A 72089-nucleotide genomic window follows, 5' to 3' on the forward strand; every position below is an offset into this window, starting at 1 on the left:
TACATGATTAATGCATGACTTGTTGAACTTATGCTTGATGTTAGCAGGTTTAGAAATTGTATGAATGAATTTCAGGTTGATATTTCAATAATTTAAAGTAAACTAACCAGCCTCAGTAGGTCTGTCAAAACCTTTTAATTTTCAGTATTTGAAACTGAATATGTTCTTTTATTCCAAAAGACATGTAGTTCATTTTCACTGCTCCAGTGTGTGTCTTAGTGTGTAGATAAGTGGACCTTGGGATGAGCTGATGACCTGTCCAGGACTGAGACCTGCACTGTGCCTGTTAGGGCTCGGGATAGGCTGGGGCGCGACAGAACAGGAGAATGGATTAAACTAGTTTAAGAGTGTTTAGATATATGTGAAGTATATTTTTAAATACACCCCAATAATTGGCTCCTCAAATGTCTCCATACTTAGACGTTCATCCTGTTTGTTCAGAGCATATAGAGGACATGAAACATCAACGTAGAATGAGTCTGGTCAGGTAACTGAAGTCAAGCCTCTGGAGCTTGTGATACAGTAATGTTGACCATTGTACCATATACTGTATATATAAATATTTGATACATATTTTGTTGTATTATGTTGCACATTGTATTGTACTTAATGCAGACGTGTTAGCTTTGATAGTGCAGTGATAGTGCAGCCAGCATCATTGTTTTATTACTGCTGTATCAAAATATTGGAATGGTGTCAGTAGTGTATATCAACGTCCATGGCTATGGTATAATACTATGTTCAAGTTTTAGGATTCAGTGCCCACTGTTCAGCCCTTACCTAGTTGTTGTCTAAATGGATTTTGCTTTTCCCCCCTTTCTTTTCTGCATGTCATTTTTTCACATATCCTCAAAAGATGCAGTTAAAGTTGTTGGAATTTCTTGAGTGTAAATGGTACTGCGATGGGCTGGCGTACCGTCCAGAGCTGGTTCTTTTCTTGCTGCAGTAATTGATACTGAGCTCCCGTGATCCTGAAATTGGATCAATAATCTTTATGCTTTGTTAATATAAATGTGATAATTTATCATAATAAAGCATCTGCAGTGTAGTTATTTATTTTGTACCCGATAGTAATATTTTTCGGGGCATTTCTATAGTAGCTATAGAAAACTGAGCGCCTGAACGCATTAGCTGGGTTAAGATTTGTTTCACGATCTTCGGATGGCATACAAATCGTTATATACGTTTGCTGTAGAGAAATAAGGTTGAATCGGCAGTTCTTTCCTGGTATACGATTTTTTTTGTATTATTCCGTCTAGTTTTATTATCAAGATTTGACTGAATTGGTTGTTCTCAGTTGGAGCAACACAAATGAACGAATGTGCTCCGCAGTATATTGCCGCCCCATGGTAGGAAGCTCCTGTTTAAACGGGTATTAAAACGGCTTCCGCGGAACTAAGGGATTGTGCTTATCTTTGTTCTACACGGACACCATAGTGCGGCGCTCATGGGAGAAACAGTTTTTTTTTTTTTTTTTAATGATTACTGTTTTTGCCTTTATGTTTGCTAACAATTTTGAAAGAAATTCCATTATTTTGTACGGCTGATCGGAGACAGGGCAGATCGGGATGATGTCGGACCATTTGGAAATGACGGACTTGTACGATCAAGCATTGCTCGGAATTCTACAGCACGTCGGCGACATTCAGAGCTTTCTGCATGTTTACTTCGGGTTTCTCTACAGAAAAACAGACTTTTTCAGACTGTTAGTCGGCCCCCAGGACAAGATGGGCTTCCCACCGGGGGTCGCCGAGAAAATGATCCTGAAGGTATGTGTGGGAAATACCGTGACGGTTGAACTCTGGGGTGGATGGTGTCAAGAGGTTTTCTAGTCTTAACGGTTCCGACATTAAAAGTCTGACTTTTAAGTATCAGAAACTTGATGGAAGTACTTGTGCGTCAAACGATTGCTCGTTTTTTTGGGTTGAGGGGGGCAGTGACAAAGCAGTTGGAAATAAGGTTAGGTGTATTGTCACCGAGACCCAGGCCACAGGTCACCCACCATCGATCAACAAGGGAGTGTAACCCCTGCCGTTTGAGAACTTTAACATGTCATTTTGCCTGCACATTCTATTACACAGTTACTATTTATTTGATGAGTTAACAGTCTGAATGATGTATGTGTAAACGTTTGGGCCCCCTGTCAGTCAGTGCATCTAGTAAGATACGTCCTTATTCCCACTGGCAGAAATTAAAGCTTCCAAAACTTACCTGGGTCCAGCCTACAGATTTCTATTCTTGATTTACTATTTTCTCCTCTTTTAATTTCCAGAGTTTTCAAGCACAAAGTTATTCTTTAGTCTTCTTGCATGTCACACATTTTTGAGGTTTTTCCTCTGATTTTCCTTGATATGCAAGCCTACGGACAATGACTAAACGAGTAACTATGAATAACTGTGATTTTGGCACTTTTAGTTATACACACTGTACAAAATGTACTGAAATGCTTGGTTGCTAAAGTTCAAGATTGTTCATTATGTAGATGGTAAAGTACAAATAATAAAACACGACTTTATGAATATCAAAGTCATTATTTTAAAATGAAAACAATAGTAAGCATTATATTAAAATTAGGAATAACATAAGAAAATTAACAACATGTATCTCTGGGTACTTATTTAGGATGCAGATGGACAGAATGGAAGTGCCTCTCTGAACTGGTTATCAGGTATCGGTAATGTTTCTCAAATTGCAACACAGACAAGAAGCCAATGTTGTAGGGCTGGTATCGCTAATAATTTTCTCTTTCTTGGTTCGATGTGGGTTGGTATAGTTGTACTCAAAGTTGAGGAGTGCACACTGAGTGAAGTATGCAGCTGACCCCACCACACTCTGCAGGGCCTTGAGGTCCTCTCACGTGATGTTTACAAACCAGGCAGTAGCATTTCCTGTCCAGATCCTTTCAGTAGTGGTTTTATGGAATTTCTTTAGATTCTAGGGGGCTGCCTGAAATTCATAGGGCATCTGAGGTGGGGTAAACAACAACAACTTCTTCCTCTTCATTGTTACCCACTTCTATGTGGGGGCTGTTGTGCTTGATTAACCATTTCCATACAGCTCAGTCCTACACCACCTCCTCAGTCAAGCCTTTTCCTTCAAATCTTCTTTTACTTTAGCCATCTACCTTCACTTTCGCCCCCCCCTTGCTTTCTATTAGCCTGTTCTTCCATTCCCATCACTCATATTCCCACTCATCTCTGCATATCACATATCCATACCACTTCAACTTACTTTCCAGTACTTTTTTTTTTAAATGTCTGTCATACTTTTGTTGTACCTCTGTTTCATTTCCTCTGCTGCCTTTTTTGTGTAACTTCACAGTCAGTCATTTTCCAACCCACGATATCCTAACACAGGGTTACGGGGGTCTGCTGGAGCCAATCCCAGCCAACACAGGGCGCAAGGTAGGAACAAACCCCGGGCAGGGCGCCATCCCACCGCTGATAACTTCACACATTTTTGTCAAAATTCTCATTTCTGGCACGCATAACTACTTCTGTGCTGTTTTTACTGCCCACGTCTTAGCCCCATACATTATTACAGGTCTTAAAAACTTTGGAATGTAGGGTGACAGTTTCTCCAAAATATCCATTCTAAAGGACACAGATAACCAATGTATTGATGCTAAGACTGGTTAGATGTTGTGAAATTTTCCCTTTTGGTTAAGATTCTTGGTTCTGTGTTCTGCCCTAAGTACGAATGATTTCATGTCTTTCTTAGGTAGTCTTATTAGAAATGCATTACAGTAAATTAGCCAACTAACAACAAAAGTGTAAATTAAATTTCTTGGAAGCATGCAATGTTAAAATTTTTACAGGGCTGTGGAGTCGGAGTCGAGGAGTCGGAGTCGGAGACAATTTTGGGTACCTGGAGTCGGAGTCGGTAAAAAGTTAACCGACTCCGACTCCTACTAAATTTAAATGGGAATTAAAAAAGTAAGTTGAAATGTCCCAATTCACAAACAGTCATAATGAACTACTTTTCTGCTGTAAGAATAAAGCCCAATGCATGCAGTGCATAATGTTACCACAAAACGAACATGTCAAGTAACCATGAAGCATGCTTTTCATTGACTGTATGCGTCACTATATGGGATGTAATGCACAGGTAAGGTGCGGCACCGCTTTCCATTGTGTCGTGTTCCACTGTTACAGGGAACTGTGAACCTAGCCTAAAGCCCCCCGTACATTTACAGATGCACTGCCGATTTTTTGGCCGTTCAACGAGTCATCACGCGTCAAACGCCTGAATAATCATCTGGTGTGTTCTCAGCTCCGTTGGCTCCCCTTCGCTATGCACTAGTGAAGGAGCCAAGAACACAGATCTCCCTACCTGTCTCCAGCAGAGGCTCGTTCTGCTGATCAGCTGGCCGGTGAGTGACACAATACACTAAACTTCCGGCTGGCTGACAGAGGAGACAGCCACTGCAGCAGATGGAGGCATCACATTACTTTGGATGGGGGCGGTGGTCGAGATTTTCGGCAAGCTGGATCTGCCCGTCCATGTGGACACCCGCAATCTGCGGCCGCCAATCAATTCTGTTTGTCTTTAATCTGGCATTATAGTAGAGTGTTGGCTTCCTAGCCAGTAGTTCTGTGGTGAAATGACATGTATGTTGCCTTCCTTTCCTTCAATGGATGTAGAAAATACATTAGCATAATATATACATACAGAGGAGTCGGGGAGTTGGAGTCGGAAGATTTAGAAACTTCGGAGTCGGAGCATTTATCTACCGACTCCACAGCCCTGGAAAATGTCTTGACATTTTCAATGTTCCTGGTGGTAAATGGTAAATTGCAGTTGTAGTAATGTGGATAATGTGCACTGTAGAGTTTAGGTCAGAGGCACTGATTACACTTAAATTCCTTGACTTTTAATGCAAAGGATAAAGTTTATTTGTAAAGCTTTCACTATTTCCATTTTTGCCAACGGCTAAGATTTTTGTTTTTTCCTTGTTTAGGTTGAGGAAATGCTACTCAGGCATTCAGAAATACAATTAAGCCATTGTTTCAGAGGGCACAGAGCGTCAGGGTCATCGGGTGCCTTAGATAAGTAAAGCATGATTCTTGAAGCTGGTGATCCCCACACCCAAACCTTCATGACTTTTATAAGGGTTGTGATGTCTGACTTCAGGATGTCCCACTTTCAATATTGACAGTTGTTGACACAGCAATGTAATACAGTTGTCCCAATAGTCCAGCTCTTGTGCTTCTCAAGGACTGTCAGACTGTTCTTTGTACTTCTTTAACTCATGAACCAGGTATACAAGACACAGTAGTAGCTGTTGTGAAGCTGACTCTGCCTCTGGGGTATGAGCAGCACTCTGTGGAGTAGAAATAATCCGTTTGATTCCAGGCCCATGATGTCTCTAAAAGGCAAGCGTTCTTTTCACTGAGATACTTCCATCTCCCAACATGCTGTAGCTCATGGTTGGCTGTCTTGAAACCTCAACAGTAAAGATGTTAATGTTCTTGGAGTAGTTTAGTTCCTTTGTGATGTGGACACTGAGGTATCTGAAACTGCCCATCTTTGTCACTTGTGTGGTGTTAATTCTGAGGGGGCTGGTAGTACCCCTATTTTTTCCCCCCAAAGTATACAATCAACCCCTTTTTCTTGCTGACGTTCATGGGAAGATTGTTTTCCTGACAGCAGTGTGACAGACCGATTGTTACCTACCATCACCACCTTAGCTTTGTCCAGGTTTGTTTTAATCCCCAACTTTCTTTGTCTGATTTTTCATTCAGGAAATTTTTGATTAATTTGCCCTTACTATAGGCAATTAAAACTGAATTCTATGTATATACCCGTAAGAGTTTGCATTGGTAGTTCTCATCCTATTTCTCCAGTTACTGCTCCCATTACCATGGCACTATTGTACTCCCATATACCACATTGCCCTTCTCATCAAGTCAGAGCTTCTATTAACTGTACTTTATTAGCCACTTATACCACCAGCATTCCATGATGCATACCATATCTTCTGATGAGTTTTAATCTGGATTCTTTTGTTTATTGTTTCAGTGGATTTATTTTTCAAAGCAAAAAAATTCCAGAGGCTGCAATAAACTGTGTTGTTGAGGAGTAATTCTCTTTATGATTTTGCAGGACCTCCTGATTAAATTACTTTTCATATATATTATCTGGAGATGGTAGAGTTCTTCCAAGGATAGTTTGGCCAGTTCTCACCACCTGCTGTAAAGCTTTGCGATCATGCACCAAGCAATTCCTAAACCAGACTATAATAGCACTGGTGAGGATGGTCTTGACACCTGTAAAAATTGCTAAGGAAACTTGCTACAGGGGTGCCCAACTCCAGTCCTGAAGGGCTGCAGTGGCTGCAGGTTTTCATTCTAACCCTTTTCTTAATTAGTGATCTTTTTTGCTGCTAATTAACTTCTTTTGAATTAATTTTAATTGACTTAGTTTTTAAGAAATGTTTCCCTGAATTTCTTCACCATTCCTCTGAATTGCTTCATGTCTTTCCTTAAATGGCAACCAAACAGAAATGAAATGTGGAGTGAGCCAACTGAAGACCAACTAATTCACTCCAACCCGTTGCTTAATGCAGCACGGAGTCTTGTCATTAATTAAACCCATTCTTTAATTCCATGACTTGTTGCTGCTCTCATTGTGCAATAGCAGACATTTCCGAAATTGTGGATTTTCTCTTTTCTAAGAGCAGATCAGCATTCCCGAGACCTTCACCTTTCTTTATTTTTAAATATTGTATGATGGTCACAGTTTGCTGGTCCTGTTTTTGCTCATTTTGTATCTCATTATTGTTTGGCTGCTAATTAAGGAAAAAGAAACAATTGAGGGATCTGAGTCTTCAAGAGCAAATCAAATAAAATGAATTCAAAAGAAGTTAATTAGCAGCAAAAACTGGTCAGTAATTAAGAAAAGGGTCAGAATAAAAATCTGCAGCCACTGCAGCCCTCCAGGACTGGAGTTGGGCACCCCTGTGCTAAAATACTGTACCACATTTCCTTAACCTTCTCAAGAAGTATGGATGCTGTTGGTATTTCTTAACCAGCTGGATGGTGGTGTGATACTATGTAAAGTCCTCACTGAAGCAAATGCCACATAAATTAAATACGTTAACCCACTCTCCTTCTACCTCTGTCTCGCCAGTATGCAATGTTTTATGTTTCTCCATCCTCTTCTGTAGGCCTACAGTTATCTCCTTTGTCTTATTGACATTTAGTGAGAGACTGTTGACTTGGCACTATACCGCCAGATCCTCCCTCCTGTAGGTAGTCTCAGCCTTCCCAGTAATTAGACCAATGACTGTGGTATGTTCAACAGATTTAATGATACTGGTGTTTTCCTGGTTTGCAACACAGCTGCAAGTAATAAAAAATAAAAAGTACAGAGGATAAGATTTGCTACACAGCCCAGCAGAAATGACTTTTCATTCACATGGTAGAGTTGTGAATTCCTGTTCAAAAAGACTGAGTTTGTTAGAAAATCCAGTATCCATTTGCAAAGTATGTGAGGCGCACAAAGGAAAAGGAGCTTGTCACCCAGTGTACTGTATGCATGGTCATACTAACAGCATTCTCCATAGACCTGTTACGTCGATAAGCATTGTGATGGAAACTAGAGTGTCGGCGAGCCCAAAACATGAACACACAGCGAGTCCTGGGTTCAAATAAAGGTTGATTTATTCACCTTAACTCTTCCAACCAGTAACAAAAGCAGAAAAACAGGTTTTCTTTCTCCACAATTCACACCACTACAATTTCTCTCACCACTGCACTGCCCTCCTCCAGTCAAGTGTTTCCTCTCTACCTCCCAGCTCGCCTGGATAAGGGAGTGCGGCCCCTTTTATTAGATACCCAGAAATACTTCCAGGTCTCATGAAAGTTCCTTATAACAGGGAGCTTGTCTCCCTACAGCACCCTCTTGCGGCACCCAGTGACCCTGGGAAATGTCTTTCCACTGGGTATGGATATCCAGGTCTGCTGCCATCTAGTGTGCTGGGGGAGAAAAAAAGCCCCCAGCGGCATCTCTCCTTTTCAGTGGGCTGTCTCTCCATCTCTTTGGGTCCTTCCTTCTGGGTGTGATCCCTTTCGCCTCCCCGACTGGGATTCCCATGTTCCTGTTAGGAGCCTCCGGTCCTGGTCAGGAACCATCCCCTCTTCTAGCCGGGATGCCCATCCAGCCCCTGTGGCATCTACAGCATATTGGAAGTAAACCAACATATCTGGATGTGCATCCTGATGATTATTTCAAAGCACTTCATCACAATAAGAGTCAGTGCAACAGGCTGATAGCTGAATCTCCTAAGCATAAGTAATTTTTTTTCTTTAAAATTGGTTCTCTTGCTGTTTTCCAAATGTGTCTCTTGAGGCTGTTCTTTGAAAATTCAGTTTCTTTTTCATCAGTGCACAACAAATTTGATATAGCAAAGCTACTAGTTTATATAAATACTGTTTTGATAATGCTTTTGTCCAAAACTGACTTTATTGATGAGTTTGTAGCAAAGGTTTCCTCATTAGAATTCTTCCATACAAATCATTTATGTATTGAGCACTGCTCTGGTGACCATGAAACCTTTCTGCGGGTTTTTTATTATGATATGCAGGTTTTGCATTTGCATGTTTAACCAGACTACAAGTAGTTCTGCCAGAAACATTCATAGGTTCTACAAATTTTGTCTTGCATTTCATGATTTTCCTTAACTTCCATTTTTGATGCTTCTGACAGTGGAACTTTCATGTTGGATGTCCCTTTCTAGTCTTCTTCTGCCTTATATTGTTTTCCTAGTCCTCACTCGGCTGTTTACAGGACATTATAATTACTCGGAGAAGACAACTCGTATTAAGAAATTTGAATATTTAGATTCAACTCCGGATTGACCTTCACTTGACTTTATTTAAGGCCTATTAAATCAAATCAGAAAAGTGTTTAAGTAAAAAGAAGCCTAATTTTTGCACATTACAATAGCAGTATTATTTTTTTAGTTTGTTAGAGTGAGTAAATAGTAATTATGTGCTAAAATGTGCAGAGATATTTTTTTTATTTTAAGTTTACATCCAGAAGAAGAGTTTGAAAAGTATTTTAACGCAAGCTTTAGTGAAATGTACTGTAAATAGGGCTTCACATAAGATTGTAATCTTGCAACAATGATGTCAGTGCTAATGCTTTTAGCCAAGATAATACATTGAACGCTGACATTGCTGGTGTTAAGTCTTTATTATGCTAATTTTACCACAAAGTAGTTTATTTTGTGAGATTTGTATAAAAATAAGATGCACTGCTTGTTTCTTTAGACATCTTGTCCTTCTTTCTCAAAACTAGACATTTAAGACCTTTGAGCGAATTGGCCTGCAGGATCATGAAAGGAGGATGAAGGAAGTGGAGGAGAAGTTGAAAAAGGCAGCACAGGAGGAAGAGGCCAGAAGGGCATTACCACCAGCTACCCAGGAAGTTGTGGTTGAATCAATGTCAGAAGAAGTGCCTACAGTGCAGTCAGAGGAAGAATGCTCAGCACAGTCAGAATCTCAAGAACAGCCCAGTCCTGCAGACGTGTCTACAGGTGACAAGGAAAGTGTCAGCGAGGAGTCACCTAAGGTTCCGGTTAATGCTGCAGCTGGAAATGACAACTTGGAGGGGGTTGATTTGGAGAAGTAAGTACATGTCCTTATTAAAATGACAAATAAAGCCAGAGCTGAGAATTTGATAGGAGTCCCTTGTTTTTAAATTGCTTCTTTTACAATGGAAACCATGTCCAAGTTGGACATGTGTCTGGTTTTCAAACTTTCTGATCCAAAATAATAGTCCATACATCCGTTGTTTCCCTATTTGCTCCAGTTCAAAGTTGAAGGGAGCTAAATTCTATCTCATTAGTGCTGGCTGCAGTGATGAACATGACACCTGTTGGGCCAACAATTCATTGCAGGGCACAGTCATGTGTTACAATTTACAATGACCAGTCGGGTTAACACGCATACCTTTGGAGTGTAGGTGGAAATCAAGATACTTGGAGTAAAACCTGTTACATATTTAGTGACAATATATAAACTTGATTTCAAAAATGTTAATGCTGAGATGTGTTGTTAATATTAATGTACTAGGGGGCTCCGCCCCCTGCTCGCTTCACTCAGCCACCCCCGGGTTTTGTTAACTGGATATACAATTTAAAGAGATTATTTTCATAGGAATTGTTACATACTCATTTGATTCTATGTTTCATCGCTTCTCCGTGATCATAAATATACACGTGACAGAATTGTGGTTTCTTCAAAACTAAACTTGTCGTAGCCTTAATTGTTGCGGGACCACAGATTCACATAGCGTATGGTCCATTACTGTGAAAATCTACATTTTGAGCTTTGAATGATGCAAAGGTGAAAAGATTATTGTAGATTCGGATATCTTGCCTGTAGTGTTTGTGGATTTCACTTTCACCAAACAAATCTTTTAATTCTCGCAGATACGCCTCTTCATTGGGAGGCAACACTACTTTTCCCTGATGGCAACATGAATTAGACGATCTACAAGTCTCTGACTTAAACTTTAAAGCTGAGCAATATCTAAATTCTTCTGACACATCACCTATGTCCACATATTCAGTCTCTTTTTGCTGTTCCGTTATTTCACAGAGTAGTAATTTCCATTTGTTTGTACTAATGCAATCTTTACGTTCTTTTTTTTGATACTTTCAAACTTTACTACTTTCATATTCTGTAACCTGCTTGGCCCGTGTATCGTGGCAAGGTTTTTGAATGTCTTTATGAAGTCTTTTATTTCTGACCCCGATTGGACCAACGAGGTTTTCAATTCCACTTGGTCCAGGCTGATTATTACTTTCCTTATTTTCAGAATTTGCACTTACATTATTATTGTTCTTTTTTTGCATTCTTTTTTGCCTTATTTTCTCTCCAACACTTTCATGTCTCTTTTCAAAGCACTGCTCTTCTTTGCTTAGTTATTGACGTGCCATCTAGAAAGTATAACATTTTTAAGAGCTGAGAGCATTTGAAGTGTCTGCCAAAAGCATTCCAACAACTGAGAGGTTAGATGTCCATGATCTTATTTTAAATTGGTTGTTCTCGCGGGACGTCAAAGTATCTTTCCGAGAAGGTCACATCTCGACCCAAGATTTTTTTTATATAATAGAGAGATACATTTGTGAATGCATTTTTCACGTGCTACAGATCTCACGAAAAAAGAACGAAAGACCAATAACTTACATTACAAAGCTCTAACTACTTCTGAAAGACAATACAGTATGTGCTGCATGTTCCTTGGACATGCAAGAAAGCGCTCTTTTGAGCTGGTTCTTATGTATACATTCACAAACATGCATTCTGTATATACACACACATATATATATATATATATATATATACACACACATGCACACAGAGTGTTTGGTCCATAGGCATTTGGACATTGATAAAATAACAATAAGTTTAACTTGTTACCAAAAAAATATTGGCGTTGAAGCTATACACTCACCTAAAGGATTATTAGGAACACCATACTAATACGGTGTTTGACCCCCTTTCACCTTCAGAACTGCCTTAATTCTACGTGGCATTGATTCAACAAGGTGCTGAAAGCATTCTCTAGAAATTTTGACCCATATTGATAGGATAGCATCTTGCAGTTGATGGAGATTTGTGGGATGCACATCCAGGGCACGAAGCTCCCATTCCACCTCATCCCAAAGATGCTCTATTGGGTTGAGATCTGGTGACTGTGGGGATTTTTTAGTACAGTGAACTCATTGTCATGTTCAAGAAACCAATTTGAAATGATTCAAGCTTTGTGACATGGTGCATTATCCTGCTGGAAGTAGCCATCAGAGGATAGGTACATGGTGGTCATGAAGGGATGGACATGGTCCAAAACAATGCTCAGGTAGCCCGTGGCATTTAAACGATGCCCAATTGGCACTAAGGGGCCTAAAGTGTGCCAAGAAAAAATCCCCCACACCATTACACCACCACCACCAGCCTGCACAGTGGTAACAAGGCATGATGGATCCATGTTCTCATTCTATTTACGTCAAATTCTGACTCTACCATTTGAATGTCTCAACAGAAATTGAGACTCATCAGACCAGGCAACATTTTTCCAGTCATCAACTGTCCAATTTTGGTGAGCTCGTGCAAATTGTAGCCTCTTTTTACTATTTGTAGTGGAGATGAGTGGTGCCCGGTGGGGTCTTCTGCTGTTGTAGCCCATCCGCCTCAATGTTGTGCGTGTTGTGGCTTCACAAATGCTTTGCTGCATACCTCGGTTGTAACGAGTGGTTCTTTCAGTCAAGAGTTGCTCTTCTATCAGCTTGAATCAGTCAGCCCATTCTCCTCTGACCTCTAGCATCAACAAGGCATTTTTGCCCACAGGACTGCCACATACTGGATGTTTTTCCCTTTTCACATCATTCTTTGTAAACCCTAGAAATGGTTGTGCGTGAAAATCCCAGTAACTGAGCAGATTGTGAAATACTCAGACCGGCCCGTCTGGCACCAACAACCATGCCACGCTCAAAATTGCTTAAATCACCTTTCTTTCCCATTCTGATATTCAGTTTGGAGTACAGGAGATTGTCTTGACCAGGACCACACCCCTAAATGCATTGAAGCAACTGCCAAGTAATTGGTTCATTAGATAATTGCATTAATGAGAAATTGAACAGGTGTTCCTAATAATCTTTTAGGTGAGCGTATGATGAATGTGTACTGAAAGTGCAGACTGACCACATTAATGTCGGGGTATTTGCATCCAAATCGGGTGAATGCTTTAGAAATGACAGTACTTTTATATGTTGTTACGTCCTTAACAAGTGACCAGAACTAATTGGACAATTGACAGGCAAGCAGTTCCATGGCCAGATGTGGGCAGTTCCTTCATTATTTCATTTAGAATTAAGTAGGTAAAATGTATGGAATTTACATTTGGAAGCTGTTGCTGTAAACTCTCAATATGAGGTCTAAAGAGCTCTCCGTGTAAGAAAAGCAGACCATCATTAGGCTGAGAAAACAAAACAAAGCCATCAGAGAGATGGCAGAAACATTAGGAGTGACTAGATTGATAATTTCGTTCATTTGGCTCATATGATATTTTTGTTAAACCCCTTAAATTAAAGCTGACAGTCTACACTCCAATCACATCTTAATTGCTTCATGTCAAATCCATTATGGTGACATGCAGAGACAAAATTATGAAAATGATGTCATTGTTCAGATACTTATGGACCAAACAAAATACACACCCAAATACAGTAGACCCCCGCGAAGTCCTGGTTCAGAGTTCGCAGCCTCAGTCATTTGCGGATTTTTCTTTGGACCTAACTAATAATTGTTAGCAGAAACCGCAAATATCCTCCACAATTTTTATGGCTTTTTTCGTGGTAATACTGTACTGTAGAGAAAACCGTGACTTGGGATGGTGAAAGTAGCCAATAGAATTTTAATCTGCAACTCCCAGCAGTCCCTGCAGTGGCTCTGATTGGTCTTCTGCTGAGGGTGCTGGGGCTGTTGAGGTCAAAGGACATCAGCGTGGCTTTTAAAAACGGGGCCGGTGACCAAAAGCAAAATAAAAGTTTTTGTAATTTGTGTTTCAAGTTCCGGTCTGTCTGCCTGCCTTCTATTGGGTTACCTGTACTTATTCATTTTGTCCTGGATCGTTTCGTGGTAGGGGTATGAATTGTCTGCCGTCTGCCTGTGTACATGAGGACTGTAAGTGGATTCATGGCCATCCTGCAAAGAAAGGGAGCACTCCTGAACCCATCCACCCATCTTCACCATTTCAGGAACTACCGTTAGGACTATCTGTACATTCCCATTAAACGTGCGGATCTCTGGACTATCAATTTTCATCATTACATTTCATCTATTGCCATTTTTCATGAACGTTTTCATGATTTACTGTGTGTGTGTTTTGTTTGTGCTTTGTTGTATTTAATATTTAATCGCTGTAAGGGGAACAGGGGTGCTATCGTTGTTTTCTTATTTCATTTGTTTTCATTCTTTATTTGCTGTTTGATTACCGGTTTGCTTTGTTTTTGTCTCTGTGAGTGTGCTTATATCGGGTGCATCCCTGGAATCTCCACCATAAAAATAAATAAATCACCGTCTTCTCGATTGCGGCTTCTCGCGGACGCTACGCTTACTTAAAAGCCTGAACAGTACCTGACCTTTTTGGCTGATTGCTTTGTTTCTCTCTCCTCCCCCAGATCTGCTCCTGCTGGGGGATGTGCTCCCTTGTGATGTTTGTCTATTCTTTAATATATAACTGCATACTGAGCTCATTTTACTTCTAAAATTCAAATGTTTGAATAAAGTTCCTGTCGCTACAATCTCCTTTGTTTCTGTGCAATTCTGTGACCCAAGCGTGACACCCTGCAGCACTGCCCCTGGGATTAAGCTGCTCAACTAGACTAGCCTGGTAAGTGTCAGCGTTAGCCTCTGTGTGCTTGAATGCCGCCAGTTCAAGCGCAGTGGGCTGAGTGATTTACATCCATGATGTCAGTTGCACTTTATACATATTGTTCCAGTAGTTTTTACAGTTCATTAGCAGTGTGTATAATGATTAGTGTTGCAGTAATTGTGATGCTCTTTGCATGAAAAAATGTGTTCCATTAAAATTTCACTTTTTCTTTGTGAATTGTGACGTTTACTTAAAGTGCAGCAAAAAAGTATTTGGCACCCAGGGATGCATTAACCCCCGAGTATGTGGCAGTTTAAGGATTAAAGCCCGCTGAAACACCCTGCACCTTTTAAGGCTTCTGGCAATGAAAATGTGCTTGCATAAATTACAGTACATATAGTGGTAACATCGGTATTTTACATTCTAGCACTGCAGGAGACATAGCAGTACAGTATACAGGTTTACCTTTATGTTCTTTATTTTTAACTAATGTATTAAGCTGAGTTTGAAATTAAAGTGTTTTGGGGGCATATTTAGGGTTTAAATTATGAAAATATGCTTTTTTTTTTTTTTTAACCACATCCAAAATTTGCGGTTTTTCACAATCCGCGGGTGCTCTAGGAACGTAACCGCCACGAATTTTGGGGGTATACTCTATATTTTTTCTGTATCAGTAAGGCACTGTGCAAAAAAAAAAAAACATTTTTGAAGGTGTTTTATAAAATATACTAGACATTAAGCCCATTACAATAACGGGCGCTAGAACAGTATTGCATAAACATTAGTAGGAACAGTCTATATTAAATGGCAAGGGACCTTGACCTCATTCTGTTTGTTGTTTTTTTTGTTAAAAATATTTTTGCAAGAAGCCTAAAGTAAAATATTAAAAATAAAATTAAAAACATATATGACAATACAGTAAGTATAATTAATATTGCCTTTAGTGTAAAACTTTGTAGCAATCTGTAATACACAATATCTGAAGAAGAAATTTAGGAAAAAGTTTTTATTTTTTTACCTCATGAAATTTTTCAATAAAATTTCATTATAGACAACATTCTTTGTAAATACTCTGCCTGATTTTGGCAACAGTTTGCCTTGTTCAGGACCATCTACAACGTTGACAACAACATCTGTAAAACTTCTAACTCTTGATAATGCCACATATAACTGACTGTGGCTGAATACTGGTTCTGGCAAGTAAATGCCAACTTTTTCTAAGGTTTGCCCTTCAGCTTTATTAATTGTTATGGCAAAGGCTAATGTAACTGGAAATTGTCACCTTCTTAAGGTAAAGGGTAAATTAGTAGAGGATGGAGCCAAATCAATATGGGGAATATTCTGACGCTCATTTTCTTTTTCTTCAATCGATCTATTTGCTTGTATTTTTCTTTGTCTTTCAGCCTTTCTTTTGTTAATGTTTACTTGCTGAGCTGACCGTTCTTCCAGGAGATGTTGCTTATATACGATTTGAGTGTCTGTGTCTCTTGTCCTACTTGACGTGTCCTTTTTTTTTGGGTGGCATGTTGTTAGTAGATCGTTAGTTAGTAAACATACGCGGGGCAGTACGTGTGGAGTCTCCCTAGCAACGGATTTTATGTGCGCAGCTGCGACTGCCCAGTCAGCACTTTCCCCAGCAATGCTGTCCTTTATTTGCTTATCATGCACGGCCGCGGCTACGCTATTCACTGTGTGCCTAACTTCCAGTGTGTGTGCATCCACGGTCTCCCCAGCAATGATATCCTTTATTTGTTAATCATGTGAGGCCGCGACTACGCGATTCACTGTGTGCCGAGCTTCCAGTGTGTGCGTCCAGGGTGCCGTGCAGATCTTACCGAGCCCCGCACATGCGCTCTTCACCAGAAGACACACACACACGGACACCTGGACGAATACAGGGGTTTTATTAAAGAGGATGAGTGTGTGTAAACTGGTAATTTTTAACATTGTGTTATCTGTTCTTTTTTTTGTGATAGAGTGCAGGCGATGTTCCAGGCAAACCCTGACAGTTACAATGGTGCTGTTAGAGAGAACTACGTCTGGTCTCAAGACTACACAGATCTGGAGATTAAGGTGCCCGTGCCAGTTACCATTACTAAGGGTCGACAGGTAAATCAAAATTATCCTAACTGGAAGCACTTACTGTTTTTTTTTTTTTTTAATATTGCCAAATTGTGCATATTTCAGTGAATCTTGCTTTAAATGTGATTCCCTCTTAAAGCAGAAACAATCTTTAAATTCAGTGGTTGTATTTAATTTTTATATGGTGGCACAATTCATTTACAACATGGAATCCCAAATTAGTTTTTGACTGCCTCCATGGTTACGTTTTGTGTTAATTTTGTTTGCCTCTTATAGTGACTTTGTTGAAGATCAGATCACATTTTTTGAGTAATATAATGGAGAAATACAGATAATTTAAAGGGATTCACAAACATTTTCTAGCAACTGTGTATATGTGAAAAATAACATGTTTAAATAGTCAAAGGCTCAAATGTAAACCAGAGCTAATTTGAGTAAGTTATTACAGTGTTTGATGATAGTTGTGGGAGTGACAGAGTCTTAATAGACACAAATTCAGTTCTACAAACTTGAGAGACAGTATTACCCTTAGAACTGAATCAAGGAATGCCATGAGATTGTTGTACAATGTCAGTAATCAGTGGCTTGATGAGGAGATCCCTGGAAACTGGGTGTCAAAAGAATCCATTCTTTCTGAACAATATTTGGAAACTGCTTTAAATACTGTAATAATATAAGCCAGGTGTTGATTTGTTCAATGAAGTCATTGTAAGGTGATAAGCAAAACTGTATCAAACATTAGTTAACAATACTGCGACCTAGAACCTCTAATTTCAGAGATTTACATTTTGTCACTTATCAGCTGCTTTTATCCAAAGCATCTTACAAAACAGTTTTTAGTAGATGTCAGTCTGGGGGTTGTTCTGGAACAAGTGTTACAATAGAAGATTAGAACATTGACCATCACAAGTGAGGAACTTTAAACTAAAGTGAACAATACAAGTGATGTGGGGTGTTGAATGTTTCCAAGAAACCTAGTGCTATGTAGCGCATTATGATATGAATAGTACTTTATATTATCATCCATCCATCCATTATCCAACCCGCTGAATCCCAGCCAACACAGGGCACAAGGCAGGGACCAATCCTGGGCAGGGTGCCAACCCACCGCAGGACACACACCCACACTAGGGCCAATTTAGAATTGCCAATCCACCTAACCTGCATGTCTTTGGATTGTGGGAGGAAACCGGAGTGCCCGGAGGAAACCCACGCAGACACGGGGAGAACATGCAAACTCCACGCAGGGAGGACCCGGGAAGCGAACCTGGGTCTCCCAACTGCGAGGCAGCAGCGATACCACTGCGCCACTGTGCCGCCCATATTATCATTATAATCAATTTAAATACATTGAAAACAAAAGCTAATTTTAAATAGTAGCAAGAAAGTTATACACCCAATAATTTCCCTTATTAAGGTGTAGGAGAAAAATAATAAAATAATCTTAGCTGATGACAGCCAGATATTATAAGCAGACCTTTGAAGCTTCAGTAGTCCTGTCATTTTCTAATCCACTTAATCCAGACTAGGGTATCAGGGGGTGCTGGAGCCCATCCCAGCTATCGCAAGGCACAAGGCAAGAACAAACCCTGGTCAGGGTGAGTGTGCACACAAACACACACTAAGGCCAATTTAGTGTTGCCAGTTCACTTAACCTGCATATCTGTGGACAGTGATAGGAAACTGGAGCACTCAGAGTAGCACACGGGGAGAACATGCAAACTCCACACAAATACCTTAAATAATAGTTGCCCAATGACAGTTTTATTGATATTCTTTTTGTAAAATTGTTTGATGTCATGTTTATTTTTTCATTATATCTAAGTTTTAATGTCTATTTTTTATGTAGCTACAGCTTTAAAGACATATGACATATTCAGTTATGTAAGCATAATGAAATAAAACTTAATTGTATAACAGTAGTGTTGATCAAGTGCACACTTGCCGGTTAATATCAAACCTTTAGATTTAATTTCAAATAGTTATTATTATAGTGAAATAGGAAGGCAGTATTAAAAATGGCTGAGGTAGCAAACAAAGAAACAAAATCAATCTGCTGGGTTGATCACTGCCTTGGTTTTGTATATACTGTATATATAAACTACTGCTACTTATCCAAGGCAGGTTACAACATTTGAGATGCAATTGGTTACATTTTTTTTTCCAACTGAGTACAGGCAGGTGAAGTGACTTGTTTTTTGTCACGCAGTGTCAGTAGCAGGATTTGAACCTCTAACTCCCTTTGAACTCCATATTCTTAAACACTGTGCCACACAGCCGACCATATAAAGCACTTTGTGTGATGCATGTGGGGTACACTAGTGCACATACTGTAGGCTCAACAAATGAATAACTGATTTCCACAAATATTCAGATCACCAAAACATACCAGACATCAAAACCATAAAATGTTTAATAGCATATTACAGTATATAGATGGAACTAAAGTGTAGCTGCATTTCCTTGATGTTTCCTAACTGTACAGCTACTCAGCTGAGAAAAGTTCAAGCTTTCAGTAATATGCGTATCACAAGAAATTCCACATCCCAGTCATTTTGTTTCTGTCTTTTTAGTGAAATTCAAAGTAAAAACGGTACATACAAGTATAAGCAGAAAATTTCATAACGCATGCGTAAATTGGTTTCTTACCCAGTGATGTTTCAGTTTTACTTTTTTTGGAAATCTTTCAGCCTAACCATGTTGCAATCTGTGGCAAAATGTCCACTGCTGCTGATAAAAATGAATTGAGAAAAAAGTCAGGTATGTGTGTATTTAACACAGATTGGCAAAGGGAAAAAGAAAGTGGGAGAAAAAAAAAATACCTATGTATGGCCTGCCCCAAACCAAAATCCAAAAGCATCAACTTATTAACAGACTGGCACAAGAAAAGATTATAGCTTTTTAAGTAGCACTGTATTATTATTATTATTTTTTTTTTGCTGGCTTTTCCTGCTGACGGCTCCAGAGACTAAGTCCAGCATTCCACCTCTCTGACTTTTAGATAAACGGCAGAGCCCATGTACTAATAGTTACCACTGGTTCTTTTTATTCTTCCTGTCGTCTTGCATAAATGAGTTATGTGGTCTTCCTTTTAAAGACTGCAACTCTCAGACCAAGTTCTTCCCAGTTTTCTCTGCTGTATGACACTAAAGTATAACAACATTTATTTTTGTGGGGGACTTTTTTTTTTTCTCTCCAGTGCAGTGCTTCATTGCTTTGCTGGATGAAATATATAATTCAGAATTTGTATATTATATAATAAAAGTGTTTGGGAGTTTTTCAGTAAATAGATACAAATATGTCTGATTTTTTTGGTTCTCAGTCTCACACAATGGTGATGCCAAAGTTGTATCTTCTGCCAGGCTTTGTTTTTGCAGCCAAGTCGTTGGAATAATTCATACAAAGAAGTGTCACAACATTAAGTGACTGAGACTGCAGTGTTTTGAATCATAGCATTTCTGTTTAGAAAGTCATTTAGTGTGTGAATAGGCACTTATTAATTCTTTGTTGATAAACATTGATTTTATTGACATTTATGGTTTCAGGTGTCAGTAAATCTCCAAAGCAGCTCAATTCGTGTGGCTGTGCTGGAAGGAGGGAGTGAAAGGATACTTATGGAAGGCAAACTCGCTCACAAGATCAACACTGAGAACTCACTCTGGAGTCTTGAGCCTGGCAAGTGCATCCTGGTATGTGGTGTGGTGTTTTTTTTTTTTTTTGCAAGTGTGCTTTTAATGATAAGATGAATAATTTGAAAAGTATGGCCCAGTCCACAGTACTGCATTTTCTTTTAAAAGTGCAAACATTACTCTCAGTTTCTACATTTCGTCCCCTCTACCCCAGTGTTTTCAACTCCTGAAAGTGGATACTTTTAAAAACACTCTCCAGAGCTATAAACTTCTTAAAATGGAGCCTCATCCTTGTAATGTGGGCAGGCAAAAACATTTTTTTTTTCCAAAAGTGCAGACTCTAACTGTGCTCTTATTGGTTCGTGCCTATTACATGGCCCTTTCCTGATGAGATGTTGTAATGAGCAGGATCCAATTACCTAATCGATCACCCTTCACGGAAGAAAACCATATTTCAACATCGCAGGGTTAGAAGAGAGCTTTCCATTGTCCTGGTTGTATTGGTTACCTGTATGCATCTAAATTGCTTTATGTATTGTCTGAATGTTGTAATCGTACACAAAAGGCAAACAATTTCCTGTTTACTTCAGTTTTGCAATAAATCCCGTGTCTGGGGGCATTGCCATACCTTCAAGGATTTTTTCTGTAATGTCACATACATTTCTGTCTTTTTGGTGCGGATGGAGCTACTTTTGTGAATGATGTGAAAATGCTAATATGGAGAGAGGCCATTTTAGTTTTAAAAAGCGTAGTTTGGACATGACCTGGGACAAAAAGTAGTCTGATTTTTTTAAAAAAAAAAAGAAAAAAAATGCCATCCAACACAGTAATCAATCCATTTCTAACCCATTTATCCAATTCACACGAGATCAATGGCTATTTTTTTCAGTAGTCCTGGACAGATCAGCAGTCCATCGCAAGGCATACTCCTGCATTTATGGCCACTTTGTCATACTTTCACATGGCAAAGTGAAAAGACCTTCTGTAACCTGGCAGCTGTCTTCAACCTCTGTGTGAAGTCTTTAACGTAGGACTTATTCTGTGTTTACTGGGTCAGCAGTTTAATTCTTTTAAACACACTGGCCAAGGGAGCTGCCTGAAAAGTGGATGTGTAACACGTGACATATTTAATGTACTTTCAGCAAACAACTATTTTGTTTGGAAATTATAATTGGAGAATCTGCAGTTAAAATGTTATTTTTGTCTTTATGTCAGGTAAACTTGAATAAAAATGGAGAATACTGGTGGCAAGCTGTACTAGAGGGTGAGCAGGCAATTGACATTAATAAGATCAACCGTGAGCGTTCCATGGCTTCAGTGGACGAAGAAGAGCACGCAGTCCTGGACCGCCTTACCTTTGATTACCATCGTAAGCTGCAAGGCAAGCCACAGAGCCATGAAATGGTAGGTAGAATTGACTGACAACTAAGGATGAGTTGCTGATAAGCACTTTTAAAGTCTGAGCTAAGTGCAGCATAATGGTGGTAGGCAGAGCTGATACAGTAGGTAGTATTTGTTGCTGAAGATTAGATTAAAGGCAGAAAGAGGTTAAGCCCATAGAAACACAGGATAATATGTGACCGTGACAAAATGTCATTGATTTTGGAGGTTTCAAGGTGACATTTGGCCATGAAGTGATGGCAGGAGTGTAGGGAGTACCTCAGAGTACTGCACCCTCCACCCATCCTTCTGCTGATACCAGCATAGAAGAGAGTTTCCCCCACCCACAATTACAGCAGCCAAGGTAAGCAGAGAGCTGAGGAGACTTTGTGACAGCAAAGCAGTGGGTCCAGATGGAGTATCGCCACGACTGCTGAAGGCCTGTGCATTGGAGCTGGGGAGTCTTCAACAGCGCATCTTCAACCTGAGCCTGGAACAGAGGAGAGTGCCGAGGCTTTGGAAAACATCTTGCATCACCCCCGTCCCAAAGGTATCATGTCCTAGTGAGCTGAACGACTTCCAGCCTGTCGCTGTGACGTCACATGTGATGAAGACCATGGAGTGGCTGCTGCTTCACCACCTGAGGCCACAGGTCCGCCACGCCCACAACCCTCTGCAGTTTGCATATCAGGGGAAGGTGGTAACGAAGGATGCCATCATCTATATGCTACACCGATCCCTCTCCCACTTGGACAGAAGCGGTGGTGCTGTAAGAATTATGTTTTTGGACTTCTCTGGCGCCTTCAACACCATCCAACCTCTGCTCCTTGGGGACAAGCTGACAGAGATGGGAGTAGATTCATAACCTGGTAGCATGAATCGTCGACTATCTTACAGACAGACCTCCGTATGTGCCTCTCAGGAATTGCAGGTCTGACATTGTGGTCAGCAACACAGGAGCACCCTGGGGGACTGTACATTCTCTGTTTCTGTTCAGCCAATATACATTGGACTTCCAATACAACTTGGAGTCCTGCCATGTGCAAATGTTTGCTGACGACACTGCTATCGTGGGCTGCATCAGGAGTGGGCAAGAAGAGGAGTATAGGAACCTAATCGAGGACTTTGTTAAATGGTGCGACTCAAACTACCTACAACTGAACACCAGCAAAACCAAGGAGCTGGTGGTGGATTTTAGGAGGACCAGGCCCCTCCTGGACCCCGTGATCATCAGAGGTGACTGTGTGCAGAGGGTGCATTCCTATAAATACCTGGGAGTGCAGCTGGATGATAAATTGGACTGGACTGCCAATACTGATGCTCTGTGCAAGAGAGGACAGAGCCGACTATACTTCCTTAGACGGCTGGCGTCTTTCAACATCTGCAATAAGATGCTGCAGATGTTCTATCAGACGGTTGTGGCAAGCGCCCTCTTCTACGCGGTGGTGTGCTGAGGAGGCAGCATAAAGAAGAGGGACACCTCATGCCTGGACAAACTGGTGAGGAAGGCAGGTTCTATTGTAGGCACGGAGCTGGACAGTTCGACATCCGTGGCGGAGAGACAGGCGCTGAGCAGGCTCCTGTCAGTCATGGAGAATCCACTGAACAGTATCCTCTCCAGACAGAGGAGCAGCTTCAGCGACAAACTGCTGTCACCGTCCTGCTCTACTGACAGACTGAGGAGATCGTTCCTCCCCCACACAATGCAACTCTTCAATTCCACCGGGGGGGATGGGTGTGGGGTAAACATTAACATTATACAAAATTATTGTCTGTTATACCTGCATTTTTATCACTCTTAATAGTTTTTTTTCAGTATGCTGCTGCTGGAGTATGTGATTTTCCCCTTGGGGATTAATAAAGTATCTGTCTAATCTATGGCAAATCACAATGCTGTTATTGATGACATGTAAAGGTCTGGTGCATTAGCCTGAAAGATAAACCAGGATATGGGTAGAACAAGCATTGGTTTCTGAGGTTGGGCACTATATACAGTGTATGACAAACAAGACATAAGAACTGTATTTTTTTTGCTTGGCCTTTCATTTTTATAGGCAGCACTATTGCACAAGGCAGCAAAAAATGTTTTTAAATGTAGGATACAAACCGTATATATGTCATTTGTACTGATCCATTAAATTATATGCTAATGTTCCTTGCTATTTTTCAGAAAGTGCATGAAATGTTGAAGAAAGGCTGGGATGCAGAAGGTTCCCCATTCAAAGGCCAACAGTTTGACCCCACCATGTTTGACATTTCCCCTGGAGCTGTGCAATTCTGATAGACGCTGAGACAGCAGTGAAAATGCTGCCAGTCAGCTGCTTGTCTAAAAACTTCTGATTTATTAGGACTCCCAAGACCTCATACAGGAGCTGTTCAGCTAACTGCAAGGCAAATGCCAGAATGCTCCATTTTTAAGGCTTTTTATGCTTGATTGCACATCACATTGCTGAGATTAACAGGGTTCTGTACTGAGATTCTACACACAGCCATTTTCTTGTCATGTTCAATACCTAAAAATATACAAAGCCAGGGAAAAGCTGAGGTGGATACACAGTTAATTTATTGACGGATTAAAAAAACAGTTGGTATGTGAACGCGTTCAGAAACTGCCTTGTAAAGACGACTTGTGTTCTCTTCAACTGTAAGCTTTCAGTTCAGGTATTGTAGGGCAGTGTGTTTTTATGAGCGTGCAAACCAAGAAAGATGCCTCTGATGTGACCGCTGGCCAGATGCATGGAGTGCCTAATGGTGACCACAGATTTTACTGGTGACATTCACTTCTGCCTTGTAAATGCAACACGACTTCCTTGAAAGTCTTGGTAAAGGGAAAGCAGCACTTTGGATTTTTTTTCCTTTTTTTTTATTAACTATTTGTGTGATTTCTGTAGTGTCTGGGCTTGCAAATACATTTATATTGTGTTTTGGAGTGAGATTTTAATTATGCTTCTCAGCCAGTTCTGTATTTTCGTGACTTATTTTATTGATACTTTGTTTTGCTATTCAAGCAGCACTCCAGTACCTCATGGAAAATGAGGCTGAATGTTTCAAAAATAATTTACCTGAATTGTAACCTTAATTAACATTATGAAAGTTATTGTGTTTCAGTGCTCTCCGTACCTGGTCTGACTGGGAACAGGATGCCTCCCACAGAAGCTGTTTGAAATTCAATGTGGTGGGATTTATTTATAGCAGATGGTGTTAAATGCTGTTTTTAAACTTTTGTGTGTTTTAAGCAAATTGGGGGCCTGACCTTCACAATTGAGAACTGGCAAAAGTACGTCCTAGAGAGTGCACAACCACTGTGTGTTATCACAAAAATGAAAGAACATAACAAATATTTATCCACTTGTCTTGGTGAAATTCTAGTGTACTAAAATTTAAAGTAAAAGGAAAAAGAAAATACATTATATCTGTGAAAGCACGTTGGGCAAGTTTTTATTTACATGGTTGTTAGTAGAATGGCTCAAATGAGTGCATTTGCATGCACTTTAATAACCTGCTTTTAAAAATGTCATATATATCTTCTTGTTAGAGGAACTGGGATATTGATCTCTTGAGAAACACACGTAAATGATTTTATAGTTTGTTAGTCTGCATATTTCCTTGCTTTGCATACACATCCCACAGCCATAGGTAGAAAACCGTGCAATCATCCACAAAGCTACATTTTCGGAGGCAAATGCTCGTATAATCACATCATTCCTTCTTTGGGTTGAAGTAATCTGTCTCAGTATTTCAGAAATTGCTAAACTTACGTTGATAAGCTGAACGTACAGTGCTAAGATCAGCAGCATAATCTCACGAGACACAGGCTCCATGCTTGTTTTTGGAATCACGGCTACCGTTGATGATGTTTGATTTCTCATTATGACATTTTTATTTCATTGGAGTATTTTGCTAAAGGTGAAACTTCATGAGTGGACTAGTACATGAGAACGGGGGGTTTAAGAAACAAGTTTTCTGCCTTAGCCGGATTACTCATTTTACCCGTTTTGTGTGTGCATGTAACCACACTCAGTGATACGGTTGCTGGGACTAGTAATACTGCTTTCTTTTTTTTTTTTCCTCATTTTATTTGTTCACACAGGCAGCAAAATATACAGTGCATTCACTCAAAAGCATGACAGAGGCTAGGGCTCACGTCCTCCTTGTGTGGAGTTACCATGTTCTCCCCATGTACACATGCATTTCCTCCGGGTGCTCTGGTTTCCACCCACAGTCCAAAGACATGCAGGTTAGGTGGACTGCTGATGCTAGATTGGCCCGTGCTGTGTGTTCACCCTGCAGTGTACTGGTGCTGTGTCCAGGGATTATTCCTGCCTTGTGCCTGATGTGCATTGGGATGGGCTCCAGCTTCCCTGCAACCCTGCTCAGGATTTAGTGGTTTGGAAGATGAAAGAACCGAAGAATTGGGGGAATAGTATTTGGCTTGTTAGGTTGAATGGCCCGTTCTTGACTAAACTGTTGTTGATGAACTTTATATCAGTTTCTGACCACAAGTGATCTGCAGCATGCAGGAACAGCTACAAGGAAAACCTGACTTTGTTGCCAAAACCAAATGCTGTGTCTAGAGATTTACTTGCAGGTGGTGTTCTTTTTTTTCATTCTGTAGTCGAGATCACTAAGGAAACAAAGAAAATGAATGCAGTTCTGCTTGAAAAAACACGGCACCTTCTATGCAGTTTTTCACTTCGTCCAATTCTATCCCAAGTGAGCGTTGGACTGTCTCTTTCCAGAAGGAAATTGCTCGATTTTTGTGCTGTATTTCGTCGTCTTCCCTGTTCCAGTTCATTCTCATATGACACATAATCCTCTTTTCTTTTTTTTTTTTTTTAATTGTGCCACCAGATGATAATTCTAATAAAAATTATGATTGTGACATTTAACGGAAAAAAGCTAAATTCCTGATTTAGATCAAGCAAATGAATTTGTAATTTACAGAATTATGAGATTTTTTGACCTGAAGGGTAAATTGGAGCAGGAATAAAAAATAAAATATTTTGTGTGTGAGAAGGCCAACTAGCATATCAGTCAGAGGTGCAGAATTTGTCAATTTGTGTTCAATGTATGCAAAATTTCATTAAAAAAAGAAAAGTAAGCAACTTGAATATATCACTTGTATCCATATCGTATGAAAAGTCCAAATATATTTAAACCAATCTGTTGCAGTGAATTTTCAAAAGTTTGGCTTTTTTTGATTCTGTGTCCTGAAAAGAATCTCCTCTCTGATGCACTTCTTTTTATCTGAGAGCGTCACACATCACACCATTGCTTTGCAGTGCTGGTGGTTTTGCTTTTAATGCGATGTTTCCAGTATGGCCGAATTCTGCACTAGCAAGTGACTTTTTTCATCCTGAGCAGCCTGAACACTGGAAATCCTGGATAGCCAGTGCTTTAGTCGAAAGGGTAATTCTCATTAAGTTAATAAATAATGCAGTGTTTTGATTACAGCCACTTTTTAACGTTTTATTACTTCTTCAAATAAATTGCAATGCATATTTAACGTAGTTTCTGCATTTTGTGAGTTTAAACAGGCAGTGATTTCCTGACACCACACCTCTTTGTAACTAAAATACATTTTTCTGAAATTTTCTTTTCTTTCCTGGGAGTAAATACATAAGGAGCATGTTGGAGTGTCTGAGTTTATATTTCAAATTTCATCATTAGTAAAAGTGAGTTCAAGTAAACCGTTGTCTTGTATTTTATTTCTAGAATGTTACGGTGATGGCAGTGGTAGTGCTGCTGCCTCACAGCAAAGAGACTGGGGCTCCCGTCCTGTGTATTCTGTGTGTGGAGTTTACGTGTTCTCCCCATGTCTGTGTTTGTCTCCTCCAGGAGCTCCGGATTCCTCCCACAGGCCAAAAACATGTAGGTTAGTTGGTTTGGAGATGCTAAATTGGCTTTTGTGTGTGTGTGTGTGTGTGTTTGCCATCCTCTTTAAGGATTGTTCCAGCCTTGTGAACAATGCTTGCTGGGATGGGCTCCAGCTTCTCTGCGACCCTACCCTAGCTGAGGAGGTTAGATCTCGATCTTTGCTGTGAGGCCTGAAATGTACAACAAAATTCCAAGGCCACTTTCTGTCTTTCACTTTCTCCTGTGATTTCTTTATTTTTAATTCTTCTATTCTACTTTGGTGAAAAATTTAGGCAAACCCACATTCTGCAGACCTACACAGTGGATGTGCAAAGGGTGGATACATCTTACATCTTTTAACTTTTATTTATTTTTTTTAAGGTGCTTTAATGCAACAGCCATGTCTTTCAGTCTGACTGCATGGGACAACTCGGCTCCCAGAGGAGTGATTTTTGTTAAAATTTGGCACATTTATTCTTCAAGGAAATTTTCTGAGACGGTTCGATTTTCACTGAGATAGCTTGTGCTGTACACATTTTTAAAATTTCAGAATCTCCCACTGAAAAAATTGGTGATTTTGCAAGCTTGAGCTATGAATTCGTTTGCTGTTTTTTTTAATTTGAACTTGATAACGGTTACGTCTACGTGTGTGAGTGTATATATGTTGTGAGCTTGGGTCCAAACACCATCAGGCTAGCACCAGCACTTTGTCCAAACACACGTTTATTAAATACAAAATAAAATCCCACACAGTACACAGTGCCCCCAGCACCAATCACACTCTACACGGGTCTACCTTCCAAATGTCCGTGGGCCGCCTTTCCTCTCCTCACGGAAACTTCATCCTGCTTCCGACTCTAGATTTCTGACTGGAGTGAGGCGGCCCCTTTTATTCCCAACCGGATGTGCTCCAGGTGCCTGATGACACTCTTCCGGCAGCACTTCCTGGTGTGGTGGAAGTGCTGCCCTTGCCTTCGGGTGTCGCTGGAAGGATCTTCCCCCACCTTCCCAGGTGTGGCGGAAGTGTCAATCTCCCAAGCTCCACAATGCTCAGGACGCCCCCCGGCCCATTGGGCTTGAGCCTCCTTGCTCCTTCCCCGTGGTCCCCTCGTGGCATGGGGGATGTAAAGACCACCTCCCGGTCCTTCCAGGCGTCCTGGCTGGGTCTGACCCCCAGCCTCCCGTGACAATATATATAAAAAATATCTCTTATTGTAATAAAAAAGATTCTGGGACGAGACGTGACTTTTTCAGAGAGATACTTTCACGTCCTGAGAGACAAGACTTTGTCTTAACCGGGGCCGGAAATAAAAGACAAAGAGTAGATGACAAAGTAGAATGTCGTAAAGAATTCAGAAACGTTGCTGCAATACACATGCAGAGCAGGTTAGAGATAATGAAAGTACTAAAATTCGAAAGTCTCAAAAAATGATGGTAAAGATAACATTAGTGCAAACAAACAGAAATTATTACTCGGTGAAATAATGGAACAGCAAAAAGAGATCGAATATATTGTTTGCATTTAAACTTTAATTCAGAGACTTGTAGATCGTTTAATTCATGTTGCTATCAAAGAAAAGTAGTGTTTCTTCCCAATGCAAAGATTTTTATGTTTGGTGAAAGTGAAATCCACATATGCAAGCGACAGAGACCCGAAGTGGCTGGCACATAGCACAGGCTGAACGAAGTAAGCAGGGGGCAAAGCCCCCTAGTGTGTGTGTGTGTAAAATATACATCCATCCATCCATTTTCCAACCCGCTGAATCCGAATACAGGGTCACGGGGGTCTGCTGGAGCCAATCCCAGCCAACATAGGGCACAAGGCAGGAACCAATCCTGGGCAGGGTGCCAACCCACCGCAGGACACACACAAACACACCCACACACCAAGCACACACTAAGGCCAATTTAGAATCGCCAATCCACCTAACCTGCATGTCTTTGGATTGTGGGAGGAAACCGGAGCGCCGGAGGAAACCCATGCAGACACGGGGAGAACATGCAAACTCCACGCAGGGAGGACCCGGGAAGCGAACCCAGGTCTCCTAACTGCGAGGCAGCAGCGCTACCACTGCGCCACCGTGCCGCCCCGTAAAATATACAGTGGGATGCAAAAGTTGGGGGTCACAAAACAACTCTCAAATGACCTGAAGACAAAGATTGTTCACCATCATGGTTTAGGGGAAGGATCCAGAAAGCTGTCCCAGAGATTTAAGCTGTCTGTTTCCACAGTTAGGAACATATTGAGGAAATGGAAGACCACGGGCTCAGTTCAAGTTAAGGCTCGAAATGGCAGACCAAGAAAGATTTCGGATAGACAGAAGCGACGAATGGTGAGAACAGTCAGGGTCAACCCACAGACCAGCACCAAAGACCTACAACATCATCTTGCAGCAGATGGAGTCACTGTGCATCGTTCAACCATTCGACGCACTTTACACAAGGAGATGCTGTATGCGAGAGTGATGCAGAGGAAGCCTTTTCTCCGCCCACAGCACAAACAGAGCCGCTTGAGGTCTGCTCAAGCACATTTAGACAAGCCAGCTTCATTTTGGAATAAGGTGCTGTGAACTGATGACACTAAAATTGAGTTATTTGGGCATAACAAGGGGCGTTATGCATGGAGGAAAAAGAACACAGCATTCCAAGAAAAACACCTGCTACCTACAGTAAAATATGGTGGTGGTTCCATCATGCTGTGGGGCAGTGTGGCCAGTGCAGGGACTGGGAATCTTGTCAAAGTTGAGGGATGCATGGATTCCACTCAGTATCACCAGATTATAGAGACCAATGTCCAGGAATCAGTGACAAAGCTGAAGCTGCGCCGGGGCTGGATCTTTCAACAAGACAACGACCCGAAACACTGCTCAAAATCCACTAAGGCATTCATGCAGAGGAACAAGTACAACGTTCTGGAATGGCCATTTCAGTCCCCAGACCTGAATATAATTGAAAATCTGTGGTGTGAGTTAAAGAGAGCTGTCCATGCTCGGAAGCCATCAAACCTGAATGAACTAGAGATGTTTTGTAAAGAGGAATGGTCCAAAATACCTTCAACCACAATCCAGACTCTCATTGGAACCTACAGGAAGCGTTTAGAGGCTGTAATTTCTGCAAAAGGCGGATCTACTAAATATTGATTTCATTTCTTTTTTGTGGTGCCCAAATTTATGCACCTGCCTGATTTTGTTTGAACAATTATTGCACACTTTCTGTAAATCCAATAAACTTCATTTCACTTCTCAAATATCACTGTGTGTGTCTCCTATATGATATCTTTAACTGACATTTTTTATCGTAACAACCAACGATTTATACAGGAAAATAATGACCATTAACAAGGTTGCCCAAACTTTTGCATCCCACTGTACATATGTTTGACTCATTTGGCAACTACTGAAAATTATGAAACACTTGTGCATTGTGTCAGAACACGTGATGGGGCTTAGTCAGATGTAGGCAGGATTTGATGACGGAGTATTATAAGAAAGGTACGGTATTGGACATATTATACAAGGTAAGTACCATCCCTTACTGTACGAATGCACTGGGTGGTCTTGTTATATGCTAACAATCCAGCTTCTGCCACCTCCTCACCCCTCAGGTGTTCACATCCATATAAGTAAACTTTAAAGTCAACTTAACTTATGTAGAAATCGTTGAAAGGTGTTTCTGTGACTAAATGTGTACTCGCTATTTCCATTATGCTAAAAACAACTTCATGGCTGCATTACTTAAAAGATTTCAGGGATTCCGTATTTCTGTGGCAATTTACCAGCAGAGTGCCACAGTGATCCGCTATATGTCATGTTCACATGCAGCCAGCAGTTTCAGCTTGAGAAAAAAGTACAGATTTTAAATCTCTGTTTTTGTTTAAGACGTTTTAGCCACTTCTTCTTCACAATCATTAACACCAGCACAAGAATCTGCTGTCTAGGAAAGCAATTTCAGCCACATATTATAACATGGTATTAAAAATATTTGACGTACACTACTAGTAAGAGGAGAAATTAAGGCAATCTGAAAATGACTTCAGCAGGTTTCGCTAACTGTGCCCAAAGAAATCTCACTACGGCACATTGTTCAACAATGGTGTGATCCCGCAATGGAGCATCCATGCTTCATTTGACCTTGGCTTCAACTAGACCAGTGGTTCTCAATCTGTGGGGCGGGCCCCCCTATGGGGGTGCGAAGTAACAAAAAGGGGGGCACGAACATGTGAATAAAGAAAACAAGAATCAAAAATATGAAAAAAAATCTGTTGAAACCAAAACAAATTAACTTAAACTAAATTCTGATACTAGAACAATAAATATAGAGTTAGATAAATGTCGATAAACGTTAAGTAGGTATAATAAAATATGCATCTACATTTCAAAAAAAATGTTAGGGGGGCGCGATTAAAACTGTTATGAAAAATCGGGTCGCAAATACTTGAAGGTTGAGAAACGCTGAACTAGACTAATGGTAGAGCCCTACGTTATGTGTGATCAAAATACCAATAAGCCATCATGAACGTGTTGTATAGTGCCAGCATCTTTTGCTGTTTCAGTTACCACATAATGTTCAAATTGCCTTTGTGTATATTTTTTTTCATTGTGTTGTCCCTGTTATTTTAGAACATAGCTCAGTTACAAAAAAAGAATCCCCTCCAAAAATATTTGAACAGCATCACCAATTCATTAAGTTTGTTTTGCTATTCACAGATGATCTTTGAGTTTGAGATTAAATCAAAAGAAGAATTTGAGATGAGAGTTCAAAATTTCAGCTCTTATTTCCTGGTATTGTTATCTAGAGATGTTAAACAGTATAAAAGATAGCATCTTTTACGGCATACCTCCCAGTTTTTTAAATATTGAAACAGACAGTCTTAAAATACACAACCAAATATTAAGTGTTATTTATCTCTTTCTTGCAATAACTGCATCCAGCCTGCAACTCATTGATAAAACGGTTGGGTTTCTTCTTTTATTGTGCTCCTCCGCCACCTTTTCCTCCTTTGTTCAGTTGGTAGTGTGTTTGGGGTCATCGTCTTACTGAACGTTGAAGTTCTTCCCGATTAGTTTGGTTGCATTTGGTTGTAAATTGGCAGACAAAATGTTTCTGTAGACTTCTGAATTCCTTCTGCTGCTACTGTCATGAGTTAAATTCTCAAATAAGATTACTGAGCCTGTTGCGCAGTCAACCATTCAAGCCCAAGCCAGGCCATTCCCTCCACCATGCTTGACAGGTGAGCTCATACGCTTTGGATTAAAGAGCAGATCCTGTTTTCCTCATCACTGTGATCTGTCCATCTCTTTGGCTGAGCTGAATCTTGGTCTTATCAGTCCATAAAACTTTGCTCCTCTACTTTTTTGGCTCATCTCTGTATGTGTTTGTACATGCTAATATGGTTTTCTCTGTACTTCTTTAACGTGAAGCCTGAAAGCCATAAAGACTGCTTTAGATCATGTATGTTAGGTAGAATGCCCAGTTGGGGCTGGATGGTCTCATGGCCTTGGAACCATGGCAGATTTTGTTTATTTTTCTCCAGCCCAACTGAAGTTGGTTTTTTTTCTGTGCTCCCGGCCATCATCCATCCATCCATTATCCAACCCACTATATCCTAACTACATGGTCACGGGGGTCTGCTGGAGCCAATCCAAACCAGCACAGGGCGCAAGGCAGGAACAAACCCCGGACAGGGTGCCAGCCCACCACAGTCCCGGCCATCAGAGCTTACTTTATTCTTTGTTACTTAGTTTTGAAGCCTAGTCTTATTTTTGTCTCATATAATCTTTTCTTTCTTCATCTTGTAAAGCACTTTGAGCTACACCATTTGTATGAAAATCCATCCATTATCCAACCCGCTATATCCTAACTACAGGGTCATGGGGGTCTGCTGGAGCCAACACAGGGCGCAAGGCAGGAAACAAACCCCGGGCAGGATGCCAGCCCACTGCAGTTGTATGAAAATCTGCTATATAAATAAATGTTGTTGGCTTTCTCTGTACATTTCTCTTAATTCCAGTATGACTTTCTGATTCGTACTACTGATAAGTGGTTTTCATTTTGTAGTATGGCCTCAATATTTCTGCTCTCAAAGTCTTCTTCAAATGGTGGATTGTGATACTTTCACTCTTGAAGTTGTTGATGTCACTGACTGTTGGTTGTTTATTTTTTTAATTTATTTTTTTCTTTAGAGTTCTCACAATGCCTGTCGTTATCAGCTGTTGTTCTCCTTGGCTGACCCGTTCCATGTCTATTCCTCAGTACACCAGTGGTTTCTTTACTTTCCAGAACATTCCAGATTGTTCTATTGGTTATGCCCAGTGTTTGTACCATGCATCTGATTGATTTTTCCCTCTTTTCTCAACTTCAAAATGGTTTGCTTGTCTCCCGTAGACAGCTCTCTGGACTTCATGTTAGTTTATCCTTTTTAATGACAAATGCAGTCCTCACTCCAAGGCTTAAACCAAAAGGTCACATTCAGAGCTCTTTATTACTTAAGTATCTTTAGCTGGACACAACTGGGGAACAAGAAACCCCTCTAAGTTCCATGTTCCTATATTTTTGCTTGCTGAAAAACTGTGTGGTCAGCTACAAAAGGTGTTATCTTACATATTGTTTAACAAATCTAGATGTCAATACCAGGTGTGGCAGTAGGGGGGCGCTAGTGCTCCCTTGAACTCTCAGGTACAACTCCAGACACCGGATAAAAGTCCAAGACTCTTTATTATTTTATTTTTCACAGTGCACCAAGCACCTTCCACACTACTCATAAATCACTAAATCACACAATAAATTCTCCTCCTTGCCCAGACACTTGCTCCTCTACCTCCCAGCTCAGCTCAGTGTCTGGACTGAGACATCGTCCTTTTATAGCCCCTGACCCGGAGGTGTTCCTGTCCCAACAGTCCACAGTTCCTATTTCCTTCCGAGTCAGGACAATCAGTTCTTCATTTTAACCCGGGAGCACGTCGTTCCTTCCCGTCACGTGACCGTGATGTACTCCCGGGTCATAAGGCATAAAAGAGCCCATAAGCCCCCCCCACAGCGACTCCTGGTGGTCCCCAAGGTATCCAGCAGGGCTGTGTATAAATACTACAAAGTCCATAAGGCCCTGCTGGACCTCGGGGCACAATCCTGCTGTCGGGAGAGCTCCTCCTGGCGGCCTGGGGGTGAGGACCGGCATGAGAAGCCAGCAAATAACGGCCAAAATTCTGAACTGTCACCTCATACTCATCTTTCGATCTCAAACCCAAATGTCTTCAGGAAATAGCGAAAATAAATGAATTGGCCTTCTCATTCCACTTTCAGAGCAGACTGTCTATCTTTATATATCATACGCTACCGTGACTGTCCATTTGTTTGCCCAGCATTTTAAATCACCTGTAGCTCGCAAACCGTTTGAACTATTGACCTGAAATTTGGTACACATATACTACGTGATGCCTACTATCCGCTTTCGGGTGATGATTGACCTCCAAGGTTATCCATCCATCCATTTTCTAACCCGCTGAATCCGAATACAGGGTCACGGGGGTCTGCTGGAGCCAATCCCAGCCAACACAGGGCACAAGGCAGGAACCAATCCTGGCACACACAAACACACCTACACACCAAGCACACACTAGGGCCAATTTAGAATCGCCAATCCACCTAACCTGCATGTCTTTGGATTGTGGGAGGAAACCGGAGCGCCCGGAGGAAACCTACGCAGACACGGGGAGAACATGCAAACTTCACGCAGGGAGGACCTGGGAAGCAAACCCGGGTCTCCTAACTGTGAGGCAGCAGCGCTACCACTGCTCCACCGTGCCGCCCTTCCTCCAAGGTTATTCCTCTTTTTATTTTTATTTTATTGTAGAATCAACACTCGGCAGCTGGCAGCAGGGTGGCTGGGCTGCACATGTGTATGGGTGCCATTCTCATTCCCTACCGCCTTTGCCATCACTTCTGCTACCTCTTCATATCTTAAATCATTCTTGAGGCAGATTGAAGACTTAAGTGCCAGCTTAAGTGAAAAATTAAGTAATTACAACACAAACACTGACTTAGTCAGCTTTAACGTGAAAAGACGCTGATGAAAGAAGAGAAGAAGCGGGCCGCTAGGGTGAAGAAAAGAAGAGCTGCTCAGGAAACAGCAAGCGCATCAACCTCTGAGCAAACGAATGCTAAACGTGCAGAGAAAGAGGATGAGAACTAGGGATGCTCAAGTCAAGTGCATTCACTGCACGTTATCGTGCAGTGCGCTGTTACTGGTATGTCATAAAATTGGGATAGCGACTCTTAGATGAAGTGACAAGAAGATTTTTAAAATGCTCCAATGTTGAAGCCATATAACCACATCTTCATTCTCTCCTGAATGTTTACACCATGCCTAAATTTTCCTACTTGTTTTTTTTTTTCTTGCAAAAGATAACAGATTTAAATGATGCATTACTGATTTGCTTCCAAATTTTTAGTGAAATTTAAAAACGAGCAAATCTTTAATTAATACTGCAGCATACATAGTGCATTTGGCTCAAGGCTGGATGATTAGGACCCTCACAGGCCCCTGGGTGACTTAGCAGAAAGTATATTATACTTTTACTAGCTGTGTAAGCCCGTGCTGTAAAAAGCCCCGAGTCCTAGAAACTATTGAAATCATCAGAAACAAATGGACATGTAGAGATGTCAGGTAATTGAAAGCAACTACTCTGGGCATCTCTCTCCTAGGAGAATTCGTTTTGCTGATGTGCTTGCCTCGCTTTTGCATTAGCGGCAGGAGGAAAAGTAAAAGGGATACCGTTTTGCTGATGTTAGCGGCTAAGCGACTTTGTGTTTCTTATGAGGTTTCGTTTTTGCTGACTTGCTGGCCCCTCTTATGTTATTAGTAGCTAAGTGAGTTTTCTGTTTCCTCGGAGGCAGAGCCCTTACCCCAACTCCACCTCTCACTTCCGGGCCGAACAGACGCACACACTTCCACGCATAGACGTTTATATTTAAGATTAATGCAGCATACGGACACCATGTCATTTAATGCAGTGCAGTATTTCTCACTCTTGATTTCAGCTCAAGACTTGATTGCTCGTCCCCCTTGATCATTTCTGCCCATAGACACTATCTTGTCTCATTGAGCGTGGGATTAGATAAAATGCCCCTTGCTGTCACGGGCCCCTAGGCATACACCCAGAATGCACTGGTGGTAGATACATTTTCCTGTAAGATTCTAAGTAATACCACTTGCACTTCTCAGCAGATCATCCACTTGAAGCTAAGCATGTTTGGAGCCGACCAGTACTTGGATGGGAAACCATCTAGGAAAAGCTTGGGTTCCTGCCGAAAGATGTGTTGGTGAGGCCTGCAGGGGGCGCTTACCCTGTCGTCTGAAGGTGGATCCCAATGCCCCACTGCAGTGACGGGGACACTGCGCTGTAAAAATGGCGCTGTTCTTCAGATGAGATGGAAAATCCAATACGTGACTCTCTGTCATCATTGAAGATACCTGGGCATCCTTTGTAAAGAGTAGGGTGAATACTGATGTATAGGCCAAACTAGATAGCCGACACCTGCCGTAGCATACGGCGGTGTAAGAGTAGGAATGCAAAACGGTACATTGCCTTCATCAACCGTTTGTGTCAAGAAACAACCCACTGATAGGAACAGGCAGTTGCCGGATCCCGGAATAGAGATTACGTTATACAAAAACCTTTTGACAGAGAAGATACTGTCATTCATTTTATAACAAAGGCTTAGGAAACAACCGTCACAGTATAACGAAAATAGTAAGGTGTATGGGAGGCCACAGGCAGAGTGGGGAAGGGTTTGGAAGAGGATGAATAGGAATCGAGAAATGCCATGTCGGCTGCGTGTGGGCGGGGCCAGTTTTGAAGTGGAAGCAGGATGAACCGGAAGAGAAATATATATAATAGATAATAATAATACATTTTATTTATATAGCACCTTTCCGACGCTTAAGATGCTTTTTCAATTCACAGCCTAGCCAGTCTGGCCTCTAATTAGTTCCTGTTTCTAATTAGTTATCCCTGTCTCGCCACTTCACCACCTAACAGCTCATGTGTGGTGAGCATACTGGCGCAATAATGGCTGCCGTCACATCATCCAGGTAGATGCTGCACATTGGTGGTGATGGAAGTGGCTCCCCACTCATATGTGAAGCACTTTGATTAGTGAGAAAAGCACTATATAAATGTAAAGAATTATTATTATTACTCTTTTCATGTTGTGTAATGAGCAAACGTTTTAATCAAAGCATTCCAAAGATGTTTGTATTGGGTAGCTGGGGCCTTTAAGCTGGCCCTGTATTGGGGTGAACACTGTGAGGGACTAACATTGGTTTCAGCTTTGTGTCCATTCTGCCTGAATAGACCCAGGCTCCCTGAGTCTGTCTCTTGGATTATCTGGGTTTAAGTGTCTTATGCGATCCTTTTTTATCTATTTCAGGGATTTTCTTTGTGAAATAAAGGATGCTTGTTGCTGCTTTGACCTTAATTGTCCTGCAGTTCCCTCACTCACTAACTTAATAGCCTTTTCAGCAAGAAGTTTCCATCAGACACATAGGCTATGAAAGTTGGTAAACATTTCCCCCACTGGCCATACTCTAGGTCATGTACAAATTCAATATGGCAGAATGCAGTTAATGTTCACTAAAATTCACAAGTGAAACTTACAAATGACAAATTTACTCTACAGGTAATTTCATGCTGGCAAAAAATGACAGTACTGGCTTTTCCTTGAATAGACTTACAAATACAAACCTGGAGTTGTTGTAGATTCCATTTGAGGGATCCAGGATCAAACTGATTCACTTACTAAACTCTGATCTATGTAATGGCCAGTACAGAGGGTAGCAGAGATGTGGATTCGAGTAACAACTTAGTCTCCTGTGATTGGTGACTGAGACTGACATACTGTTATGCTGACGTCATTCTTGCAATTGGAAACAAGTAGATATTACTACAGCCCTGAGTAAAATAGGCCTGACAGGTGGGCATGATCATCCATTAAATCATATCTGATTTCAACCGAGGGTAGTGCATATAATATTATTTATCTTGACTTTTAGTGCTTTTAGGACTGCTGGCACAAAGTTTTGCGGGTCAGATATATGCAGTACCATACCATCTGCATATAGTGCTATTTTCTGTTCAAGTTCTTTTCGATATTCATCTTTATCTCTGATGCATTTCGAAATTAAACAGCCAATTGGTTCAATGGCTATTGTAAAGAGCAGCGATGAAAGGGGGTATCCTTGTTGAGTACTGCGTTTTAGTTTGACGTAGTCTGAAATAATGTTAATACAAACTGAGGCTTCTAGACTAGTATAGAGTAGTTTGATCCATGCACATATGTTTGGGCTGAACCCAAATTTGCACAATGTGGTGAATAGGTAGTCCCATTCAATCATGTCAAATGCTTTTTCTGCATCTAAAGATAATAAGATTTCTGTTGTGTTAGATTTAATGGGTGAATATATTATATTAAAGAATGAATATATTAAAGAAACGTCGAAGGTTAGAAGTGTCTGCATTTAATAAATCCGGATTGGTCTTGTGATATTACAGATGGAAGCACTTTCCCAATCCTTCTGGCTAGAACTTTGAAGAGTCTCTTACGTAACATCAGTATTCTGGAATGAGATTGTTCTGCATGATGCACATTGTAGAAAGTCCTTATTGTTCTTAGGAAAGACGGTAATTAATGCTTGGCGAAAAGTTTCAGGTACAATTTTATAGTCTTTAGCTTCTATAAACGTTGCTAATAATAGTGGAGCTAACTTATTTTTTATAAAATTCCACTGGGTAGCCATCAGTGTTCTAACTTCGGATTCAACTCAATAAAATTAAAAATGACTTGCAGCTTGACTTGGGCTTGAACATCAAAAACTTCCACTTGAATTTTGACTTATTGTCAGTGTTCAATTAAAGGTAGAGAACAAGTGCTTGAAACATGCTCCCACAGATTATAAGATTTTTGTTCAGAAATGTAAGAATGAATTGTCCAGTACTCTGCACATTTGACTGTGTTACTACATCAGTACATGCACTGAACCACGCTGTAGGCCACATAATGGAGGAGAAGTTAAATGTTTTAAAAAGTGAGGCTGTTCTAAAGAGGCGAACTGAGGAGAACACACACTGTTTAGGACAACAGTTCTTTATTAGCTTCAGCACATAGAATAGTGAACACTTCAAACCCCAATCTGGCCAAACTAGTCCATAAGCATCCCCAAGAAAACTGTTCAGATCAGGCAGAATGTAGCTGATGCTCCTTCTTTCCATCTAGACCTGGAATACTAAACAGGGGAAGACATGGTTGCTCAGCAATTAAAAGTTGTTGTCTCATCGACTCATTGTTTGTGTGGGCTTTACACATTTCCCTCTTATCTGTGTGGGTTTTCCTCTCACGACCCCATAGGCGTGCATGAGAGTAGGCCCTATGGTGGGTTGGCGTTCTGTTCAGGGTTAAATTCCTGCTTTGTGCGAGATGCTGTCTTAATAAACTACAGCCCCATGCAACATTATATTGGATTAAGTGGTTTTGAGAATATTATGTTATTGATCTGGCCAGAGCTCTGGCACTGGGCTTGGTGTCAGGGCAGGGAGTATTACATAATGGCATCATTCAAAAGGGCCAGAATAGGAGCAGCAGATGTCCCCTTGTCCCATTTTTTGCATTATTGCATAATTTCCACATTTAATTTCACAAGACCTTTTAGAGCTTTTTACTGAATCTGGAAGAGAGTCTAATGGAAATAAAGACTTAAACGTTTGGTATACAAGATAATCAGGCATGTGAGAAAGTTATTGACCTCAACTCAATTAATGGATAATCTGAATCTGCTGTTTGTGTGCTTTAGTTAAAACTTAGGCCAAAATTAGGGCTGCCCATACAGAATAAATCTGTCTGGTGTAGGCTCTTACCATCACAGTTAAGTTGAGGCAAATACACCACAGACAACCTTGATTCTTCAAAATCTCAACATGTCATGTCCATCTGGAAGTGACTACAAAGATATTTTTAAGGTTCCACCACTCCAAAGGCTTAAATACTGAGAAAATCTTCCCTGGAAGGGCCATCCAGTCAAAATTTTCCAAGACATGATATGAATTTTCACAATGATGATCTCCAGTAGGTTTCATCCGTGACTTGCCACAGCTAAGGTGATGGTGAGTCCATCATCAGAAAGAGGCCAAGCACAATTGTAATCTATAGTAGTGAAGCAATGCTAACCACTGATAACACATGTGAAGAGCTGTTTGTGAAAATGTACCGTGATGAATGTTCATTGACCCTCGTACATTTTTCTTTTTTAATTACTCGAGATGGAAAACACATCCTGCAAATGTGGCTTTTGTCACTTCATCTAAATTTGTTCAGTTAGAAGATTCCTCCATCCCTCTCCATTTCTCAGTGGCTAAAAGATGTGTTACCTTATCTGAATTTGGAAACAATAAAGTTAAATATAGTGCATATATGTTAATAAATTTAAAAAGTTTATTCAATAAGGATCTGTCTAGTTATTTTACTGGATAAGGCCATCATTCCTGGACACCATTCTTCCTTTCATCCTCTTGAGCAGTCTTAGGCTATGTCCACACTACTACCTTGTCATTTAAAAATGCAAACTTTAGTCTCTGTTTTTGTCTTTCTTTCCCATTACCCTGATATTTTTAACCCCCCAAAAACTGAGACATTTGAAAATGCTCTCCAGAACCGTATACTTCTGAAAACACAGGCTCAGCATTGCAAAGTGGACAGGTGAAGAGGGAAGCTCTTAAAAACACAGATTCTAACAACACTATTTGTTGATGCTTATGCAGCCCTTCCCTGATTGGATTATGCTTATTACATCATCACATTCCCTGATTGGTCACACTTCATGGAAGAAAATCATATTGCAACATAGCAGTCACAGAAGAGTTGCTTTGCATGGCACTTTTTGTGTTGCTTTCCTGCATGCATCTAAATTCTGTTTTGTACAGTTTGAATGCTGCACGAATGCGCAAAAGTCAAATCATTTACCAGCCAATACAGTTTTGTGATAAATCCCACAGCCAGCAACATTACCATACCTTCAAGGATTTCTAGTGTAGGAAAACATATGCCACATTTATTTTCAGTCATATTGTTGTGGACGGAGAAACTTTCATAAATGAGGTGAAAACTTTAATGTGGATGAAGATCATTTTTGTTTAAAAACACCATCAATATGGACGTAGCCTTTACATTTTAGTTAGACTTTCCTTTCTGTTCAGTGCTTTACTTATGTAGTTTACTTGATTGTTGTCCATGTAAAGTCTGCACATTCACTCCATGTCTGTATGCTTTTCTCCAGGTATTGTGGTTTTTCACCCGTATCCTAAAGACATGCATGTTAGGTTAATTAGTGATTCCAAATTGGGCCATTGTGGGTGCGTGAGAGCGGGCCTTGCATTGGCATGGTGCTCTATCCTGGGTTGTATCCTGCCTTGCACCCAATTCTGCCCATTCCCTGCTGATTATGAATTAAATTAGACAGGTCTGAGAATGTAGCAGGCATCATACAATTCAAAGAGAAGAAGGGAGCAAAATGAATGCATTAAATAAGAAAAAAAACTATATTGTGTTATATTAATGGGATGTATTACCTGAAAACCAGTGAAGAGACTTACAAAATAAATTACCAGGATGATTATCAAAAGAACTTGTGAAATGGGCAAACGAGTCAAAAGTGGAACATTTTTGCCAACATGGGCCATATCACATCTGGAGTAAAGCTTATTTCACAGCAAGACACTTGTCGCAGAGGTGAAAGATAATGGTGGTCAGGTTAGGGTGTTATTTTTGAGGACTTTTGTATGGAGCTGAGCATTGTACATAAATGAAATGTGGACTGCATTCATAAGAGACAACAGAATAATTGGTAGGGCAAATAGATAGATAGATACGGTGGATCAATCAGGTTACAAATGAAGGTGTTCCTCAACGAGAAGAGAGGAGAAAAGGAAAATATGGGACCTTCTGGTTAAGAAGAGTACAAATCTGATCTCACTCACCATCTGATAATTTTGAATGGGCACTGGGAGTGCATTTAAGATTGAAGCCAAGAAGCACTTCTTTATTCAAAGAGATGTTGGAATCTGGAGCAAACTACCGAGACGTGGAGTTGAGGCCAAAACCTTGACAACTTTCAAGAAGTATCTAGGTGAGATATTGGAATTTAGCTGTTAGCTAAAAAAACAAGCCTGATAGACTAAATGGTCTCCTCTTATTTGTATAAAATGCCTTATGTTCTTATATGCTAGAAGGCAGAGCAAGGAGGCAGTACATCAGCCTGATGATTGAAAATGTTCACTGTATCAATTAGGAGAAAGCAAGGAAAAAGAAGCAGTGGACCACTGCTGTGACAAAACAGCGTTAGGGTTGATGACCAAAGCAAGAGAAAGCAGTCCTTCATCCAAGGTGACTTATAAGATCAGGTTATGTTATGACCATTTATAGGTAATATTTATGCTTAACTTGCCTGCCTTGTTCAGGGTCACACAGTTCCAGACATGGGAACTGACTGACAATCTTGGGTCAACACCAACAAGATTTTTTTAGGAGATTGTTAGACCAGAATGACTGAAGATATTGGAGTTTTGTGATGTTCTGAACTAAGTCTCACTATGGTGTTGTGACAAAAACCTGAAAAAAACAAAAAAAACAGTTCACATCCAAAAACTCAGAAATGTGAAGACTTGAGGAAATCCTAAAAGGAGGAGAGGAAGAAAAATCTTTCCATGGTGCTTCACGGCACTCATCAATAATGAAATTAAACATGTGGCCGTCGTTATAGAATGTAAGTCCAATTATGTTTTTCACATTGGAAATTGGGAGTTACATAACTCTCTTTAATAAAAAATAAAGGTAAGTTTTCAACTTTGTTTTGTTCATTCACTGAATTTCCCTTTAATCTAATATCGGGTTTCAGTTAAAAATTTGATAACACTCACTCTGAGAAATACACAATAATGCAGAAAATCGGACCCAAGTACAAACACCTTTCATGGCACTTTAGTGTACCTGTGCACCTTGTGCCTGCTCAAAGAATGTCATCTACTTTGACAATGGCACATGGCAAGGCTAAACCTTGGTTATCTACAGCACCAAACCTGGAAATTGTGATGTCAGATTTGCTGCATCACTTTGCATGCGGACCACGGTTTGTGGACACCTTGATGCTATTAAGCTGCTTTTCATGACCATCTTAAACTAGTATAACTGAGAGATGATTGGTGACGAGGAAGAGGATGAGGGACAGGAAATTCTGGGAGAGCCACCCGAGAATCACTAATGCTTTCCATTGTGTGAGCTCCCTGTTGTTTTCATTTCTTCCTCTTCTTCTTCATCTTCTTCTTCTCCTTCCACTTCCTCATCTTTTTGTTCATCCTCATCTTCATTGCTCTCAAGTTCTTCCTTTGTGTGGGCAGAGAAGGAACTAAATCTTGGTACTGAGGAGGTCATTTGATAGCTGGAAAATCCATAGTGCTGTAGATTTCCTGAAACCACTTTGAGACGGGCTTCTTCACCCTCCAGAAGTTTCCTGTAAAGTACAAGAGAGATCAGAAGTACGGTGGTTTGTGTGGCATGAGTCTACATGAAACACAAGAATCATTGTCTTTTTTTAATAAAGTTTGTTATTTTGTAATAACCCAGTTTTTTTTTATTTTTTAATAACCCCTCAACTTGGTCATAATATCATTAAATTCCACATTTTGTGATTAGTTTCTACTATTTTCCTCCATGCCCCCACCTTACATATCTCCCAGTAGATGTATACATGTGGCACCTATACTGTATCTCCATACTGAAACGCCAATGTTGACATGCCCACTACTGGGTCAAGAATCAACAGACTTTTACCTTTAATTAATATATATTCAGTAGTCATTTTATTAGGTCCTTCTGCCCCTCACCCTAAACAGCCTAACTCTACAAAGAGCCAGCTATATGGCTGCAGCACACAGATGGGTCAGGAGGTTTATTGGTTGTTTGAGCAAACATTAAAATATGCTTGTAATTCGATGTCCATTTAGCCTTGATATGTGACATAGTGGTTTCAGCATCCCAGAAAGAGCTGGATTTTTACATAGAGAACGCTAGGGTAAAAAAAAAAAGCTGAATGCCCAATAAATGCTGCGACATTCTATTATGGCAACAGTCTACGACTTCTCACATAGGTATTTTTAGCAAGATAATGTGCCATGTCAGAAAACACACATTATCTCAAACTGGTTTCACAAACATGATGGTGACACCAGTTTATTCCATTTGCCTACACACTCCAAAAATCTCAGTCCATCAGGGTACCTTCGGGGTCAGGTAGAATGAAAGGTATGCAACATAAAAGTGTGGCTGAAAAATCTTCATGTACTGTGTGATCCCTTTGAGTCAGGTGAAACCAAATTTTTCTGACTCAACCAGCCAATGAAAGTTCAGCAGCACTGTGATTGCATATACATGAGGTTGATTAGCATGCTCCATATAAGGATGTTTCAGGGTGGCGTTCGAGTCGCATTCACTTACGCATATTTACAAGGTGACTGTGAGTTGTAAACAGTAAACTGAGTAGGAATGCATGTAAAGCAGGTTTTATAAATCAGATTTTTTTTGTGTGTACGTAATTTTTAGTTTTTTTGTTGTGCACATATTTTCGCAATCGAATCCACACAATGTTTTATAAATGAGGCCCCAGATCAATATGTACAAAACATTATTTCAGTGTTGGCAGGCCTCAAACTAAGCAGTGTGATATATAGCGGGTCCATGGCTCAGAATAACAGGCCAGTTTTTAAATAAATAATCGCCGCACTCACGGCTTATAGAGGGGGTGTGGTAGTGTGGCCAGAGTGGTTCTCAGGCGCGACGTGGTGCAGGCGTTTCCTCGCTTAAGTGCACAGATGAGGAATTGTCCATATCCGTAATTGATGCCGGGAGCTGCTAATCGCTGCACCTGTGCCACGTCCCCATTATTTATAGCAGGAGTGCGAGTGCGGAGGGGAAAGAAGAGAATAGAAAGACACATTAAGCGGAGATTAATGGATAGAAAGAAGGCAGGAGTTGAAGTAAACCGGTGCTTATCAGGATGTCTCAGAAGGAGGCACAAGGATCACTCCTACTGAGCAGCCTGGAGCAGGAGTGATCGCTGTGCTCTGGGATGTCTTCTTGATGAGTGTAGCCTGGAAAGACAGCAGTGGGAGGATGTTGAGCTTTTGCCAGGAGAAGGGAGCTGGAGCAGGGTCCGGCGGCTCTCTGCAGAATGCCATGGATTAGGCAGCAGGGACACGGGCCAAGTATAATGGATGTCTGCACCTGTTGGTGTACGTCTCTCTGTACTGCAAAGCCTATGAAGAATAAGCCAGAGAGGCATCAGTTTGAAGAGGGAAGCACCTGAAAATGAAAGATTTGTAATGTTCCTCACAGTATTTTAACTTCGGTTATAAAGGATTTATTTATTGGATTTTAACCTCCACGTTTCATTCTGTTTTTAATGGATTATTTATTTATTGACGTTCTGCAATTTCTTTTGACCTCTGGATTTATTTTGTTCATTTTTAATAAAAGCACTTCTGCACTTTACACCTTTCCCCTTGCTTCATTTGGTGTCCTCATTGTCCAGCTCATCCGGTTACATTACCAAAGGTGTTAGGTTTAAGGGCTACCCAAAAGGGAAGTGGGAGCATGGGGCAAGAACCCACATCATCACAAGCAGCAAACACGTGGTTCTGTGGTAGTTAGTGCTACTATTAGACATGCAGTGTACAGATTGAGTCGCACAGTGTGTGTAGGTGGAGTGTTCTTTCTGTGCTATTGCCGCTTTTTCTTTTTCACTTCTAAGCTGTTCAATTCTGAACTTGAGGTGTTTCTCTGTCAGTGTAGGCACTTCATAGCCTAACAATTTTCCTAAGCAGTGTATGGTTGTGCGGCTTTCACTTTACTTTGCATTTAAATCTCTATTGCTGTACTTTGTCAGATGATGTCAGAGAGTATCACAATGATCTGATGCTGACACAAAACAGGCATCACTGTCTCATTGCTTCATGGTTAGTGATGTGAAAGATGCATTAACTTGTTTATTTCTCTTGTCATTAGCAAAAGACAGACAAATAGTATTAGCTTGCTAGATTAATGATAATGTTGGACAAATCTGCACACATAAAGAAAAATTCTGGTATGGTCCCTAAAAAACTGTCATGGTAAAAACATCTTGGCTCCCCTGTATTTAACTAAGTAAGTTAATAAAGTGAGTAAATAATTGTATGCATATTGTAAATTAGATTGGCAGTCAGCATCATGTACATTTCACCCTATCCAGCTTACTGCACCGACTCAGTTATGATTATGAATGAGCATCTTACCTGTAAGCAGCAATTTCAATATCTAATGCCATTTTTACATTCAGTAGGTCCTGGTAGTCACGAAGATGGCGGGACATTTCCTCTTTTGTTGCCCTCAATGAGCCTTCAAGTTTCTTAATCATTTCCTGAAAAAAATGCAGTCATGACTACCAAGTGTCCATGCATTCCCCAGTCTCTAGGCCTGAAGAGTCACCAAAAATTTCTAGAGATCTCGATCATTCGGTGAGATTGCTGTGAGACCACATGACCTGCCATCTCATAAAGTGCTTTGGGTGACATATTCTATGACTTACCTGGAATCCATTGATCTCCTGCTGGTGTCGGTCCTCAATCTCTTCAATCTGTCTCTCCATGGCCTTGTTGTTGCTTCGCAGGGCATCGGCTTCTAAGTTGCAGGCTTTAAGCTGTCGACGATACTCACTGATCTTCTCCTTGGACTGCCTGACAGCCTCATCGTCACGGGTCGCTGCCTCAGTCACATTAGCATACTTGGAAACATACCACTCCTCAGCCACCTGCTGGTTCTTCAAGGAGAGATTCTCATACTGAATGCGGATATCTTTCAGTGCTGTTGATAAATCAGGTTTGGCGATGTCCACATCTACAGATACCTGAATACATGAGAACAAAAACATCCAAAGTAAAGCATTGAATGTGTTAAGGGTGACATCAAGCCTGCCTGTTGGATTTAACTGGATGGATGAATGGATAGCAAAAGAAAATGAAACAGACTGTGATCAATACAAAGACTCAATGATTTACAGCAGATTCAGATAGTATTCAGATTATTTCATTTTATTGTGTTATAGATTTAATTTCAAAGGCATAAATTTGCCATTTATTCCTATCAATCTACATTCGATAACCCATAATGCCAAACTGGAAACATGTTTTCAGAAAGCTTTGCAAATTTATAAAAATCAAAAAATGAAATCTCTCATTTATTTAAGTATTCAGACCCTTTGCTGACCAAACTGTGGTCAAGTGCAGCCTGTTTGTTTTAATTATGATGTCTACAACTTGATTGGAGTCCATCTGTGGGCAAATTAATTGACTGGACATTGTTGATTTTACATTGTTCAGGACAAAAACCAAGCCATGAAGTCCAAGGAACTCTTTGTAGGCCTCCGCAACAGAATTGTGGTAAAGCATAGATCAGAGTAATAATTTCTAAGGCTTTCAGTGATGCCAGGAGCACAGAAGCCTCAGTAATTGTGAAATGGAAGAAGTTTAGAATCACTAGGATGCTCCCTAGAGTTGGCCATCCAGCCAAGCTGAGTAACCAGGCAAGAAGGTTCTTGGTCAGGGTGATAATGAAAAACCCAGTGTTCACTGTACCAGAGCTTCAGGCATCCTTTGATGAGATGGGAGAACTTGTCAGAAGGATGCCCAACTCAGCAGCACTCCATCAGTCAGGTGTTTATGGTAGGATGGCTTGACAGAAGTCACTCTTGAGTAAAAGACATATGACAACCTTGGAGTTTGCCAAATGGCATTTAAAGGACAACTCAAAGCACTATGACTGCAGAAAACCAGGCACTGCTCATGACCTGCTTAACACCACCCTTACATTGAAGAATGGTGATGGCAGCATTGTGTTATGGGGGTGCTTTTCATAGCAAAAACAGGAAGACCACAAGGATGAATGCAGCTAAATACTGTACTGTAAAATCCACCTCAAAGGTACGTAAAGAGAAAGTATTCTTGGGCCATTTTGATTTTTGTATATGAACTTTACTCAAAAGAATGAATACATTTTAAATTAATTTTCTCTTTCAGTGTTTTGCTGTACAATAAAATGCTTTTATAATTCCTTAAAAGCAAAACATTGCATCTCAGTTTTTGAAAATATACATATAACAACAAGACACCCTACAGTGTTCCCTTACAAATGTTCCTTATATAAGTCTTATTACATTTCTTAATCTTAATTCTCATAACATTATTAAGCTTGGTACACCTCAGTGGATATTTCTTGCTCAGCTTTAGTAAGGACAACCACTGTTTGAGCAAAGGACTGTGGCTATTGTGAGGATCTGTGAGGAAGGAAGATAGGAACATTTAAATGCTACTGTGGAGCACGTTATTTCAGGATTTTACAGTGTTTTTATTTTATTATTGAGTGCAAAACAAAAACAGGCTATGGTGTTTTCCCCCAGTTGCCTGCTTTTCATGTAAAGCACACTAATCGGAAAGCAAATTATTATATACTGTATTAACCGACGCCCGCCATAGCATACGGCGGTGTAAGAATAGGAACAGAAAACGGTGAGAAAGGAATTCAGGAATCAAGAAGAAACAAGTACTTCTTGAAAGACGTAGTTGTGAATTGGTGTTTTGCTGGAGACGACAGATAATGAGTCGAAAGATCTAACCCTAGAAAAAGCCATGTACAACAATAGTTTTGTTGCATGTATCTTGGACTTCCTGGAAATGTGGACGGTAATATGATCACTTTGCCTACACGTACTGTACGTTGTTATTTTCAGCCTTTGCTTACAGTGCTTCTGATAGTCCTTTGTATTGTTCCACGCGCAGATCTTGTTGATGTAATCCGAGATAGTTTAGACGTGCGCCCTCTGTTTTAACATACGCATCTATGACGTACTGATAATCTGTACGCGTAAAATTGGCATTGAGTAAGCCTGATTAGGTTGGCGGTTCTTTTATCGGGAACATGTTGTAAATCTTTGTGCCAGCTAATGTCTCTGTAAGGGAATAAAAGTGGGTAAACCATAGGATCGCAATTCATATTGAGCATGGAAATCTACTTACTGGAGTTGCCTCTGGGATAGATGCAAATGTCCCTTTCGGTTCGCCATCTTCTCCGACGAAAATCGCTGCAACATCGGTGTGACATGTTGGGCCATTGTATCGTCGTAAATCCTGCCCAGGGTTTTCCTTCAACAGCATCTGTACGAATGGTTTTCGATTGGACTGAGCGATTTCATGCATGTATTTGTATGATTTAGTGAAGGGGTTGATGGTTCTGAGCATGGAATCTAGCTGGAGAAGTAAAATTTTGCTGCATGCAGAGTTTGCTTTATTTTGTAAGTGTACTTCAGTAGCTTGCGCTGTGTCAGAAACATACAACTGTCCATATCCTAGAGAGGTAGAAGTGTTAGCGTATAGTGGAGAGATTTGGCGATAAATTTGCCCATGTATTTTAAAACAGTATGGTCCGTGGCCAGGAGGCTGAGTTATCTGTGCACCCATGGAAGCAAACGCTAGAGAAGAGTTGTATTCTCGAATGTGTTTACGATAATTTTTACCTTCTGTTTGCTGTATAAGAAGCTGTTTTAAAGACACAGATGGCTCCTGCAAAGGTGGTAAAGCTACTTCAATTGAGAAATGCCGTGTCGGCTGCGTATGGGCGGGACTGATTTTGAAGAGGAGCTGCAGGCAGTGTGGGGAAGGGTTTGGAAGAGGACGAATAGGAATCGAGAAATGCAGTGTCGGCTGCGTATGGGCGGGACCAGTTTTGAAGTGGAAGCAGGACGAACCAGAAGAGAAATATATATATAAGAAATAGTTCTTGTCAGGAGTAACTACATTTGCTGAGGGTTTCCAAGTACTTCAAAATACTGTAGTTCAAATGCAGTTACCAGAAAGAGAGAAAACTTCACAAGGTCTAAATATCCTCATTTTACAGATTTTATTCAAATTCAAAACAAATGGTTCACCAAAACAATCCATAAAAAGGTTGATAATACAAACAAAAAAAAGGGAAACTTTTTGTCTGTGATAAATATCTTTGTTAAGATTTTCTGTTCACCACATACTTTATACTGTACATACACATGTTTAGAAAACTACATGCCCTTAATGCCTATCTGCCTTACAGTTTATGTGTCTTTCTAGCTGTTTTCAATCTAAGGGCTATTTTATCATCACACAAAGCTAACACTTACAACATTCCAATTAGCTTTAATTTATGAGGGATTAAAATGAATCTTCCATTATCTATGTTAATGCTACATTATATTCAAGTTCAAAACTAAGCACACTTAGCTAAATTTACCATTACCATTAACTTAAAAGATTTGGCTCTAACACCAGACGTAAATTGACTTGGGCTCTGTCCCTGCTTTGAGCCAGTTTAAAGTCTACAGTTAACCTAACACACTGGGGTGAGTGAGACATAAAAAAAGTTTTGAGTCATGGAGACAGCAGGGGGCGACAAACTCACTAGAATGTCTATTTTTTTTTTTTAGAACAAAAGAATAACAAAAGACCATCCAATTAAAAAATATCCCCAGCACAATAATAATCATATACATTATTAATATACATTAATACTAATGGAAGGGTTTTAACCACTGGGCTTATGTGACCCGGCCTCTAAGATAAATGTTTGGTCCCTCTTTTTTCACATAATGTTTGAGCTAGAGACTTCTTTGGCAGTCCCACATACTTTACTAAAGTTTCCATTTACTAAAATCAAATTGAAAACAACTCAAGTTTATTCTGCTCTTGTAATATTTTATGCACTCTCTGTGCGGAGTTTGATCATTAAAAGATTCAGCTCAGAGCTGAAGTGGCACACTCAGACCCCTATTTATAATAACAAGGCTTTAGTGATAGGTTGGCATTCCTGTTCTTTCCCTAATTGGTTTAATCTGTTGCTTACGGGATATTTATGACAATGACATTATAACAATGGCCTCAGTACGCTCCATCACCTGTGTATAAGATATGGAGATCTCTCCAATTCCTTTTTCTTTTATTTGCAACATCTGACTTTGCTGAAATAGTATGCTGTCTTTGCTGATTTTATTCTATTAAAACAGTATTATCTTAAAGTGATCAATATTGTTACCACACACTGATATTTCAGAACTCTACAATCGCTGAACCCCAGTAACACTGGAGCACCACAGCACTTGCGCTACATTTTTTGTATGAAAATGTCCTATATAAATAAATGTTGCTGTTGTTGTCGGAGTGGGTCACTCGGCATGTCACATTATGCGACTCAATTCACCGAAGTGTGCTACTCACTATCGCTGCCAACTCGCTAAGACTATGTAAGTAAGGCTATGACTGAAAATCTAGCAATTAGATGAATGATTGATTATTAGTATAGCCACAGAATTTGTGTATTGAGTCATCAGTAATTTCAACAGCAAAAATCTTTTCCATGGGACTTCTGATTTGTTTCTTAATTACACCTGGAGTTAATGGGAATTGGCAGCAGCAGCAGGGTGGCACAGTGGTTAGCAGCGTCCTACGTTTGAATTCCAGTTACTGTCTATGTGGTGCCTGCATGTTCTCCATGGGCTGATGTAGGTTTTCCTCTCACATCCCCAAAGACATGTGAATTTGGTTAATAAACAAATCTAAATTGTGGGGGTGGGCACCCTGTCCAGGGTTGGTTCCTACCTTGTACTTGACGGTGCCAGGATAGACTCTTGCTCTGCAATTTATTCACCACATATTCAGATGCTTGGCAGTATACAGAAGCATTTTTTAAATCTTGACGAAAACCTGAATGAGATTAATCAGAACTGAGAAATGTATATTATGTTTAAATCAAGACATGCAGTAATGCATCCATGCATGGCTTTTGCTTTTAGTAGAATTATTTTTGTATTTGGCAGAATTTGTTTGGGTGTTTGTGTTGGAGACCCCTTCAGATTTCAGCATGTGTAAACACTTGTTTGTATCCCTTAATATTATCAGATAGGAGCTGAGCAATGTGCACCTTGTGCCTTATGTTGTCAGGATAGACTCCCATTGCCCCAAATGGGATTGAGCTTGTTAGCAACATTTATGGACAGTATGTATGGCTGTTTATTAATTAAACAAAAAGCTTAATAAGCTAACATGGAGAAACAAAAGCCAAAACTCCCGGACTGTACCTCATGTCAAAATGCTTTCTTGTACAGTAGTAGACCATAAAACAAAATTAAGCTTTTTTGATGATTTTGCATTAGATTTCACTCCACAGTTAGAAGACTTGCACAGCACCCTAACTAAAAAGTGCTTCTGTGTTCCTGAAGCCATACTTCTGCTGCTGCTAGACTTGCTTTCCTTTACTGGGATGGATGGAACTCGCTCGGCTGAAGGCCCGCTATGTGAAAACCAGGATTCTTCACTTCTTTCAAACAACACCATCTCATTACTGACTTTCCACAAATTGGAAAGAGCACAAATAGGCTTCCTTATGGCTTTTTCAAATTTAGCGTGGACCTCTTCAACAGAGGGTGAAAATCAAAATGCATTATGCCACGCGTGTGTGCATGGGGGACAGTTTAAGACAGGGGTCCTCAATCACAGGTGTCCTGGAGGGCAGCAGAGGCAGCAGGTTTTTTGCTCCAACCCAATTGCTTAATAAGAAGCACTTGTTGCTCAAAGTAACACTTCTGCTTCACTTTAGTTGTCTCACTTATTAAGATTTTGAACCCTTATTGCTTATGTTAGTCTTAACTCTTTCAGGGCTGATGTCGACTTTTGTCAAAAGGAGGAGTTGACGTTGGTATTTGGCTGTAAACTGTGACAAAGCCATTCATTATGTTTTAAATGGACTCACTTTGCTAGAAGGAAAGTTAGATTCATTGGTTTGACCAAGATTTCCTGCACCCACGTGAGTAGCAAGGCGCAAACAACGACAAAAATGGCACTGACATCTGGTGAGAGATCAACGTGAATGTGTAAAGCAAAATACTCCATGGTCAACGTTCTACCTACTATCTCTGAACTCTGGACTATGACTTGTCAGACTCAGATTTTAAAACCAGTGATCGAAAACGAATGTGAGGTTCCAACTTCAGTTGACTGGTCCCCAGCTAATTGTTGTACTGACAGTATTCGCCAGGGAGGAGTGCCAGTTAACAATGATAAGTGGTAGAAATCAGATTGCAATTCACTCCGACCGTGTCCCAGCCACGCAAATTCAGTCTGGCAGAAAGACTGCCGCATATTCTTAGCAAACTGGCAGCCGCAACATGCAGCAACAGAGGTTTTATGTTGATTTCTGTGTGAAACCATTGCTTTTCAGAAACTATGTTTTTTGTAAAAAAATATTCAGCCCTCAAAGAGTTAAACAGCTGCATTCTTAATCGCTCCTAATTAGCAATAACATGCAAATGACAAAAGAGACCCACCTTTCCCCATTTACCATTGTCACCTGTGTGTATTTATCATACACTATTGGGTTTAATTAAATACTTGGAAGGAAAGTGAAGAGAAAAAAGTGAAGGACTGAGAATTACTCGTCCATTTTAGCCTTCAAATCATTTGGATGATATCCTTAGAAAAGGGAAGAAAATCTAGGATATGAGAATGACCAGACATAGAGTTAAAGCAATAACAAGCCATGAAATTAAATTATTGGCAAGATATGCTTTCTAATTAAGCAACAGGGTTAGAACAAAAACCTGCAGCCACTGCAGCCATCCAGGACTTTGATTGAGGACCCCTGGTTTAAGAGCTCCCACCGGAACACCACAGGGCACTGTTGATTGATACTTTTTTTTTTCTTCTTCTCTCTGCAGAAGGGAAGATTGGTGACCATGACATGTCTGATGGCATTTCCAGTGTCTGCCTGCTTGGACCCGTCTCTTCCTGCCAGGAGACCATAAGACTGGAAGCTTTGCAATCTTGAGCAGTCTATTTTGACACTCGCATGTTTATGAGATTTTTTCTTTTGCTTTTCAATGATTTTAAACCCACATTTTTGTTTTTTTACAATATACAGGGTTGGCCTTCGGGTGCCCCAAAGATTTATAATCTGTTTGTTTCATTATGACAAGCACAATGTCTTATGAAAGATAAATTCCTGATATTGATTTTGTTTCTTTTTTCATATTACTGTGGTTACCTTCAGGGGAGAAAAATGGTCCTGGGCTTTTCATACTTCTTCGTATGCATGTGCTGCATGACCTTAACTGGATAAAGCTTGAGACAGAAGTGCCTTTTAATGCATGATTTAAAAAATATATCATCGGCAATCCTCATTCTAATAGGAATGATGAGACTCCAGCCCTATCACTAAACTAAGAAGTTCAGATTGGACATTTGTACTCAACCCCACTGATAATGAAATACATTGACTGTGCTATGTAAGTCTAAATAAATGTATTTTATTGTTGTTTGTAAGCTATTATGTGTCATATTTTTATACCCATCTGCCTTTTATTATGTACTGTCCTTTTAAATGTGGCTGTATTCCTTGTTCTTTGAAGGTGTTCCCCAAGAGTTGGGGCCACCCAGACATCGCTACTCCTGACTTTTTAGCCAGAGAAACAGGAGCTCTAGCAGGGGCCCATTAAAGTTGTGGAGTAGAGTGTCTTTTGTATTTATAATTTTGCTTCATTTTCAGTCATATTGCTCTGGTTATGGGATTCTGTTTTTCTGTTCAGGACTTGTTTGGTCAAGAATTGCATTTTAGACAACCTTTGTGGCTATTTTTGTTCTTTAATAAACTATTCCCTTTTAGCCTTATGTCCACACGAGTTTTTATGGTTTCCTTTCCTTGTAAGGCATTTTGGGGCTGTTTAGATTCATACTGAACTTTTAAGTCAGTTTTCCCCACTTTGGGCCTAGTCAGGTTGAAGCATGCAGGAATATTTTTGTGGCAATCTGGTTTGGGTTAAGTCTTTTCTGGGCTGGCTAGTAAAGGTCCTGGCCTGTTTTATATTTTTTGTGGCCTCAAACCCCTAAACAACTGAGTATATATTGTAAAATTATAAAAAAAAAAAAGACAAATAACACCAAATTGCTTATGAAGACAAAGCTGAGGATTGTTAAATTATTGAGGGAAGCTTAATAATTATTTTGCACTACATATGATGGAGCTATGCTCTACTGACCATTAATGCAGGAATACCGTTGGATGAAGTGAACTGAGCAGAAAAGCAACTCAGAATGCACAACACATCAGACCTTGAGGTGGGTGGGCTACACCAGCAGAAGACCACATCGGGTTCCTCTCCTGTCAGCAAACAACAAAAAGCTGAGGCTGCAGTCAGCACTGGCTCTACAAAACTGGTCAGTGGAAGTCTGGAATAGCATAGCCTGGTCTGATGAATCTTAATTACTGCTGAGGCATGCAGACGGTAGGGTCAGAATTTGGCATCACCTGCATGAATCCAGGAACCCAAGCTGCCTTGTGTCAACAGTCCAGGCTCTTGCTGATGGTTTAATGGTATGAGGAATGTTTTCTTGTGACACTCTACACCGATTAACTACTAAATAGTCATCACTCAAATGCCACAGCCTGTTTGAGTGTTGTTGCTAACCATATGAATCCATTGATGGTTACAATTTACCCATCTGCTAATGGCTACATCCAGCATGATAATAGACCATGTCTCAAAGCAAAAGTCATCTCAAACTGGCTTCATGAACATGACAATAAGTTCAGTGTTTTTCGGTGACCTTCCCAGCCACTGGATCTGAATTCAATATATTTGGAGTGCAGTAAAATGAGGGAATCACAGTGTGAATGTGCAGCTGACAAATGTGCAGAGCTTTAATGATATAATCATGTCAAAATGGATAAGAATTTCAAAAGAATCTTTCAAAAAACTTTCAGAATCCATGCCATGAAGACCTGATGCTGTTTTGAGAATAAAAGGATGTCCTACTGAGTATTAGTATAGTGTTCCTAATAATTTGCTCAGTGAGTGTATATTTCTCTTAATATGTTGTAACAAACATATTTCTAAATACATTGTGTACTTGTATAAGGCATGCATTACCGTATGCTGTGTGGCAGCCCATGGTTCTAAAAAAACATTCAGGGTTTATATTAATATCTGGGGGTGTTAAAAACAGTCTTCTCAATGAATTCATTTTTTGAACTCCTTATAATTCACTTTACGTTGTTAAGTAGGTAGATGTGTCAGCATGTGAAGTCAGCAATGTATTTAGTGCTGAAACATACACGGTAAGCTTAATGTTTTCTGACATTTTGATAAAACTGTCAAAACAAAAGTTAAAGTGCTAGGAATGTGTTACATGTATTTCTCTTTAATGTTAGTTTCTAGAGGTGAATCCAGTTGCTGTGTGTCTAACGATTTTAACTGTAATGGGTCTGCAATATCAGAGCACCTATTCTTAAGCAAATGTTCGATTAGTGGAAAGCTGGATTCTCATTCAGCGTAATGAAATACGAAGCAACACACTGCAATTAAAATGAAACCTCAGCAAAGCAAAAAGCAGGAATATTAAAGAACTAAAACACAATTTAATTGAAATTTCACTCTTTCATTTACCATTTACAATTCCAAATACTGATGACAGAACATTGCAGGTTACAACCTTACTACTTACTTGTCCAAGTTTAATAAATGTAATATAGAGAGTTTTTAACGTGAACACTCACCAGACTGTCCACCCAAAACCAAACACTGCATGGTCACCTAACCAGCCATGTACACCTGGAGAATAAACCGGCTGAAAAAGGCATAAAAAAGAGCATTTCTGGGTTTATTGAAATGACTGGTGCCTTCAAACTCACTAAATAAAAAATATGAGGATAAAGATCTTATAAAGTGATATTTAGTGAGGCGTTTGAAATACTCTGATATGCTGCACGTGTCATAATGCGATTTGGTCTGGGGTAGATCTCAACATAAGAAACACCTAGGAGATATCTGTTGAAAGATATTTTCAATGCCAAGGCAATATACTTATTATGTACTGCAGTATGCAAAAATGACAAATAGATATTGAAATAGATATGTTCTAAAATATATTGTATACAGTAGTATAACTAGAATATTATAAATATATTTAAAAAATATTTAAATATTTTGTAAAATGTGCCTTGCAGTATATTGTCCCTAGTATTTTAAAATATATGTGTATATTTGGGAAAATATATTTTAATATGCAAACATGGCAATAAATTACACACTTTTAGTATAATACAAAATTTTGATGTATATTTAACCCTGAAGTATATTGCTATATATATATATATATATATAAAACATGTTCATATTGGTAACAATAGATTTTATAAAAAATATCATTGTGGGGGTTGCATGCCATTAGTAAGCAACAACTTCAATAAGGAGAACATCAGCAAAAAAGTGAAATGAGAGTCATGATGATAATGTCATTTTTAAAAACAAACATAAACATCAATGCTCTCTATATTCTAATAAAAAATAGCAAATCCGGTTTTGAATTTGGTTGAATTTTGTTGATACCACAACATTGTAACTTGGAAATAACAATTTGCTCGATGAAGGTAGAATTTCAGTTAAAAGCAGAGATTGACTGAAATGACAGAAGCAAAACACATTTCTCTACCCCGTAGGTATTTGTATTGGGTATTGGGTAAATTGGGTATTTACTAATTAGACCATCGAACATGGCATAAATATTTATCTTTGTTTTAGGCTTGTGAATTCTAGAAGTTAAAAAATGACATTTTGACCTATAAGTTCACATCCCACACTTTCTTACTATGTGGTCTTTTAAACAGCTTATAATGCTATGTTTAGATAGATAGATAGATAGATAGATAGATAGATAGATAGATAGATAGATAGATAGATAGATAGATAGATAGAGTTTATTTAAAATTTAAAACAGGCTGAAACTTGAATAACTTGCACTATACTGTAGTTGAGAGTGTAGTCACAGTAAAAGCTGATATATAAAATATAAATCGATTGATTAAATGTCCATCCCATACAGGGATCAAAGCATTGTGTTATCTTGGACATCTAATAAAGATGGACGTTACTGTGTCTTATGTGCCCAGAGATCAATATTCTGATTTTGTGTTGGTTGCTCTCAAAGCCACCGGAAAAATGAATCTGACGGGATTAAACAAAAATAAAAATGTTCTTTAATGAAAAATCATTTACCGATTTATTCCAGATTTATATCTTTTTGAAACACTAGCACTTGTTCTATATATGCTCTTTTGACTCTAAAATGCTGAATTGAGCATCAATCAATGAAAATTTGGTTAAGAGGAGCTTTGACCCGTTCTTAGACCTTAGACTAAAACCTGTGATAAAATGTCCTACCTGACTAGACTGCAAAGAAGCCTGCAGCTCCTTCAGCTCCTCTTCATACACTTTTCTGAGGAAGGTGATTTCCTCCAGCAGATTCTCGACCTTTTTCTCCAGCTGTAAGCGATTCAAAGTGGCATCATCCACGTCCTTTCTGTAGCCCGACAGGGTGTCTTCGGCCACCTCCCGCTGTTTGCTCTCCTCTTCCAGCTTTTCTTTAGTCTTGGTCAGCGCATCGGCAAGCTGAGCGCAATACAGCTCGGCCTGGCTCTTCTCGTGGGTCAGCTCCTCCACCCGGGAGCGCAGTTCTCGGATCTCCTGCTCATAGACATCGTGCAAACGGGACGGCTCGGTCTGCTGCTGCCTCAGTGCCGTCACCTCGGCCTCCAGGACCTTGTTGTGCAGCTCCAACTGATGCACCTTCTCGATGAAGGACACGAAGCGGTCATTTAGTCCTTGCAACTGCTCTTTTTCATTGGTGCGGATGATCTTCAGTTCATTAGTCAAAGCGGTAGTACCGGACAGGTCTACGTGATCGATTCTGGCCGGGTTGCCTGCTGCAGAATAAAGTGGACGTCCAGTGCCGGTCTTGCGGAAGGTGGTCGAGTTAGTCACGGACGAGATTCCGGAACTCCGAAAAGCATGAGGGGAGCGGTAGGTTGGACCCCTCGCCGTGCCGTTTGACAACCGAGAGGAGAGTCGGGGAATATCTGCAAACATCTTGCGGCAAACAAGCTTCTATGCGGTACAGCTCTTCTGAGGGACCCGATTGTAGATGTCGCTCTACTGACTCTGCTATAACAGAACGGCCACCGGCTTTTATACTTTTGCTGCAGAGAACACGCCCATTTGAGGAAGGAATACAAAATGCAAACCTCTGCAGATCTGCTTTCCCTGAAGGAAATCAAAAAGCAGTTCACTCTGCCGCAGAAGGTCTTGGGACAAATCTTAGAGATGAGCGTCCAGTCACGTTAGGGTGTCAACTGCGCAAAAGCAGTCCCTGGGGCCAGCAGACCGACCACTCCCATGTGATAAAGCAAAGCGCTTTAGTATGAAAATGCATTCCACTGAATTCTTTTTAAAATATATTTATTAAGTATAAATATTTTTTCAACTGTCAGTACTGTATCATTCATTATACAGAAAGTGGCAAGTAGAGTTTCAAGTGCGGCTACATCGCAATGTCAAGAATTCTGGGTTATCTTGATATTAAACTGACCGGGTATCGATATAAAGATTTCTCATCCAGCACTGCGTTATTTTCCAGAAGCTGCTAGAACAGAAGCTGCTGCTCACAACCCTATGTTGTAAACTGAAATTTGCTGCATGACAAGAGTGGGGACAACAGTATTTTTTTTAATAAATTCAGTTAATATCTTGAAGAAGCGCAGTGGTAGATTTTGGATGCAAAATCTTTCAGGGTTATGCAAACTTATGATACCGTGCAGACGCACCACAAACTCTGGCATAAAATATGGACTGAAACAAAGTCCAACAATTGCACAGGGGCAGTATGCTGGCACCTGCTATTTCACCCTCGGGAGTGCGAATATTTTTGAAATTTGGTGACACTGCTATTATCATCCTAGAGGCATTTCTAATTTTTTTTTATTCTTTCTAATTCTGAATAAAAGAAATGCATCCCGCACTGCACACACACACACACACACACACACACACATGGAGTGAATCTTGTCTTCACTGCAAATCTTTAAGTGTTAATTAACATCTACAATCACATCCATGGGAGTTGCAAACATTAACATCAATGAGGATGTTACGCGTTGCATTCATTTTAGGGTTTCCTAAATTATTCAGCTGCCCAAACCTGTAATGAGGCTTCTTGTTTAGAAAGCCAGGGAAACCCAAAAATCGTCTTGGTATCCCCAATTACACTCTTAAACATAAAGATGTCAACAGGAGCGGACTGGGTCTCAAAACCGGCCCAGGCATCCTTCAATGAGTGAGATGATGAGGTCGACAAACTCGGCCCATTATTCATTGTAATTTTCTTAAAATTTGTGATGAGTACGCGGTTCGCTACTTGCTATGAGCCTATGATATGAACTCTATCTAAACTGTTGCCATACTTAATCTGTACACGGTTGTTTAGACACAACTTAAAATTTGAGGACATGCTTAGAAATAAAACTTAATGAAAAATAAAACATTAGTAACACGGCTTAACATGTTATTAGAGTACATGTCTAATGTCAACTGTCACGTCCAAGTGCCAGTACCTTGTAGGCTATAGCTGCTCATTTACAATGGAATAAACTATAACTGAGGTTATAATGAAAACCTCACATGATTGAAATGTTCTATTAGCTTAACGATAAACTATAAATGTTCTGTCCTAATATGAAAAATTCCTATCCTGTGCTTTATAACTTTATTTCATCATACTAATAATTGCAGTTGAAAACCACTAATTATAGCTCACGCCGACGACCAGAGAACAATAAAATGCATAACACATAATCTGAAATAATTATTAGTACCGAAGAATTTAAATACTAGATATGAGATCAAATGAATTGCAATAATATATATGTTAACTGAATGTAGCGGTATCGAAACAGAAATCGGCTAAAGGCAGTTTTAACCAAATTTTTCGCTGCAGCGTACTGACAACTAAAACAACATGATGACGTAATACAGTATATTATATAGGACTATTTAAATCGCAGTACCAGACAGATCATGTTTAGTAGTTTAGAAAATTAATTTTATTGTCAAACAGTAACCAAATGCCCTAATGGCATGGGTGTCAGAGCAGTTCTTCAAGGCGACACCATATTGAAATAATTTTTGGTTCCCAAACGACCCATCCACATGAAGATTCCAGAATGAGTCTTAATTTAATGAGATCCATAGCAGGCTCCATACAGAAAATAGCCATGAATAGATAGTAACAGGTGGGTCCTGATTTTAAAAGGACTCTAGCGGCGTACAGTACAGGCTATATCCAGCTTTTCTTAATCTGTTAGCGTCCTATAGTCTATATCATACATTAAATATTTCTGGATTTTCCCCCATTAAGAAGTTTTTCAAAGCTCAAAGAACAACTTCATATACAAAGAACCCATCCCAGAATCAAATGTTGCTTTATTAAGCAATACCTCTAAGAGAAACCACACAACCAGGAAACGATAAAGTACCATTAAAGAGCCAATGTTTTTGAGACTGTACTTTACAATAAACCATGGCCAAACATGTGAAATGTTACATTAGTACCGTGGAACTGCAGGGGTGCTCCAGCTGCCCCAACCTCGACACAAACAGGCAGAGACAGAAATTTAGCACAGCACACATTTATTTACACAGGGGAAGCGTCTCCCTCGCTTCCCTCATCAGCACAGTACATCATGCACCAAATACACAGTCGCTTCTTCTTCTCCTTCTTCATCTTCTCTGCCTGCACTCCTCCTTTTGGTAACTTCGTCCCTCTTCTTCCCAACTCTGACCAGCAGAGCCTGTGAGTGTTCTATGTGGTTCATTAACCACCCATGAAATCACCCCCAGGTGTGGTGAAAGCTCCCTACAGCTCCCCCTGGCTGCCCACACAGAACCCAACAGGGCTGTGCCACACTCCAAATCCCAGCATTCCCTGTGGGCTGCCCTCTAGCATTCCAGGGAAGGTAGTGCCCTGCCGATGCTCTCTCCCCTGGTCCTTCCTTTCAGCTGGTGTCCCATCCAGGTAATGGCCATGGCCGCCCATCACATTGAATAATCAAGCAAGTGTGGTGTAGTGGTTAAGGCTTCTGACATCAAACCCTGAGGTGGTGAGTTCACATCCTCTCATTGACACTGCATGACCCTGAGCAAGTCACTTGACCCACTTGTACTCCAATTGGAAAACCAAGAGAAATGTAACCAATTGAATCATAAATGTTGTAAGCTGCCTTGGGTAAAGATGTCAGGTAAATGTATATATAATTTTGACAGGGAATGATAACACTACCTTACGTTGTATATTTGCAGTGCTTGTATTAAAAAGACACTTTATAGAAAACAAATAAATAAATTGTAATTAAGCTGAAGTATTTTTGCATATATTGAAGGTTCAGACGTGTTCAGAGTTTAATCTCAGAAGCCACAGGGGTCTCCTGATAGTTTCAGTTTGGCTTTCTTAGGCATCTCTTTAGGTTGAGTATAGCGACTCTAAATTGGCCCATTGCTGAGTGTCGACGTCTGCACAGCTATTATGTAAAAAGATTTGTCAGCAAAAAGAGTTTGTTATAGTTATGAGGCTTAATGGTTAAAAATGTTTAGATCAAACTCGTATTGCTTTTCTGGCATTAAGATTAAATGATTTAAAAGATGGTTGGATGTATTAACTTGCATGAAAAGATTTTTTCACATGCCTATACTGTAGATGGCGTTAACTCCATTATGAATTTTCATTTACCACAGTAATAACTCATTTTTATTAAAATTTAATGTTTGGAGTTTGGCTCCATCTACTGTTTCAATTTTCCTTTATCATCTGTCCATAGTTTTCACATCCCACTTATCCAGATCAAGGCTGGATGAAGTAAAGATGTATGCTGGATGAAGGCATGAAGCATCCAAGAACAGGGTGTCAATATACGCATCCCGCTCAAGATGTATTTACACACATAACTAAGTGCCAGTTACTGATACTGGCCAGGACCTCCCTTTGCTGTCCAAATAGACCAATTCTTTCTGACATGGATAACACAATATTCTTTTGAGATTCTGGTCCATGTTGACATGATTGCATCAAGTAGTTTTCAGACATTTATCAGTTGCACATTCATGCTGCAAATCTACAAACCACATTGCAAAGGTATTCTATTGGATTCATATCTGTTGACTGCTAAGGCCCCTGAAGAACACTGAACTCATTATCATGTTCATGAAACCAGTTTGAGACATTTGCTTTGTGACATGGTGTATTGTCATGCTGGATGAAGCTAAGATTGGTAAACTGTGACCATCAAGGGATTCATGTACTCCACAAAAATGCTCAAATAGGTCATGGCATTCAAGTGCTGATTGATGGATATGAATGGGCCCAAAGTGTTCCAAGAAAACATTCCTTACACCATTACACAGCCATCACCAGCCTGGATGGTTGGCAAATGGCAAGATGGATTGCAAGGATTCAGGCTGTTAGCTCCACATTCTGACCCTACTATCTGTGTATCTCAGCAGAAATTGAGTTTCATCAAATCCAGTGTTTTTCACGGCTTCATCTGTCCAGTTCTGATGAGTCTATGCCCACCGCAGCCTCCGCTTTCTGTTATTTGCAGATAGGAATGGAACCTGATGTGGTCATCTGTAATTGTAGCCCATCCACCTCAATTTGCGATGAGTTGTGCATTTTGAAATGCTTTCCTGCTGACCAAAATTATACAGCATGGTTATTTGACTTACCATAGACTTTCTGTCAGCTTGAACCAGCCTGGCCATTCTCCAGCAAATAAACTGACATTGGGCCAGTGTAGGCCCAATGTGGGAAAACATATTGACCCTCTGTGGGCAGTCAGTGATGGGATTTGTACATCATGGCAACATTGGCCCATGGGCAAGCAGACAAGGAGCCCAATGTTGGTCATGAACCTGACAAAAAGCACAAATCTTGGTCCATACATCCATTTTCTGTATCCACTTAGGGTAGGGTTGCTACCTGGAGCCTATCCCAGCAAGCAATGGGCACAGGCAGAAACAGCTACTGGAGAGGGCCCATCACAGGGTGAACACTCCCCCACACATAGCATAAGGCCAATTTAGCACCACAGGCCAGCTAACCTGCATGATTTTGGAATGTGGGAGGAAAATAGAGCACCTGGAGGAGACTAACATGGACATAAGGGAAACATGCAGACTCCACACAGGGAAGACTAAGGATGTGAACCCTAGTCTCCTTACTGTAAGGTTGCAGGGCTACCACTGCACCACCCCTTACTGGTAGGTTCCTTTAAACGTTTTTTAGTGTTTAGTTATTTTTGCTTATATTACTTGAATTAGGTGTAATAGTGAAGATTTACAATTTATAATTAGCAAGAAAATGAATTAAAAAACACAATACTAACAAGGCTTTGAACTATTTATTTTTACAAAACCAAAAAATGCCTTTGCATTTATTGTTACTGGTCCAGCATTTTTTTTTTTTTTTGCGGTGTTATAACAGCACCAAAGCATCACAAATAAAACATTTAAAAAAATGGTATCATTTTAGCTAATATGAAATGACTAGCCATGTGCGCCCAACTACGTTGCGCATGTTAAAGTTTTCTGTGAAGGACTCCCTGTTTAAACGCGGCTGCCAGTCGTGAACTGGGCCCTTCGTCGCACAGCATTATGACTTTTTATAAGGGAAACAAAATTACAAAAGAAAACCCTTGGATATTGATTCGATAGGAACGGCCTACTCGGAATCACTGTCTGAATAGTAATTATGTGGTGGTGTAGGAGCATTTCTGCTTCTGTCCGTTCACAGTCCGTCTCGTTTTCACGACACTGTCGTTTCCTCTCACGATCTCATCTCAACCTTTCTCCAATCTCGCAGGTTGCTTTGTGGCAATCCAAAGAGTAAGGCAATATACATGGAGCAATGGCTATAAAAGGGGGACACATAGGTATCCAGGCTCTTTAAAGCATCAATAGGGATCACTTCACTGACATGTGAGCAAGCCACGGTACAACTGTGAGACGCGCAGCACTCGCCGGCTACAATGTAACAATACTAATTTCTGGAATGTGCTGTTATGTTGTCATTCATTTTACCCAATGTCTTTCTTTCAATCATATGTTACGTAGGCACGTATCTTTTATCTTCGGCAATCTCATTCTCTAAATAGGCCTCAGGAACTAACCAGCGTAACACTGTCCACCACCCCTTTCTTTATTCGGGCACATTGTTGACATCCGTCAGTAACGACAACGTACTAAACTGGAAGGTGGTCTACACATGCATGGAATTCGCGGACAAATATAGATCAAGATCTAAATGAAGATCTCTTTACTTAATTTAAAGCACAACAATTTGTTTAGTTTGAATGTCTGTGTTTTGAGGTGTGACTGGCGTACTACAGTCTTCAGTAGTATAAGCCTGGAGGAGATTCTTAATGCAATGCCTATGTTTTAGCTGTCTCTCTACTGCCATCTAGTGCTTCTTCTACTAATTCATTCACGCACAAACAAAGATCAAGATCCAAATGAAGATTATGTATAGAGACATTCCTTGAAGTCATTTAAATTTTTATTTATACTTCTAAAACCAAAATCTTAGACCCACTGAAAACACTAATACACTGCATCATCTTACTTTGCAACCACATTAAAAAGTAAGAATTTATGGGGTACTGATGACATTGGCCAGCATTACTAAACCATCACTGGGACAATGAGGGACTTATTGAACTTGCACTGCCAGTTGTTAACTTATTTTCAATCGATCAATCAATCAACATTTATTTATATAGCACATTTTCATACAAAAAAATGTAGCTCAAAGTGCTTTACAAAATGAAGAATAGGAAAAAAGAAGACACAATAAAAAATAAACATAAGTCAACATTAATTAACATAGAATAAGTAAGGTCCGATGGCCAAGGTGGACAGAAAAAACAAAAAAACTCCAAAGGCTGGAGAAAAAAAAAATAAAATCTGTAGGGGTTCCAGACCAAGAGACCACCCAGTCCCCTCTGGGCAATCTACCTAACATAAGTCAAACAGTCCTCTTTGTATTTAGGGTTTTCATGGAAGGACCTGATGATGATGGTCACGTAGACTTCTGGCTTTCAGTCCATCAATGTTGGTGCATCATGATGCTTTGAGTAGGTGGGGGTGGCGCAGGCCGCCACCACAAAGAAACCAGAAAAAGAAACAGAAGAGAGAGTAGGGGTCAGTACGGATTTTGGAGCCACTGTGAATAGTTATTATGATGAATTGAACATACAGAGTATCAGGATTAAGTTAAAGTGAAGTTATAAAAAGGCCATGTTAAAGTAATGTGTTTTCAGCAGTGTTTTAAACTGCTCTACTGTATTTGCCTGGCGAATTCCTATTGGCAGGCTATTCCAGATTTTAGGTGCATAACAGCAGAAGGCCGCCTCACCACTTCTTTTAAGTTTAGCTTTTGGAATTATAAGGAGACACTCATTTGAAGATCTAAGGTTACGATTTGGAATATAACGTGTCAGGCATTCCGATATATAAGATGGAGCGAGATTATTTAAGGCTTTATAAACCATAAGCACTATTTTAAAGTCAATCTTGAATGACACAGGCTACCAGTGTAGTGACAATTTTGGGCCAATAGAGGAAATTTGCTAAGGAGCCCCTTTTAGTAGCCCCCACATTGGGCCAGTGTAATATTTAATTGGGCTTACCCAAGTCTACACTGCCCACAGGGGGCCACAGCGTGCCTGTCCACTGTTTCTCCTCTAACCACAACAATCTTCAAATTACATTTCTGTCTGAAAACTTGCTGCCCATTGAATTTTTTGAGCGTGCTTTGTCTTGTTTTGTTTTATTTTGCATCATTCTGAATAAACTCTAGACATGGTTGTGAGTGAAAATCCTAGGTGATCAGCAGTTACAGAAATGTTCAGACCAGCCCATCTGGAAACAACACTGAGTCAAAATCACTGAGATCACTTTTTTCCCTCATTCTGCTGTTTGATGTGAACATCAACTGAGGTTCCTAATGCAGCTGCAGGATTGTATCCATTGAGCTGCTGCCACATTATTGGCTGATTAGATAATTGTATGGATGAGCATGGGTATAGGTGCTCCTAAAATTTGACCAGTGATGGATAGATAGATAGATAGATAGATAGATAGATAGATAGATAGATAGATAGATAGATAGATATTCGAAATTAGCAGGCAAATCGAAATTAGCAGGCAAATCAAAATAAAAGAAAAAGAAAAAAAATCAAAAAAAGGAAACCTGCTGCCTCCCAGTTCTCTTCCAGGGCCCTCACTGCGTGCGGGAGTTTGCATGTTCTCCCCGTGTCTGCGTGGGTACTCCGGTTTCCTCCCACAGGTTAGGTGCATTGGCGATTCTAAATTGTCCCTAGTGTGTGTGCGCGCTCTGCGGTGGGTTTGTTTCCTGTGTTGGCTGGGATTGGCTTCAGTCAATCCTGTAGTTAGGATATAGCGAGATGGATGAATTACCATCACGTTATGATATTCATTTTAAGCTTTTCAGTTATACTCGATGTGATCAGCACTATACAAAAAAATTAAATAAAATAATTTAAAAAAATGTTTAATGGAAAGTGTTTTATTTATTTTGGAGGATGTTAGGTAGAAATTCTAAATCATGCTTTTGTCTTTTGCTAATGTAGGAAAAGTAACTTACCATCTTGTAGTGTTTACGGGTCTTCTTCCAGTTAAAGTAATCTTTAAAGGAACTGCAAGGCTCCTTTTGTATGGAGAGCCAAACCGTGCATATATTGTGACGCTCCGAGTTTGTGTAATAATAGCCGATAGTCCAGCAAGATATATTGAAAGCAATATGGAACATCCTGGCGGAAAATAAAGACCGCCAGAGAATTTCGCTTTTAAAGGTTCTTTTAAAGGTACCATTGACAGAAATTGGTATCAAAAGGAAGAAGCAGTGATTTCATCCACAGAAATCAGTTAACGGCTTGCATTCATTAAACAGCTTACCATTGATGGACATGGTGGGCTTTGTAAAACAGCTCAGTGCGTGGTGAGCTGATTTGCCGTGACCTCGTTATTCAAAGGAATGCAAAGGGCCTTGAGATCTGCTAACGCTCTTTAACTAGTGAAATTACTTTATTATATCACTTTCCAAGAATGCATACCGTAAAGAAGGACTTAGTTGTAGAAATGAATGCGAAAATCATTTCCCATTTCCGTATTGTCTTCCGAAATAAAAAAAAAATCCAGAACCTTTCGGTGTCGGTAGTGTTTGGCGTGATATAACATACCGGAAAGGCACACTTACGAAAGTGAACCTGAATCTTTTTTTTTCTTTCTCTTAGAGGACATCAGCACACGACTGTATCAACGGCGCTTGTTATACTTATGGACTGTTAAATTCAAATAAGAAATCCACTTGTTCCACCGCTTTGAATTCGGCGATAAAAACATACCTGACAAAATTGTGGACTTTACTTGTTTGCACCGAGCTGTCCAGGGTCCTGAGCAGACGTTTTTTTTTTCTCTGTATTGAATCCATCACAATAATAATAACAATAACCCTACATTGATGGATTGAAGGCCAGAGGTCCACATGACCATCATCGTCTAATTCTTCTACTTGAAGCCTGAGAACCATGAGGACTGATTGAGATCATGTATGTTAGGTAGAATGTCCAGTGAGGGCTGGGTGGTCCCGTGGCCTCGTAACCCCTGCAGATTTTTTTTCTCTAGCCCTCTGGTGGTTTTTTTTTTTGTTTTTCTGTCCGTCCTGGCCATCGGACCTTACTTTATTCTTTGTTAATCAGTATTGCCTAATTTTAATTCTGTATTTTGTCCCTTTTCCCTTTCTTCATCCTGTAAAGCACTTTGAGCTACATCATTTGTATGAAAACGTGCTATAGAAATAAATGTTGTTGTTGATGACCTTGTAGAACTATAAATAATGGTGAAATGGGTACACAATTAAAATGTGAAGTTATTATCATACACTCTTTAAAATAAAGGTGCCAGTGTGGTTCTATAGGAGAACCATTTTTTTTCCACAAAATAAACATCCATGTGAAGGTTCTAGAAAAAAAAAAATAGATCATTTAGATTGTGGGCTCCATATATAAGCATGAACAGATAAGAACAGATTTGTGAAACACCAGTGGGTTTCTGATTTTCAAAGGATTTTTGCTGAATACAAGAGTACAGCCTGAATTCAGATTTTCTTGATTTATTAGTATTGTCTTAAGTACATATTTTAGCCTTGTCCCCATAATAAGAACCTTTTCAAAGCCAAAAGAACCAATTCTATATGCAAAGAACACTTCTCAGAATAAAAATGGTTCTTTGTCATGCAATGTTTATATATGGGACCACAAACCAGTAAAGTGCAATTAAAGAATCAATTTTTAATGAATAGATTTGCAAGCATCATACTTTACAAACACTAGAGGGCGCTAATGGTTTTCTTTAACCTCGTCCTCCAAGAGTCTGAAAACGTGAAATACAAGCCCCTCGTTTGTTTATGTAAGAGTGAAGTATTCCCTTGACGGCACTCCATCCTCGAATGACAAGACCAAATACAAAATGTCGAAAATTTTAAAACTGAGAGGAACAAATAAATGGAACAGTGTGTATTATCAGGGACACTTTTTTTTTGTTAGTGTGCCTTTTTGTCTTTGTTTCTGCATATATATGTTCTTGCAATGCAAGGTTCAAAAAGAACACGTTGCTTCATGGATCAGAGTATGACACTATGGGCACCATTTTGTAAACAGATGGAGAAGGCATCGTGTTTGCTGGATTTTTGATTTTGCAGAGCAATTCTCGATCAATTTGGAGAACTTTCAGTTGTTTTCGAGAGAAAAAATCGTACACATGACTTTGTTAACTATGTTCTGAGTGTTTTCTGTTGACTTCAGAGATTGTCTCTCTGCTTTCACATTTTATTTGGACATCTTGATCCTAACTAGACATTTTGCTCATGTACCCAGATTTGGATTTTGTCAAATATTGTTTTGTCTAATTTCTGCCAACATTGGAAAAATAAATAAGTAAACAAAGAGCAACCATGCAATCTCTTCGTGTTTTATTTTTCTTGCTTGCACATTAAACTCGAGACAATATTTCGTTGTTGACATGAAATATTGCAAATATGAAATGTGGCATGCCATCGTGTAATGCACAGATGTCGAACTCCGGTCCTGGAGGGCCGCAGTGGCTACAGTTTTTCATTCTAACCATCTTCTTAATCTGTGACCAGTTTTTGCTGCTAATTACCTTCTTTTGCCTTAATTTTAATTACCTTGACACAGGCCCCTTAGTTGTTTCCTTTTTCTTAATTAGCAGCCAAACAATAATGAGACACAGAACAAGAATCCATATGACCAGCTCACCTGTGCCCATCACAAAATATATGAAAATAAAGAAAGGTGGAGGTCTCAGTAAAGCTGATCTCTCAACTCACTGAAACACTGTGAGGGTGGTCTTAGAAAAAACAGAAAAATCAACAGTTCTGGAAATGTCTGCTGTGGCAGAATGACAGCACCAACAAGCCATGGAATTAAATAATGACTTTAGTTAACAGCAAGATCTGCTTGTCATTGTGAAACTGGTTGGAGTCTGAAGCCCCTTTTTAGCTGGTCATCTGTTGGCTCGTTTCATGCCTCATTTCTGTTTGGCTGCCACTTAATGAAGAAAGGAATCAATTCAGAGGAATGAATCCTTAAGAACAGGGCTATGAAAATGAAGGGAACAGGAGTTAATCAGCAGTCAAAACTGGTCACTGATTAGGAAAAGGGTTAGAAAGAAAACCTGCACCCACTGCGGCCCTCCAGGCCTGGAGTTCGACACCCCTGGTAATGTATGGTATTACTATGTGACTGAAATGAAACCCAAAGACAAACGAAAATGTCTTGTGTTGAAAGCAGGGAGTTTGAAAAATGAGAACTAAGGTGTAACGTGCGAAATGACTGCACTTTAGCAGATCCAACGATAGAGTGCTATGAAGGGGAAAGCGGTCGGCGCACAGCAGAGACACCGCCGCAGCTTGCATGTTTCACGCACACAATTGAAATCGCGGCGAATCGCAATGCTGTTTCATGAATGCACTGCTGCATCCGTTGTGTTATTTTTAATACCAAATATACCAAGGCTTGCAAAGCACAAACTTATCTTGGTACTGGAGCAGTTCTCATGATACACTCAAGCGCTATTCAGAGCAGCAAGCGTCAGGTGCTGTCTGCAGTTCTCTCGAGAAGTGAGAGGAGCGCTCGAGACGTCAATACACCTTCGCTGACACCGAGACAGAAATAGGGGCTGATTACGGAGAGGGGCAGTTATCCATGAGTGATTCTTGCATTGCCGCCAACAGAAGTCCTTTTGTATTTTGGAGAGAGAAAGCGGCCAAATTCCCATTTCTGGCTTTTCTGGTTAAATTCTACGCTACATCTGCACCCATTAAGTGACGGGGATATCGTCAGGGTTTCATGCGGAATGTTGAAATTCTAATTTTTCTTCAAAGGAAATATAATACAGTATAATAAGTTCTACGTAGATCGGGTCAGGACCCACCGCTAACAAAAACAAAGAGATACGTTTTTTAATGGATGGTTTTCCATTGAAGTACCTTTATATTATACAGTATAGGGTTGTTAATTGTCATTGCCATGGGCTTTTTGCTTGAATGTGGGAATCATCATGCAAGATGTCCTTTGTTATTCTAGTGCAGATATTTTATGTTAATACTTTAGTAGTCAGCAGAGTATCACAAAGCA

The 72089-nt window shown here is 40.1% G+C and overlaps 2 protein-coding genes across 2 annotated transcripts; one reads left to right on the forward strand and one right to left on the reverse strand.

Moving 5' to 3' along the window:
* Positions 1–1401: 1401 nt before the first annotated feature.
* On the forward strand, positions 1402–27166 carry nudcd3 (NudC domain containing 3). Its single transcript, XM_039768424.1, has 6 exons — positions 1402–1769; positions 9304–9632; positions 16362–16494; positions 20013–20156; positions 21312–21500; positions 23647–27166. The coding sequence occupies exons 1-6, from the start codon at positions 1569–1571 to the stop codon at positions 23755–23757; spliced, it is 1107 nt and encodes a 368-aa protein (XP_039624358.1). The 5' UTR covers positions 1402–1568; the 3' UTR covers positions 23758–27166.
* A 12291-nt stretch (positions 27167–39457) lies between these two features.
* Positions 39458–59693, reverse strand: zgc:65851 (uncharacterized protein LOC321113 homolog). The gene is made up of 4 exons (XM_039768425.1): positions 58693–59693; positions 46993–47310; positions 46700–46824; positions 39458–43884 (listed from the first exon to the last, which is right to left on the reverse strand). The coding sequence occupies exons 1-4, from the start codon at positions 59395–59397 to the stop codon at positions 43632–43634; spliced, it is 1401 nt and encodes a 466-aa protein (XP_039624359.1). The 5' UTR covers positions 59398–59693; the 3' UTR covers positions 39458–43631.
* Between the last annotated feature and the right edge of the window lie 12396 nt (positions 59694–72089).

Source organism: Polypterus senegalus, chromosome 11, assembly GCF_016835505.1.
Source record: "Polypterus senegalus isolate Bchr_013 chromosome 11, ASM1683550v1, whole genome shotgun sequence".
NCBI classification, from domain to species: Eukaryota; Metazoa; Chordata; class Cladistia; order Polypteriformes; family Polypteridae; genus Polypterus; species Polypterus senegalus.

What these genes read in the sequence shown, in the direction of transcription:
- nudcd3 (XM_039768424.1), top strand. Translation starts at nt 1,569, where the DNA reads ATGATGTCGGACCATTTGGAAATGACGGACTTGTACGATCAAGCATTG. An exon ending in CCGAGAAAATGATCCTGAAG is followed by an intron (nt 1,770 to 9,303) that starts GTATGTGTGGGA and finishes TCTCAAAACTAG; the next exon opens with ACATTTAAGACCTTTGAGCG. An exon ending in CCATTACTAAGGGTCGACAG is followed by an intron (nt 16,495 to 20,012) that starts GTAAATCAAAAT and finishes TTATGGTTTCAG; the next exon opens with GTGTCAGTAAATCTCCAAAG.
- zgc:65851 (XM_039768425.1), bottom strand. Translation starts at nt 59,397, where the DNA reads ATGTTTGCAGATATTCCCCGACTCTCCTCTCGGTTGTCAAACGGCACG. An exon ending in CTTCTTTGCAGTCTAGTCAG is followed by an intron (nt 47,311 to 58,692) that starts GTAGGACATTTT and finishes TCATGTATTCAG; the next exon opens with GTATCTGTAGATGTGGACAT. An exon ending in AGGAGATCAATGGATTCCAG is followed by an intron (nt 46,825 to 46,992) that starts GTAAGTCATAGA and finishes CATTTTTTTCAG; the next exon opens with GAAATGATTAAGAAACTTGA.